Here is a 72089-nt window from a genome sequence, read left to right on the forward strand (position 1 = left end):
AAATTTCAATTCAAAGTTTAACTACAGCATTGTATTTGCAATGTAAGTTCAACTATAATAGTGTATGAACTACAATTTAAAAAAAAAAAAAAAAAAAAAAAACTATTTGCCATGTAAATACACTGACATTAACATGCAACCTAATGCACACGGTGGTGTATTAATAGACCTTTATGGGTTCTGGCCTCAATTGAAGTATCTAATATACAACAAACAACAGTGATGAACCCTCTGTAGACTTCCCAGAGATCAGTGCAAAAACATAACAAACCCTGCTGAATATCTGATAGGGCTACATATACATAAATTGTTGATGATCGAAAATAGAAGCAGCGGCCTGCAAAGCCATATATGGGCTGCTCTAACCTTTCACTTTCTAGCTCAGCAAGTAACCAACCAACATGGCGCATGGAGCACGCTGGCGCCCACAAATCTACTCACAATTCACTTATTCGTTCTTGCTCCCATGTTAACCTACAGCAAATTGCTGACCAATAAAGTCAGTGCTAATCCTGTTGCAAACCCAACAACATCCAGTAAATGCCACACCATGAAGCTATAAGGAGCTACATTGTGTTCTCTAGTCACACACCTGTCCCGGCCACTAGATGTCTAATTAAAGGGAACAGAGAGAAGCATTCATTTATCGCTTAATATATGTTGTTGTTAAAGAAGTTCTTGTAACACTCAGTGCAGTACAATTCAGTTAACCACAGTGTAATGTTGGTACGGTTTGCCTGCTGATGATAAAGCGGATCTCGTCATATCGTTTACAGCACTTTCCGTTGGATTACAGTTAAGCTGCGAGACAGGCAGTGTTTCTCATACGCTCAGCCAGTGCTGAGGTACAGCTATATAGTGAGGCTAACAAACGAGAAATAAGGCATTCATGTAAAACAAGACTGTAAAACAATTCTCACAGCAAGACGTCTCTTTGGATTGGCACGACTCCAAACAGGAGACATTATGTTAGAAATAAAATTCCCAATTGAAATGCTGCAGTGTGCAAAACTAATTGAAAAGTTCTTTATCTGTAAAAGGAACACAATAGTTCTACAAATACAAATTCTTCTGAAACTGCCTTCAGGCTATTTCCGTCTAATTTTTGATAACCATCTTAATTGTTTACTTTATCTTTAATCTCCTAACCGGACAGTTAAAAAGTGAAATTTGCACATGACCAGCATCAATGTGAAATACGTTACTGAGGAAACAAGTTCAGCAAGCTACAGTAAGCTACAGTATATTAAGTGAATAACATTTATTTTACCACTGTGAAAATATTTTAAAAATAAAGATATCATGACTTAACCCTCTAATTATTATGAATACAAAAGACTATAATATATATGCATATAACTTTAATAATCTATAAAAAAAAAAAAAAAAAACTTGAGATGTGCATGTAATATCTCAGTATTAAACTGTTCTTTTAAAAAAAAAAAAAAATCTTTGCAATAATACATGCAAAGGTAGCAGTATGTACAATATGGCTGTCATAAAGCTTTGTAATATGTAAGTTTTTCCCTTTGATGAAGCTACATAGATCTAGTTTTGGTAACAAAGAGAAATTTAAACATTTATTTTTATTTATTTTATTTTATTTATTTATTTTGTTAAATCATATGTAGTATTTAGGTAACCTTTAATTATAACATGATTTTTTTTTTAGTTGCAAGCAGCTATCTGTGTATTGTTACTTGTGTGTAATCCAAAGTCCAGCAATATCTGCCAATATATTATTTCCAAACTTACTGATCTAATTTCAAAAAGCTAATCTGTCATAAAAATGTTTTAATCTGCTTTCACCTTTTAATATTAAACTATGCCGTGTTTATTCTTTGAACATGAACAGCTCAATGTCTTTTGTAAGACTATGAGAGTTTTTTTATTAATTTAAAAACCCATTCCAAAGTAAAACTGACAGTGTTGTACACTGGGATTGCCCATGCTTCTCTTTATATTTGCCTCTATCACTGTGTCTAAAGTGTATAGAACTGTGTATAGAGTCATTAAATGCATTCAATGGGTCTGCACGGAACAGCCCAGTGATTCACTGGAAACATTTTTCTTGAGAAAGAGTGCAACACTAGTTTTACTGAAATCAGTTTCAGGCCAAAAACACAGCGGGAGACCTCCATGTGGACCATCTTTTGCTCAGGGCCAGTAAGGAGAATTTCCTTTCCTCTTTCACAGCATAAGACATTCCAGCACAGCTATAATTCATCCTCCACAGCTACTTCCCACCAACACAACTACTTAGGACAAAATATATCTATATTTATGAGCGCCACTTTCCAAATCCCTCTTGAACAAATGCATTTTTCGCTGTGAATAAGCGCTAATGGTACAGATAAATTTCCCCTTACCTCTGCAAGAGTTCATCGGATGCGTTAGCGGGGTATCCGCCACCTTGTCCTTTCCCCAGCATTTTTGTTTGTCTGTTCTTGACACTTTCGATGCTACTGGTCTGATCCCAGGCCTGCTGCATGGCAAAACAAACTCCCTAGCACCACCTGCAGCCCTCACACCCTTCACCTCCCCCAAACACCCCCCTCCCCCCTTAAAAATAACTAGCACGGTCCAAAGACAGCAAATCCTGATGAGGCAACTTTCTCTCCCTCACTCGCTCTCTCTTCTCTCTCCCCCCACTGCAGCAGTGAACAGGTGACACGGAGGCCGGCGGACTGGAGAAGAGAAGCCGGCTGCGGAGCACTTTATGCAGGCGCTCGCCCTCTCTGCTGCCCCTGATCGACAGCAGCAGTGGCAGCAAAGCCTACTTTAGCCTCTTCTCTCTCGCTGTCTTTCCCTAAAACATACACTGCCCACACTTGTGAGACTCTTCCCCTTCTTCTTTCCCGTGTCAAAACAGAGGTGGGGGATGACCAAGGTGGGGGATGACCAGAGCAGAGCCCCTTCGGTGGGAGCCAGAGTGCTGAGTGAAGATTTAGAGGAAACGACAGAAGAGGTGGGCTCAGGGGACGGCAGGAGGGGTTGAGTTGAAAGACGCTGCTAGACCAATTGGGAGTTTCTGCCTGGGACAGCTCCATGCGGCACAACAACAGGCACAAGAGACTCCCTCCGGCTACTACTGATTATCACCTCCACACTCACTCAGACACACGCACACACGCACACACGCACACACACACACACACACACACACACACACACACACACACACACACACACACACACACACACACACACAGTCTGGCCACAGCAGTGCTGGGAATGCAATCAGTCACTCAGTAGGTGTCGGGATCAATTTAGCTGCTGGTTCATTGGAAGGGTCCACTATCCAGTCCTCAGGACGCAGTGTCAGATTATTCACATTTTGTGGTGGTCTTGCTGTCTGAGGTTTCACATCTGTGAGCCAAAAGGTGGGGCCCAGCTGCTAATAAATCACCATCAGGGGAAGAACAGTACTGAGTGAGAATGTGTCAGCAAGCGCAGACAAGCACACTTCAACCAAAAGGGAAGAGCCAGAATCTTGCTTAAAGTGTTGGCTTGTTGGATAGTTTGTTGGTTGAATCAGGAAATGGTTATTTGGCAGGGGGAGTTAATATTCTGACTGGCAAGCTAAGCGGTTTCCACAGGATTAGTCTGAGAATCTCAGCATCTAAGCTTCGATTTCCTCTTCAGGTTGCCAGATGTAGTGGCACAATGGGTGCTTTCACAAGTAGACTATAAACAAGGTCTCTTTCTACAAACCTAAAATCTGGCTCCAAATAAAACATTCCAAAATGAATTCCATTTGTTGGACATCTAAATGTGCTCTTACAAAGGATTGGCAGCACTCAATATTTTGGAAAAAATGCTCAAATGCACAATACAGGATCATGGAGCATTACCCTGTTAAGGGTATGTGACTCAATAATCCTTTCTCAAATGTGAGTGCACTGAGTATTCCAGTTTCTGCCTTCTGCAGACAGAGGGACATTCTTCTGCTCAAATCTCAGCTGACTGCTGTCTCCGGCACATTGGGCACGTTGCCTCCTTCCCAGTGGTGCACAGGAACCTGATTTATCAGCAGATAAATCATGGGTCATACTCCAGACCTTCTCCCAGTCACTGTCCTGGATAGGAGCCATTCTCTCCATCTTCACATCCCCTTCTTCTATGATGAATGGCAAACTTCAACAGACATGTGACAAATTCCTTGTTGACAACCAGCAGGAAAGTCTCACTATTCATTGTGTGTGCGCACACATGCGTATATTGGTGTGACAACTCTACATAACAATCCCCTCCACCCCCCCATTTATTTTTGGTCCTGTGAGAAAACAGATCCTACTGTAGTATGAAGTGGTTTCTATAATGGTGCATGCCTAGATTACTCCACGTTAAGCACCGCGGTAAGAAATATGAATTGCAGTGTAACTGTTTTTGTCCAATCTGGAAAAAAAAAGTTTCTTCCACAAATGTTCTCCCAGGATGTTCCTTATTGAGATGCTTCCTTCTCTTCTACTGTGCGTGAATGCATAAGATTTCCACAGAACAATGCACAACTATACAAATAAAAATACAGATGAAAAATAAGAAGCTATGGTATCTAGGATTCTAAATTAATTGATTGATTGATTGATTAGTCTGCTACATAAACGATCAGTTAATTTTGATCATTAATTTATTATTCATCTACTAAAATGTATCTATTAATGAAAATATATACAATCTTGCTTATAAGCATAAAGATCAATTGCGTAAAATTTGATTTTCGATATTGAAGGTCATTTAAGATGTTTGGACGTTTGCATAGGACATTTAAAGCTCCAGCCGTAAACATTATCAAAACATTGAGTACTAAGAGGCAGGCAAGCAGTATGTAAAATTGTGTTTGCCAACTGTAACTAAGCCCAGTGGTGCTCAACTGGTGGGTCACGGTCTAAATGTGAACACAGATTGACTTAGAGTGGAGTGTAGCCTTGAAGACATTTTCTTTTTTAGCATTCATGCTGTCTGGAAAAGAAACAAAAACAGTGTGGAGGCCTGAATTTGCAAAGACTTTTGTTTCATTGGGTTTTAAGCCTTGATTGCACTCTCTTGGTTATTTTGTGTTTTAACAGTGCATGAATGCTTTGTGGCTTGCTGTTGCTGTTCATTTTGAAAAATGAAACTGAATGGCTCTGGGCTAGACCGGCTGACAACCACTGACTTAGCCTACAATAAATAAATACATATATATTATGTATATTATTCAAAAATAGATGAAAGAGTACACAAAATAACCTTCATCTATATATTAAATAAATCATAAATGAATGAATTACTGATCAATCAATTATCATTAATTAGTCAACTTCTTAATGCTGATGAAGTGATCATTAATTAATCATTAATGTCCCTGATGACAACTTCAAGATATGGGACCGAAACTTCACTATGAGTGTGTATGTGGGCAGTCTGCGGCCGGTGTGTGCCCACAGTGTTTATGAGGGGATAAGAGAACACTATGCAGCACTGAGGCATATAGATAAATATTAGGTTATTTAGAGGCAATTTGGGTTTCTAATTTTACAGGTGTGTAGAAAAGAATGTGTTAATCCTGATGAGTTAAAAGTGGCATGGCAACAAAGCATCTCCGTGTCGGTATCACTATCATGTTTTGAGCCACAATAATTCAGCGAAACACAGACAACCATAACAATCTGCTCCGACTTGGCATTTGCCAAATGCCGGAGTAAGACTGTGTTAAGTGAGGAGTAACTCCCTTTCCAGGCGATCAGTTTTCCAGAAAATGCTCCCGCTGCAGCTGGGAATGCCTCTCCGGAGCGGCGCATTCCCATGAAGAGGGGAATGTTTATTTTGCAGAGGATTTAAGCTGACATGTGTGAAGTCATTAAGAGGGCTTAGAGTGATAATTAAAACCATTCTAATATTCTACCTTTAGCCTCATTACAGCAAGGCCTCTGTGTTGTGAATGAAGCATGCTATGTGACACTGCCGAGGCTCGCAGATGCATGCACCAACACATGTGACACATACCCATACACTCACACACACACACACACACACACACACACACACACACACACACACACACACATACACACTGAAGGTCAAACGTGGCTATGGCCACTGCATGAAAAGCAGGTATCTATTTCAGCAGGCCTCTTTTGTTGGATACAGGCTTGCACAAACACACAAGCTCGCATCCACACACATGTACACAGCAGTGTTGAACAAACTTAAGTTTTTCAAAGCCAATGCTGGTGTTTTCGGATTAAAACATATTATTTTTGATGCTGTACATTTACAATTGACCATTTTCATGTCAAAAATAGAATTGTTAAACATTCAAAAATGAAAGCAATTCAATATGTCATCTGGAATTGTTTTCTTTGCAGGCTGGAAAGGCCTCTGAAACAATGTTTACACCATTAAGGGGTGCTCTCCAGTAAAATTCTTAGGCTTGTTGTTAGCTACTCAAAACGGGGAGGACGGTTTCTCCGCAGATTTTACAGACTGAGACTCAGGAAAATCACATCTTCGGTTCTTTCAAATGTGCTCATTTGTGGGCAACAATGACTGGCTGACATCCAATTTTTACTGAAAATATTGGAGATATACAGATATACACTCATACATGTACACACATAACCACAGCAAGGCATATACAGAGACAAACACGCAGTCGAAACTTTTAATCTAACATCCCAACAAAACCAGTCACTGCCATTTGCCGCTGCCAGTGTCTGATATTGTTGCCCCTGTTGCTAACCCAGACTTCAGAGAAGTCCTGCCGAGCCGTCAGCATTTGGCCAAGGATCCAGAGAACGCATGACCTCATAAAACAAGCTTAAAAAAGGAATGAGGCACCGGCAATCACTGACAACAACGGCCTGTAAATTCCATTGTTCACAATAGGCCAACAGTTGCATTTTTATATGTTGAACTAAAATTACACGGTGACACACAACCACACCACAGCTCATGCAGCCACTGTCACCCGCTCCCTTTATATAACGGGGTTTAAAGGGGAGGAATAGACACGGGGATGTTTTAAATAGCCGAGAAGAGAAGTGAGTTTGTTAACACTTGGGAATGGTTTATAGACTTGAACAACAGCAACACCAACCATTATGAGCTGCATCAGATCCTGTGTTAATAGTTTTAATGAAGCCAAACACATGGGATGCTTTCAAATGGGGACAGATAGCTAATACTTCAACATTTTAAAGGTTTGAACATCACCTACACTGACTAACAAATAACTATGTGATGCTAGATTGTAAATTTAAGTGGTGAAAATACTTAAAATTTAAAATTGTGTTAACACTGTGTTTAAAAAAAAAAAAAAAAAAACTACAAAACTGCAGCACACAGCACACAGGCTGTTGTAAATAATTCTACTGGTGGGTAACTATATGACGAAAATACAAATGAAACAGTAATTTGTTAACTTCACACTTACCTCCGAATTAGCATCAAAAAGCTTTGATGGACAAAGGGCTACAAATAGCTCACTGTGTGTGAGTTCCTGTGGTGTATTCAGGGTAATCATGCTGATGAAAAGGCATTTGTGTAATAACAGGTCCTGGAATTTCACTTTCAACTTGGTATTAATAGTGCAAACCAGTGGAATCCCTTACAATAAACCCCAGATTTTAAACTTTCAACAAGTAATGTTATAAGAAAATAATCTTTACAGTTTTCACATGAATAAATCTGCTCTGCTACATAATAGTTATTCAAGTTATGGTGACTTTATGAAACTGTTCTAAACACCTGGTGTGTGGTTGGTCCTTCCCAGTCCAAGTCCTCTGATGCACAGGAAGTGATGTTTTTGGTTTCTGGTTGTACTATCCAGTTTGTCTGGAATAAAAAGAAGGAGAGCTGGGTAGATAGCGTCAATAATGGTAGCCAATGTGGCTGAACAGACAAAGAAAAGAACGCCACCTACAGAAACTGAAACTTCATCAACAAAAAAGCCGTCACAAAGATGTTGTAGCGTTGGACAGGCTGTTTGACTGACAGGTGATTTCTGGGAAGTGCAGTACAGAAATACCACAGCGACAAGCGCTTATCATACCTTATTATATCATATTATCAAAATAAAAAAGTGAATTCTGCAGATACTTAAGAATCATTCTCTTCATACAGTTGTACATTTAGCTGTACAGCAAGCCTCCTCTGATTTTGCAGCTGATGAGATTGTACCACACATGACTGGGAACTTGTGAAAACCACAGTATGAACCATTACAGACTTCATGACCTTTGGGAGTCCAGCAGCATGGGTCATATAATGAAATTATGGGCCAGGTCTCCTGGTGGTGACCTTCGGCTCCATGCGGTCTGAGCCATCTGGCCCGGCCTCCTGCGGGCTCCCAGCAGCTTAGCAGCAGGCCTGAGGGGGTTAATGCCTGCTGGCCCTGACAGTTTGACTCTTAGTTACACAAACATTACTCAGAGATAGAGCCACTCCATAGCCAACGACAACCTGACTGGATGACTACAAAAACACAAAAAATAAATACATTTGAAAAATAGCTGTACGAAAACTGTGCATCATAAGTACATATGTATGAGGTTCAGACATAGATATCTACACCACTTTCACTTGAGAGCAGTTTATATGACTGTAAACCACAGCTTATCAAATAGCTTCCCTGGGTGGCTTACCTAAACAATCTAAATAAAAGATCTATCGGCTAATCTGGCTGATCTGAACTTGGAAGGTCTGCTAGGCTGAATAGCTAACCCACTGCACATGACAATGACTATCATTTCTGTTAGCAGCAAAAAAGTTCTAGACTAATATTAGCTGCCTTGTCTCTCACCTTGCCTTTCTCACTAGGCTTCAGTCTGAACACAGCAGTATTCCTGATGTGGATACCAGTTTCAACAAGTTTTTGAGCACAAAATTGAAGCAGCCTATTGGTGCCACAGTGGAAAAGAAAAACTTTTACTGTTGTAGCAAGATATTTTCAAGTTGTAGTGAAACCTCTTCTTGTTCTCATGACATCCCAACCATCTATAACAAGAAACTTCTAGCTGTAACAACAATCTGAAGTAGTGTTTCAAAATTTGGTTGGGACCGTGGATGGTATTGTGATGTACAGCAGCGTATTGCTGCCATCTGTGTGTTTTGGGCCATGGTGCCTCAGGCCATTCCAAAATGCCAACCATGACAAACTCAGCATGTTATAATAGGAAACAGTCTTTAGAAATGACGTGTGATAATGACTGATATTTCATGTTGTAAGATACGGTGGTATGTTATGAACACATGTTGTTATAATGTGATTTTATCTTGGTATAATGAAAAAAAAAAAAAAACATTATGACAAGAAAGGTTTCTCATTTAACGAGTTACGTAGTTAATTTTTTCCCCCACCATGGCAGCAATGTGCGGCCATACAAAAGGATACAATTGCTGAAAAAACCCACAGCTGAAAGCTGAAATCTTCACTGCACAACCATCTGCAGTTGGTCTAAAATATCATATCATGACTAGCTGGGTGGCCTTGTGGACAAGCATCTCCATCTTCATAATCCCCATGCTAACATCTCACGGTCAGCTTGTCATAATGAATCTTTCCAAGGCTTGGCTTGCTGAGCTTGTTAGAGGATATCTGCAAATTTCATGATCGATCAAATGGTCTCTAAATCACTATGTTAACTCAAACATTTTTTTCCTTTTTCCTTGCCGCTGCAATTTCTTGTTTTCCTTTTACTTTTTAATCTCCATTTCCCCCTGATTAGAAACTCAGTAAGAATTATATCTACTGGCAGAGATAACTATAACCACCAACAGGACACGTTTACATAAGAACCCTAACAGAGAGCAGCACCACATACCTCTGATAGCAGACAAATGACAGACTGACTGATTGATAGGACTGACTGGCAGGCAGATAAAACATACTGAGCACTCAGGACAGTCAGAGACAGAGCAGACAGGCAGACAGGCCGGCAGGGCACATCAACCACCATGAAGTCCAAGGACAAGGCCAGTGTGTTAGCACTTCTCCACCGCTGTTAATAAGCACCTGATACCATATTAACTTGCTGACTGTAAAAACCAGGGCAGCTTTATGCCTGTTTTTATGATATGAAGCTTGATTATGGGAGCTGGCATTATCTGTTCATTACCGTTTTCCTTTTTCTGATGCCAGACAGCGGGGGCCCAGTGGACAATTGGACAGATATGGTGTTTATTGTCTGAGAATGGAGAGAGGAGGGGATGCCAGAAGTGGAGGGACGGAAGGGAGGATTAGGCAGCAAAGGGAATAGAACATGGGTGGCTAAACAGATGGAGGTCAACAGAGAAGAGAAGAGAAGAGAAGAGAAGAGAAGAGAAGAGAAGAGAAGAGAAGAGACTGGGTAAATGCCATGATTTCAGAGCCTTTGGCTCATATCCCAGTTTTATACCAAGTTGTAAATAAATGAACAATGCAGGTCTACTATACCGAGTACTGATTATTGCAAAACATGTATTGCAATATATTGCAATTTATTACCTTTTTCTGCAAACTGCAAATTATGTCCCCAAGGGAAAATTTTTGTCCCCAACTGTTTAATCTTTAAAGATAAAGCCTGTGAATCTCACTTCAGTTATTTTTACTGTAGCAAAACGGGACTGTCAAGCGGACAAACTGGAAAAACTCAAAAAATGTTGTATCAACTCTTGGAGATACAATATCCATACTTGGCATCCATGTACCGATACAATATTGCCACACAAAATGTCGACGCTCTGTCGATTTTTTTTCTCCAGCCCTAATGTTTACCCTGGACAGCTAGCCTTTATATCAATTACAATTACAATTACAATTCATATTTGGCAGGCGCTTTCATCGAAAGTGACGTACATATGAGAGTTTTATACACCAGAAGCAAAGATCTACTCAGCAGAGAACAACACATCAAGTGCCGTGAAGCTCCGCTTCACTTGAATAAAGAACGGCGCTTGTTTCTGATCATCAATGGCATGGCATCAGAATCTGATGCCATGTCAAACCTTCCACACACTACATTTCTGATTAAATGATTGATGACCACTAGGCTACTGATGTGTAGTCAAAGTTACGTATTATAATCATCAAATTCCCAGAGTAGAGAAAACTACTAAACTTGCAAGAAAAAAATCAATGCAACTTTCCCGTTCCAACAGATTTCTGGACTTTTTTTTTTTTTGGCCACTGACATTGACCATTGCCACTGCTAATTACATTGCCATATACAGTATGTAATTAACTAGCTAGCATTACTTCAACACCGCTGAGGATTAGAGTGTGGATAGCCCGTCGGGTTCGTTCAGACAAAAAATTTAAAAAAATATGTATCGCTCACGTCAGTGCTATTTTCGTGAAACTCTAGTCTAAAATAAATGAGAATGACTGACCTACTGTCTGTTGTGAGCAACTTCCTGTAGAGTGCTTGGAGTTTACGTGACGACGCTGAAGGCAACACATCGGTTATTTCAGGCGGGACATTTAAGCTAGCAATGGAGGGCTAGCTAAACCTCGGGTTCAGGCTGTGCTCTCGGTCCTATCCGCACTGTAGTGAGGACAACATTTATCAAATGAGCGAGTAATGTCAGAAAACAGCCACAAAAACCGCTACAGTTGAGTAAATGTAGCTACATAAGCTAACAAGATAGCAACTAACTGATACCTGGGCTAGTGATTTAGCCACTATTTATGTGATAGTGGGTCAAATTTACCCTAATATGTGAATTATTATATTCTTCCAGTTCCGTCACATAAATTCCTTTGATTTTTCAGTGATACTGTATGAGTCTAATTTAATAATTATGCGCAGACCTGCTCTTGAGAGAGTCCTCCAGGTGGTGATGCTGGCGGGTTGCCAGATGTCAGGAACGAAAAAAGCATTATTAATTAATTGACTTGGTTCTGTTTTAAGAGCCCCAGACAACCACATTTTTTCCTTTTTGAAAGAGAGTTAAAATCACTTTACATGATAAATCCCATGATAAATCCCAGTACGTCAATTCAGCTGCGCTTTGTAGTGCAGTATGTATGTATGTATGCTTGATTAAATGAATGAGCCGGAATGACCTTGTCCCCCACTCCTCGCCGCGCCGTAGCGCCATCTGTCGGTACAGTGACACGCCAACCCCAAGTGAAGTCATTGAAGATGACACAGTTTGATAGACATTTATAATGACAGTATTGTTTATTTAGATTTGTATGAAACATTTTTATTCAGAAATCTTTTCAGACTCTCCTATTTATCAATGTCCTTGTATTTTTTGTGCATTTTGCTATTGTTGCCAATATGTGCTCCTTGGTATGAAAGAAATTCTTATGGTGGATCTGGACAGGAGGTGGAAAGTATATATTTCATGCTTCTATGTTTTATTAGGCAGCCGAGCACAAGCCAGTCCAAAGAAAGAAAAAAAAACCTGTGGGAAAAAAAAGCCAAGTTGCTCACAATAAAAAATAGTGGCATCCAAGACTAGACTACATTTGATCTCTCACCTTGCCATGCTGGATGACAGGATTCAGCTGGTTAGAAGGTCAGGAAGGAAATAAAATCTGTAGATGAGGAATGTGAGAGAGCAGATATATAGTGGTATGAAGAGGTGGCTTTGAATCTTGAGCACATGAGCTCACTTGGAGGTAAAAAAGCAAGCAGCCAGGCAGTGTTGGTAATATCTGGTAGGCAAAGTCACATGCTCTCTGTATGCCAGTTTGATGATGCATCCAAACAAAAATCACATCAATCAATAGTGCAATAATTGTACCGAGACTTGCCTTGATGACATTGGTGCAGACATACTAATGAAAACTAACAGTCACAGCACATACTAACATTCAAGGGACAAGTCAACAAGATATTTCCCAATCTTATGTTTCACTCTCCACTCGTATCTTCCCACCAACAGTGCAGCAGACATATTTCTAGGTAATATCTAACAATAAAAAAATGACATAAGCGTTTGGAAGCCTCAATTGATTAATATCTAATTGTGGTTGCCTGATATTCAGTGGCATGGAAACCCCTGAGAAGCTGTGCCATTCCTGGTAAAACTGGTGAGATGTTCAATCGAGGGTTATGAGTCACTATCTCAGGTGTCTGACAGGAGGTCGCGACCTTTCAGATCTGCTGCCAGTGCAAGGTGATGGGATGCTAGAATGACAGCCATGCAGGCTTCCCCCTGGCAGCATGAAATGTGATAGGATCATTGATATCACACACAAAATCTGCCACAGGCGTAAGGGCTGTGTAATGTGTGCCAGCCTCGGCCTCAGTGCCAGACAGCTGACCTTGCTTCAGTCCATTGTTGACACGGTTTTGGAGGGTTTCATACCTAATTGTTCTGAGTGTAACTGGGGAAATGAGGCTGTTGCCAGCAGTAAAAATAAGGGGAAAAAAGCAGGAGCAAGGAAAAAGAATGTAGGCTCCACACAAACATAAGCAACCAAAAATAGACATCAAATATTGAAAAACAACTCTGAGGTTCAATAAACATGTTGTTGACGGTATCAATACATTAAGACTACAGGTGGAAATCTGAGATAGAAGTGGATCTTACATTTTATTTACATACTCAAAACAAAGCATTGTGTGTATGTAGATATATGTCAGCCTGTAAAAATGTATATGTTCCCCAACATACGAAATGTATAAAACCTCACCCCATTACTACCCATTCTCCAGTGGGAGTATTAATGGCACAGCACCACCATGTGGTCGTATAAAAATGGGTTCTCACAACAGTCAAACAGTTAATAATTATTTTTATTTTTGTTTCCTAATGCTTAACAAGGAGCAAAAACATTTCAAAAGCAGTGTGAAACTAAAAAATGTTATAATATATGAAGAGTCTCATTCCAAAAAAAAAAAAAAAATCTACCATCTGGAAAGCAATAAAAAAAAAAATCATCATCTTACAAAATGATTGCTAGCATGACAGAGAGCACATCACTTACTATTTAAGTTATGAGTCATCTGAAGACACAAAAATTCATGTTTTGGATCATTGGATCATCTGCATTTTTAAAACAATGACTGATCAAGTCCAGGGAGCTTCATCTATTTCCCAATTGGCTACACACGGTTTTGGAATGAAACCTTTCACATATTCAAATGACCTAAAACAGAAAATAACACAGTACAGTAACAAAAAGAACAGCAAACTTTCAAAATTTTAAAACCATATGTCTGGTTATGAGAGACAAGTGAACTTTGTATTATAATAAGTATAAAAGAGTATACATCGGAATTTCAGGAAACAGGAAATTGAATCTCAAAGTGAACAATCACTCAGATGAAGTAAGTTGTTTTTCAAGGGTGGCAACCAAAAAATGACAAGTACACCTTGGGTTACCCCCACCCCCCCGAACCTAACTCAGCTTTAAGCTTAAAATGTCGCAATTGTTATTGAAACCATATCAAAAATTCAATGACAATTCGAATTGGATGCAGTAAAGACAGCATTAGCTCTCTAACAGCAAAAAGAAAAAGAAACTGGATCATGTGCTTACTGCAAAAGTTCTGAACATTCATTACCTTTAAGAGCTTTTCTTACACCTTTTGTTTCAAATGACAGCTTAATCAAACTCAGATAAAAACCTTTTTGATCCTTTATTATAAAAATGTACCCCACACAACAAAAACAGATTAGGCTTTCCCTGATCTGGACTTTTTTTCTTTTGAAACAGACGAGGAAAAGGTATCAAATGTACAAGAATCTACACTTCTAATAGTTTTCAGGTCCAACGCTATGGATACACACAATGAGAGGCATGACATGGCTAGAAAGCGCCACCACCCCCACACCCACCCCGCAACAACTTGGATTTTTACTGGCTCGACTTGGTGTTAACAATGTTGCGCTTTAAATACTTGGATGTAATTTCACAATGCTTAACAGGCATTAAGAAAGGCTGGTGGTCGGACTGTGTCTAAACAACTTATTCACTGAAATGACCAACTTGAGAGAAGTGTTTGCAGGCTTGGAGCTACACAGTGTACTGTGGAGGGGAGAACAGGGCCATGAAGCACAGACACATGTTAACCATGGGTGGTGTCATCCTCCACAAAGTCTTTGGCTTGCTCCGCTGAGATCACATCGATGTGGCTCACCTGAAAACACACAATCATCAATCAATGTCTGCATCCTCATGTTCTCTGACTTCAACATAAGTTATGAATTTATGAATTCTTTATGCTGAAGATTATTCTTACTTTCCTGAACTAATTTCAAGGGAAATCCTCACCTTATTTCTGAACTTGACGCCATAAAACTTGTCAGCTGATTCAAGCAGCTCAGGTCTGAAGGTGGTAGTGATGAACTGAGCGTGGCCTGCCAGCTCAACAATCATGTCTGAAGGGTAAATGCAACAAAAATGGTGATGACTGCCTCTTGATTGACATCTGGTTTAATTTACTGGACATTTCCAAAGTGCAAGTTAAAAATGACAGTAAAACAAGCTGATGTTTCAGGTGTTTGACTACATTATGCCTGAGGAACAAGGTCAAGTTAACCTTGAACACTGCAAATCTCTTCTATGACAGCATCCTGGGACTTTACCTGAGACAGCCTTCCTGTGTTGGGCATCCAGAGCCTGGTCAATCTCATCAAACAGGTAGAATGGGGCTGGGTCACATTTCTGGATGGCAAAGATGAGGGCCAGGGCCACCAAAGACTTCTGACCTCCAGACAGCTGCTGCATCTCTCTCATCTCCCCCTGTTTCCCAGTGAACGACACCTACATAGGACAGGGAGGTGGAATATTAGACACACACACAAACCAAGACTGAGATGTGCCTACCTGATCAAACTGTTTGATTTTTCTAATCCTTTGAAAGAATCACTCAGCGGCCACTATATTAGGTCCACATGTACAGTCTAAAGTTTCTTTTTCTGATGCCTTTAATGCTGAGGTTTTCTTTTTGTCATGAGCTCATAGTTAGTGGTGCTGTTATACTGGACTGCATTTTACAGAGAGCAACTTCTACTATTCTGTCCCCCTCATGTATATAAATAAGGACAATAAAAAAAAAAAAAAAAATAAAAAAAAAAAAACACTTCTCAATATAATCTAGATCAGTACAAGACCTCTGCAAACTACAACCTCAATAATAAACACACAATTAAATTTACCCATTCTCCACAATGTAAACCAAAACTGAACATTATAAACTTTCTTAAATGGCAGATTTTATGGCAGAGCTGTTGCACTGAACTGCATTAGACTGGACAGGCGGAGCTAAATGTGGCCACTGAGTGTATAATACCAGAACATTTCTGTGAGGTTCTGAAATATTCTCAAAGCCTTGGTAACAACACAGAATCCTGCAGAGGTATATTACTCATCCCACTACCAATTTCTCCTTGGTTCTGCATTGTATTGATAGATCAGGTATATATAAGGTGTGTATATATAAGTATATCATGAATACAGAGGAGGCAAATAGCAGGACTAGGACCCACTTGTTAAAATGAGACAGTTCATATTGAAGGGCTATCCTTCAACAAAATTTTCTCAGAATTGATAAAGCTAACATGTTTTGATTCAGTTGGTTAGATCTGGATTCACAGTGGAATCAGGATTTAGTTTCTCACATTACAGTCTGGATGGGCAATCCTCAGTGTGAATGTGTAAAACTGTACAGATGTAAGGAAGGGTTGATTTTTTGACTGATTTAATTCTTCAGGGCAAATGAAGCCGGACAACAAACACACAGACTGACCCTGATGCCGACTCCAGTGAACTGGTCCACAGAGGGAACACTGCTCTGTGAGCCAGAGCCCCTCTCACTGTCAGCGCCGCCCTCACTCTCGTCTTGGGACTGGCTGCCCTCGGCATCGCCCTTCTTCATCACCAACGTTGCCTTGCCTCCTGGCACAAGCTTCTGGAAAACCTCACTGAAGTTCTTGGACACCTGGGGTGGGTGGGGGGGTTGAGGCACAAAGTGGATATGAGTATTAGCAGTGATTCATTATCACAGCCAAGACAGTACTAGAAACTGTAACTAAAATAAGTTGTATTTTACCAAAACAACATTTCAAAAACACAAGTGTATGAAAAAAAAAAAAAAAATACTAATACTACTAATACTACTACTACTACTACTACTACTAATAATAATAATAATAACAATAATAATAACATAGCAGCTCCTAAAACACACAAATAATTAAAATATACAACTATTACTTTAAGTCACTGAGTCAATGCAAAATTAAGAGTAGAATTCCTGAGAGAACTACTAAATGAGTGAGGACACTCAACCAACTATGAAACTCCTTGGCTAACACTGCAACTATGACTTCTTCTGGACATTGGACACATGTTCAAGTTCATCCAAACACTGCATATAAATGTGCATCTTTGGTATTTTCATGACCTCCATTTCTGGCAAAACAAGAAATACTACTGGGAGTGCTAGAAACTGAAATGTTACATTATAGCATTTTTGTGCGATAGTGATTCAAAGTTTCAGGTATAAAAAAAATTCTTCTAATTTAACTCAATGTTTGTAACTGGAGTCCAAGAGTCCAAGAGCTTCTATGGTTTAAAATCTACCACAGCTGCACCGCACAGAACATTAATGCTTGTATTCACTGGGGACTTTGAATTGCTTTTCAGGATTAGAAAAGGTGCAGCATACCTGTTTGAAGGTGAGTTGGATGGCCTCATACTTGCGCAGCTCCAGTACGTTCATCAGCTCCATGATGGATTTGTAGCCGCGGTCCAGCTCATCCTGCCGCTTGATTAGCTTCTCTTTCTGCTCAGAAAAGTTGACAAACTGGTCCAGGGCCTTCTTGTTGACATGACTGTACTTCTTCAACTCTGTGTTGCACTGTTCCAACTTACGGAACAACTGCAGGAGAAAGAAAGGGAACGGTTTAAGGAATAAACTGATAGAGGTGGGAACATCTCTATAAATATTTTCTCAGAACTTTTATTTCTGAAATCTTGGCTTTTATTCATTTTGTCCTTGTTTTGTCTCTCATTTATTTATTTATCATCACCACCATAATCATATAAGAGCTCAGTTATCTGGCCAAAACCTCTTATATCATGATACTGACACTGGAGTTTTTTTTTTTTTTTTTTTTAAAAAAGCAGGAAAGAAACATGCCATATCACAATATCAGAAATCCCAGATATGTAGCCTCAAATCACAGTATTGATATAATATTGATATCACCTAGCCTTAGCATCTAATGTGTAATACTTTAGCATATATGCAAGCACAGGCAGGGATGGATGAGAAAATATCCATGTGTATTTTTTGTCATCTACTGTGTTGTTACCTACGTTTTATGTGCCAGTTCTGCATTTTAGAAACAGTATTTGAACATATTCAGACACTTCTTACTACAAAACCGAAGGCCTGAAAGGAGCATGTCCACAAGCTATGTGCAGGGGCCATTGAAAATGACAACCGTTAAGACTGAGAACCATGAATCATGACTGTGGGGGTGGGGATTTTACGCCTCAGTATCTGCTGCATGCTGCTTGGAATTAGAAATTTAGGAACCCTGACATTGGACGGCCAGCTCATTTTCTTCTTGCCAAAATAAAAACAAAAGGTTAAAAAAACAACGATCAAAAACTAGAAACCTGTTTACACTTGGTTTTAACATGCGTTTCACATGAACAATTACCACTGTCTTCATCATGTGTCTCAAAAGTGTCTTAGCTGACTGCTTGTGTTTGGATTTTGTTACTGCCTGCATCACTTTTTCACTACATCCTTATCAAGGGTACATCAGGAAACACTGGCATTTACACTACAAATGATATGTGGTTAAAAGCATCACAGACCACCTCCACAATGCATTTCTGCAGTCGTTTACACTTGTACTTAGTGCTGTCTACTTGTGATCCAATCACACAGAACATGTTAAAACCAAGTGTAAACATGGTCTATGAATGTCATTTGTGTTGTGTTTTTTATTCCCTGTAAAGAACAGTGTTTACTTTTAAGAAAAAAAATAAGGACGGTAAACCATGCACTAGACATAAATGTAACATAACATTACTTCAGAAAATGCCACTGCTTGGGATTAAGTGGCTTGCCTAACTACTTATCTATCTCCAAGGTAGAAACAGGCCTACAAACAAAGCAATCGTCTGGGGGATAACTTGGACAACAAGACCATCTTGCTCTACCCACTGATTTGTTGACACTGTGAATACGACTGATTAACTTTACCAATTCCATAATGCAACTGATGTTTACTATAACTCAACGGCTACCAGCTCTTATCTTCTACAGGAGAGCTGTCTGAAGAATGTCTCTCAAAGTTGGGCTGGACACAAACAACTCTCACAGTCTGTTGCATCATTTGACCAGTGTAGGCAGGTGCGATTCCTTTTTGATTCACAAGTGTAACTTGTTCCTGCTATATCTGAGGGATAATGACAATAATAGCACCCTCCAAACATTTGTATCAGCCGTTGGCAAACATGTAGCTCAACATTGCCTCAGCCTAGTATATTACAGTTTTCCCAAAGCCTGTAGGAAAACAAGCCCCAGCAACAGAAATAAACGTTTCAAAATCCTCTTCTCGAAGCTCCGCTCCATCTCCAGCCACCTCTGGTTGGTTTCCCAGTGGTAACTATTCATTGCGCCAAAAGCAGATAGGGAGGTGTTTACTTGCTATAATCTCCTCTTAGCCTGTAAACACTTCCTGTGTAAAGCTTCAAATCTGCTCATCCAGAAGGTCTCATTTTTTGTGTCAAAGGCATTGTTTTTTTTGTTTTTTTTGTTTGTTTTTTGTTTCAGATTATTCATGACCTGACCTTATTAATCACGAATTGGTATGGCTCGAAAGTGACACAACTCTTTTGGAGCACTTTAAGTACAAATATGATTTCTATCACCTAGATCACTAATGACTGAGGGACGATGAGCAAGTAGCGTTATTATTTTGCCATCTCATCCACTTCTGCAATCAATGGCACCGTCTAGGCCATGAGCAGTGTCCTGTAGAAAAAGATTAACTATGTGGAGTGTTTATGAGAAGGCGTGAGGCTATTTTCAGCTTTGTCAAGGAGGGGGATGACACACACACACACGGACACGAAAGCTTCAGCAAGTCCACTAAACACACAGTCTGTGCTCTCAGAGAAGGCAGCTGGCTGAGAGATCAGAGATAGAGCACTAACTAGTGTCTGAGTCACTGGTGAGTGGGTGGAATATGAGTCCCTCAAGCCTTATTCCTCGGGAGAGCTTGTGTGTGTGTGTGTGTGTGTGTGTGTGTGTGTATGCACGCAGAGATAAGATGCAATTGGGGTAGGAAGAGAGGATGCACAGAATAACTGACCTTCAGTAAGGCTCTGGAAACAAACAGATAGGATAAGCTAGGTCTTAAGTAAGGCAGCCATGAGGGAGTGACATGAATAATTTTACGATCAAATATGAAGAACATTTAAGTAAAAACAGGTAAGGTCGGTGACATTTCCATGTCTCATGAAACAAATAGGGTGGTTGATCCATCAATCTGAATCAATATATTGATTCCATGACCAAAGATCCAATATAATCAATGATAAGTGAAAACATCGATTCACATCATCATCCTAGAGATGCGCCTGTATTTTGAAATTTTCACAGCACGTCCATATCACCATTTCTGTCCAAGCATACTGCCCTCCTAAACATTCAAACAGTGCTAGCACCAGACAGATAATGTCGGTGGCAGAAAGCGGCAATAAATAAATAAATAAAATAAAATAAATAAAGCCAAGAAGGATCTACTCCGTTCTCTGGAATAAATCAGCAGTGTGGAAATGCAACAAGCCTGGCCAAGCACCTAAAACACAAACATGGCATTGACCCCCAAGCTAGCATTAGCGTGTAAGAAGCCTCCTGCTCACCTGCTTCGACCTGCTTTTTTTGTTTTGTTTTGCAAAAACTGAATGACAACTCAATAAGAGCACCAAGTATCATAGATGCCATTTTAAATTTTGTTTTATTATTCAAATGCGAAGACATGAGGTCTTACTATGTTGTCGAGAACGACAGTTTTGTAAGCTACTGCATACTCTGAAGAAAAACTTATATCCCAAGATGTAGTGGATAGCTATGATTATGGCTGTGCAATTAATCAAATTTTATCTTCAAGTATGATTTTGGCTTCCGACAACTATGAAAACAAAACAATTGAGATAAAACAATTATTGTGCCGCATTCAGTTTTGCAATGATTCGCTTGTTTTGTTTTGAGTTGTAAATCCAACGCACGCCGTTCCTTTGAAGTGGCGCATTCTCGCCCCTCCCTCAAAGCCCTTTTCACTCTTAGCCAGGCTGTGACATGTTTACATTTGAAGTTTGAGGAAATCCACGGTTAAAAAGACTATTTAAAAAGAGTTTGATGAATGCATGGTGTTTACACAGTCAATGAGTATTTGTGTTAAATAACTGTGATCTCAATATTGACCGAATAATTGTGATCATGATTTTTGCAATACACTAACAGCCCTAGCTACGATGCATACAGACTGTTCTGCATTTTAACTTAAGTACCTAAGTATAGGTTAAGTGGTGACCTTGGTTACTAAGATCTAACTGAAAAAAGTAGTTAATATTAGTTAAATTTAATTAAAGTTAAATAAAGTTCTCTCAGTTTTGATTTATAGGATGTGAAACTTTTGAAGCACAACATCTTCAAACCACTTGAGCACATAGATGGAACCTAAATCCAAGATAATGAAGCAGAAATGTGCATAGCGCATGTTCATATTGGAAAGGTTATTAAGGGGTTTTTAAGTTAACTGATTAAAAAAAACAAAAAAACATTTGCACTTAAACATGAAAAATGTAGCACTTTACAGTGAACAGGTCTATTTTTACTTTCATTAAAATAGTAGTTTGTCATTTAAATGTCTGAAAGAGCTCAGTAATAGAATCTTACCATAATATTTAAGTTGCTTTTTGTTAGTTGATATAAATGGCACTGACTGTGTACATATGATATCATATTGACCGTAGCCTCTGAAATGAATCAAACTGAAATCATATCAGGCAGACTTTGTCAGTATATTGGCAAATACTGTATTGTTGTGTGAAGAATTAATATAATATCATACCGTGATGAAACTTGTGAATTACACCCCTGGAAACAACGTGTCAGGGTTAATTATTTACCTTTATACCTGCCTGACTTAACAGATGGGAGACAATTTAATTAGTGGAAGGTAACTGGCATAGAAGTTTGTTACATTTAATTTATAATACTTTGCTTTGGTTGTCTTTGCTTTCTGGCACTCAGGCAACTGTCCTTTAAGGAAAACTCTGTGGTGGGCTAAAATGCATGATACCTATGACCACTTATAAGTACCATATATGTAAATCGAAATAATTACCTCTGTTTTACCAGCCAATTACATATTTATTAACATTTAGAACATCCCAATGCTGCCATGGCAGTTGGTAAGTCAACAAACTAACCAGCCATAGCTAAAATATATTAGCATCTGGCAGTGGTAATAATTTCCCACGGTGTGTTTGTGTGTACCTGTTTGAGCGTGAGAGTCTGGTACTTCTCAAAAGCCTCCTGAGGCAGGGAGCCCAGCTCTCTGATCTTCTTCATGCACTCCTCTTTCTTCTTGAGCAGCATTCCTTGTCTGTTGGTCATCTTCTCTAGCTCCTTGGTATCGTGGTTGATGGCGTCGTTCTGCTCCTTCTCGATGGTCTTCCAGCGATCCATGCTCTTCAGGTGGTCTTTGATTTCCGCCTCTGTCTTGTCGATCAGACTGTCCAGATCTGAGGAGGATAAGAGGGAGGGCAGCCCATTGCAAATGAGAGATTTGTACTCATATATAGTGCCATTTCATGCACAGCCTGAAAGCTTGGTTGATGAAATGGTAAGACTGTCAGAGCTATAGCCGCAGCTATTTTAAAGAGAATGAAGTGAACAAAATGTAAGTAAGGAGTGCTAGTGCTCAGTTGAAAAATATAAAAGAGACTGAGATGGTTGAGCTGACAAATTGCAAACACTACAAAAATAGCCAGTCCTCCTGAAAAATAAATAAGCTCTATTTTTATTCAACAGCCACAATCAAGACATTTAGGGTTTACAGCCTACATCAGCAAATGACAGAAGTGCTGGCAATTTTTCCCAGTTTATGCAGTGATAGAAAAAATGAAAATCAGATGACTCACTGGATATGTGGTGCATGGGAACACAAAGCATTTGCAGCCAAAGAGTGAATATAAAATCACTGCTTAAGATTAAATACGTTATGAATGTGTGTGTGCCACAAGTTAGTAAGAATGATTTAATGCACATTCAAATTGTTTCTATTCAAAAACAGGTGCTTTTTGACAATTGCATTCTATCAGCCTTGTCTGAGTCATAGCACCACTTGAACATTTATAAAACAGTGGGCCAGAGTGAATCTGGAGGAACATATTATCCAAGATGTGAGTCAAACTCAGCACATCAATTAATTCTCACCATCTGCTGGTAATCCAACTTAATAAGAGCCGCTCTGCCTCTTCAGTTTCTCAATTTAGAATTTCTTAACTTTAAAAGAACAAAACCCTCCTATTGCTTCTTAATTCTTTCCCATTACAGCTCAACTGAAACCAAATTTTGGGTCCAGCAACATAATTAATAACTTACAACTGGTGACGCCAGACAAGTACTTAACATATTAAGCTTTGGTTTGGTGGTTGTATCAGAAGATACCTTCTGAAAACATACCTGACAAATCTGGCTCTCAAGTAGCAGCTATGGCAAAGAGCTACATTAAAGCTTTCAGCAGTGTATTGTGTGGGGCTGCAACTAATCATTTTCTTATAAATAAATAATCGAAAGATTATTTTTTTCACTCAGTGACCAATTTATCAATTATTTCAATTTTACTTTTTTAATTACTCGATTGATTTAACAATTTACAAAAAAATAAATATCAAAAACCTTCTTGTTAATATTTCAATGTTTTATTCAATCATCTTCTCTTAAAAAACAAATGTATGACATTAATAATGATAGTAAAGGACTCTTTTAATCAGATGCCGGATCAGAAAAATACCGGACCACAAACTCAAAAGAACTGCTGTGACACACAGATTTATTTAATCACTGTATGTCATTATTTGTGGAATATCAGACACTACAATACAAGGCACCTTGGGTGGGGATAAAATGTAAACAGGATGGAGGTGTCTTGCTGCAGTCTTGACAAAGCACTCCTGGATGCTTTTGCTTCAAGTGTAGAGCAGTTGTACTGCTGTGATAAGGCAATCTGCAGAGCTTGCAGACCACTCTACTGTTGGGTCGCCCACACTTTAGATGATCGTGGGCGAGGTGTCTTAGCTGCAGCTTGTTCTCTGGGGGAATACATGCTTTTTGACAGGGCACGGCCATCATTGTGGCATGTCGATGCATATTATGCAAACCTACATATTTCTGTAATCGATGATGTTGACTGCGTTGCAACTGTCCTTATCTCCCTATTGTGTATCAAAAATCCTTCTCTAAATCCTTCTCTAAAGTCAAAAAGAATGCTACAATACATAGGTATATTTTGCACATAAATTTTTCCTTTTTCTTTGTCTCGCAAGAAACACTGCATATGTATGATGACATATAATCAGAACATACTGTGCCAAAAATGATTACAGCACTTTGTAAGCAGAATATCTGGCAATATAGATTGATCTAGGAAACATGAACATCTGCTGATAAATACTGGTGCACATACTACACCCTTTTTTATCTACCGCATGACCATCTCCAGAACACCAGATCCCATTTCAGGAAAGTGAGGAACTCTTAACCCTAACTCTACTGGAGGACCCAGCCCCCTCTTTTTTACCCTGTAGGCTGAGTTCCTGGCCCTCAAAATGTTCCCTACAACTGAGCGAGTATTCTCCAAGCTTACAGGGGCCTTTGGGGTGGAGTTTTAGCGCTGAACATCCCTGACTGCTTAAATGTATGACGCTAACAGTACCAAAGTCTCACCTGTGGTTTTTTAAAAACAGGAGCGGCTGCAAACACAGTTTACTAACCAAATGATTAAAAAAAAATTCAAATGATTAAAGAATCAAAAGATCAATTAAATGATTAAAAGATCAGCTGGTTAGAAAACTGACAAAAAGCATACTGTTTCAATCTCCACTTGAGATTGTATGCCATGTCACAGCTGATCTATATTATTATAATACTTATTTTCTCTTTTAAGGGCTTTGTTTTCTAGCATTCTAAATCAGCAGCAACGTGGTAAATAATCCTGAACATAATTACTGCTCTAACATCTTCCCTTTTGGCACCTCCTCCTTATTTACATTACATCGTGAACTCTTGGGGAGAAAAATGGCATTAGTCAGGGTTTATTTTCTAATCTTTATGAGTGCAATCACACATTATCGCTTGTATTTTTTTTTTTTTTGGTCCAAACCATAGTGGAAGAGTTACCTTTGCATCTTGGCTGTACAACTGGCTGTGCTTTCCCAAAGATAATGAAAATTGATATTGTATTAGAGATGCATATTTAGTATGGATAAATGTAGCTAATAGCTGAGTCGAGCTCCCACTAAATAGTATAAACACTTTTATAACTTTTGTCATAAGGTTTGTATTTGAAAACTGAATGAGTTCTAGTTAGATTTAATGGATATTTGAGTATAATAATATGGAGCAAATAAAACTGTCTAATGATGCAGTGTTTTTCTTCCTCAGAGGAAAGTTGGGTGGGTTTGTTAAATGTTCCCTTTTATTACATGAATTCTTAGAAACAAGTGCTCATTTATAGTCATCACTAGATGTCACTATCACACTGGGCAGCAACGCAGCAGGTCTGTAAACGCAAGTAAGGTGTCACTTTAAAAGCATTGCAGTGCGGGTTGCTACTAGCACGCAAATATTAGCCACTGCTATGCTGTAAATTCTGTTGTGGAGCAGTTGGTGTTCATGGAAGGAGTCGTCAAAGCTTTAAGACTATGACAAACACTAATGAAGCTCTCATTCTGGCCCTGACCAATCAGCAAATACATCTCGTTGATCATCCTTTCATGAAATGCGCAGGAGATCTTTGAGCCATATTAAATCCCTAGCCAAACCTTTACTTCACTCACACTCCAGTTCTTAGCACTGATTGGGTCAGCGAGTTGCCATTTTTTATCGTCTTAAGGTGAGTTTTTACTGGCCCTGAGCCATCACTTATGCCGGACTCTGCTATATAAACCCCTTCTTGTTGACATATTGTATCAGCTTTTGATGCTTTCTTTCTCCCAGCAAGCAAGGGCTGGCTTTCGTTCATGCTACCTGTGTAAGAAAACCGGCCTCCTCCAGCCACTGCTGCTGCAGTAGCCGCTGGGAGACCATTTTCCTGCCACGTCCTGTTTGCTGGCCTAGGACAACTGCAGCGCTCTAGCAGAGTTACTGGTCTTCATGGCGTGGTGTGTCTTGAGCCATAGTAGTATGCCTACCTTCTGATCGTGCAAGGGTGTCTTTGACACGTTTGTTTATGCCGTCCAGTTCAGAGGTTGTGGCTGTGAGTACTGTGCCTCCTTCGGTCTCTCGCAGTTCATTGAGCTCCTATACCAAAGTAAAATGAGTTGCATCAGCAACAAAAAGGGATAAGTAAATTCAAAAACCCAGATTTTCACATCTATCATTCAGACAGATGACACTGAACTCTAAAATGTTTCTTTAGCGGGGTTCGACAGTGACTCTACAACACACTGGCTACACAAACATAAGGAATAATTACACTACAGAATACAAGGTAGCAGGTCTAAATATATTTTTTCTACAGTACTTTATATAAATACAGTAATGAACACTGACAGGCTCTAATGTGATCAATACAAAAACTGTAGTGAGCTCAGATACAGGGGGCGGTGTACCTGCTCCACTTGGTCAAGGCGCTTCCGCAAGTTTTCATTGAGGTAGGTCTCCACTCTTGTCATGATGCCCTCCAGTTTGATCCTCTCATTCAGCAGCTGTCTGTTGTCCTGTGAAGGGGCAGATGATAATCACAAACAAATATTAGTATTACCTTACAATGTATCTCCTAAACACCACACTAATAAATCTGTGTGCACTCACTCATGTGCAAGCAAACACTATATAAACAACAGCTGATAAATACAAAACACAAGTATTCTGTCACAGGCAACACAATTGGTTACCACCACGCTGCAGCACCAGACATAAAAGACTATGATGGGTGGGTGGGGCTGTTGCATAACACTACTAAGAATGGTGGAGAGTTCATTGAGGTGGCAACTGAGAGCAGCTGGCAGAAGAGAAAGAAAAAGCAGCGCTGGATCACAGAAACATCCCACACACAGCTGCTGCTCGCTGCTCTCACCTCAGTCAGGTCGTTCTAAATAGACTAGTGTGTCAAGGCAGGGCGGGATGGGGGCGTGTAGGGCACAAAAAATACAAAAGGATTGAGTATGTAGTAGGTGTACTTAACAACGGCAGATAGATTAGCATGCGGAGGGGAAGTGTTTGCTGTATGTGAGAAACACACACACACACACACACGAGAAGCACCAGCAAACATTAATCCCTTAAATTACGCAGTCCGCTGCTTGACCAGTCAACAGACTGATTTGAAATAAGTATGTTTCATGTTTTTTGACTAGCAACTTAGGACATTTCTATTAAAATGATCTAAAAATTCTGATTATGGTTTGGCCTAAAATTACCAGATGCAATTTTTTTCCATAAGATATTCAAGCCTGTTTTAACATCTCTTCCTTAGTAAGTAGGTGTATTGCACCAATATTTTTCAGTGACACTAAATGCAGTCGTCTACATCTAAATGTAGACCTATATAAATCTAAAAAGAATAGGTATCCAAGAAAAAATAACATTTCTACTCAACTATACTAAGCAATTTCTAATAGGAAGAATATTTCCAAGAATCAAGCAATTATTAGTAATCTGTACAACTTAAAGTTTATGTTTCTGAAGTTGGGCAAACTGATGCATGATATTTGATGAATCACAGTCTTACATTACCTAATCTAAATTGAATAACTCAGCAAGTGAGCCTTATTTAATCAGATTTCAATGGCATCCAGGAGTGTTCAGCTTGTTGTCATCTTGCATCACCGTGCTTCGCTAATGTTTTCAATTGTCTGGACAAGCAGGAAATCATCTCAAACATACTTAGTAGCAAATACATAACCTCAGGTTAGAAGTATAATTTCCAAGTTTTACCAAAATACACTTTGGGGTGTCTGGGATACTCTGTATGGGAAAAGTGGCCAATTCATAACTCATCAAATGCTGGTAGGAATGCTTCGGTGACAGCACAGATATGCAATAATGTACAAGTAGGGCAGGGGGTAATAACAGATTTCTTCAGTTGTGAGGTGGGATATGATTGAAGACAACATCTATACTGCAATGTTCTAACACTGTCAGTAATTTCAGTGTGACACAGGATGGCGCACTGTGCCACAGATCTCATGAATACAAATGGACATACAGAGCTCACAGTCCTCCGTGCCCCTGTCTCCTCTCCCCCCTTACCTGCTGGAGCTGTCGGATCTCATCATTGAGGTCGTCGACGCGCCTCTGGTCCTCCAGGCTAAGCTGAGAAAGCAGGTCGGTGCCCAGCTCAGCCTTCAGTGACTCCCTGGTGGACTCCATGGCATGAAGGCTGGCCTCCAGACTCTGGAGACTGCGTTGCTAGAAAGGAACAGGGGGAAGAGAGAAGGCATAGAGACATCTGTCAATCACTTTGTTTTACTCCCAAGAACAGTGCTGGAATCAGTCTGAACCCTAAGATCAGATCATATGGGAAATGAAAAGCCCTGCACAGATGAAGGCAGTTCCAAATTGTGGTTATCATGTTATTATGATCCAACAGAATGAAATGCTGGCACAGTGTAGCATTTTAGTTTGGTTTCCAGTCTTGAAAAGCACTATTAATGGCTTTTTTACACAAAAAACTCAGTGTCATTTTGTGTTATTTTCAGTCCAGTCTTGCTTGATTAGTTCAGTTAATGTTTCAGAATTTCAACCATGATAATAGGCTGGTTTGGAAGCAAATTTTGGTATTTCAATAACATCAATAACTCTGACACTGAGTTATTACCTTGGGCATAAAGGTCTTCTCTGACTGCTGCCTCTTCTCTTTGAGCATCTTCATCTCCGACAGAATACTGTCTCGGGACGCCTTAAACTTTCTCTGCTGTGTTTCGATCTGCTGCATCTGGTTCATTAGCTGGTCAATCTCATTGTTGATACGTGGAGGAAGCCGTTAAGGAAGCATAATGTCAATTTATATCTGCAGAGCAACGGTACCACTAAGGGTGAGGGGGTGGGGACTTAGGGTTAGGGTTAGGGAAATGAGCTGTGGAATGGAAATGAATGGTTTCTGTTCACTGAAACACTAGAAGGCTTTTGAAAGATACAGGAAATGTGGAAATTGCAAGAGTAACCTTGGTTGCTACAGTGTTGATATGGAATATACTAATGCAGTTTGTATACTGCAGTTTATCTTCAGATGGCATTGCTCTTGCATCCTCTCATATCCTCTCTCTCTCATAGTCTCCAAAAATACCTGGAAAATGTCAGCATTTTTATGATGTTTTTCCAGCTGACTTTTTTATAATGTTGTCGGACTATATTTCATTTTTAAAAATTGGTCTCCTCCTCTCCCCATGCGCTACCACAACTCATCTTTCCTTTTCTGATTCTGACGACAGCCAGCATGACTTCCTGTAATTGGTCGGAGAGTCTGAACATTTAAAAAAAAATCTGGACCAGATGGTGTGGTCTGAACCGTGACCCAGGTGAGGTTTCACACCTGTAATTTTGGCTCAGATTAAACTGAAAAGCCCATAAGTCCAGGCCAAACAAAGTAGGTGAGAAATCCCACTAAGTTGGCCTTAAAAACTACACTTGTTAACAGCAAAGTGCTGTGGTAGTATTATGTTGTAACTAAGAATCACTCAATAAAATATTTCATGCAACAATTTAACCACTTCAAAAACCACTGAGTTACTTCCTGGTCTGTGAACGTCAACAGGTTGCAACGAGGATCCTGTGCATGCTTGTGACTTCTACCATACTGCCTGGTATACATGAGCACGCTATATTTTCCCTTACATAGGACCCAAGCCCAAGCTCAAGCTCCCAAGCTCCCAAGATCCTAATGAAGTCACAGGAAAGTTTATTGGCTTTTTAGTGAGGAAGTGCAAACTAAAGGGCTTCTATAATGTGACCGGGCTTCCCAGGGAAGTCTGTGTCATCATCAATATCAAGACAGAGGATTAAGAAGAGCCACACATACACAACATTAAGCTAATCTAACAAACAGGCTTATTGATCCTCAAGCACAAACAAAGGGTCTGGAACACTCCTTTGGACCTTGAAGGTTTAGCTGGGTTCAAAACACACAGTAGCTGATCAATGTGCTGGTGGTTTCATCGACCTAGAAAGGGCTACTGAAAGTCGGAGGACTGCCCTGCATTGGCCAGTGCAAATGGAGAAAATAGACATTTAAGGACTATCTGGTAATTTTCCTGAAAGTCAAAAGCAGACATCAGACAAAAATACTCCCCTGAATTAAATGGAATGTGAAAAAAGATACATGTATTTTTCTCTGATGGCCACTTCCATCTCTTCTGAATAAAACATAAAATAGATGCATTAAAAAAACCAAGTTGAAAGGACTGGAGCAGATTATGAACAATCCTGACACAGGCGCATTTACTGCATGACCTCAATACGTTTATTGATGCAATATGGTGCTTGTGGCAAAATGTAGATGGTAACTTAAAATAGAGGGACGGCTGAGGTGCATCAACCTAATCACATGCTTATCTAAAGGGCAGAGGTGGAGACTGAACAACAGGCTTTTAAATAATTGATCCATTCTATGACTCATCGCTGCGGGGGTGAAAGACGGGTGCTATGTCATCAGCTCAGCTGTCCATCCTCCTGCCCACTCACACAAATGTATGTAATCGCCAGGTGTACCCAGTAACCCACATATGCATGCTGGTTGAGACTGAGAAACTGCAGAGAAAGATACAGGTGTGCAAATATGCTGATAAGCATGCCTGACCGGAAATGCGTGTGCAGACACACAAAAATCCCCTCTGATCCCTCTGTCTCCTACTGGGCTCTCCACCTCTAACACCAGTTAGTCATGGCTCTGGCCTGTATGACCTAACAAACTAATCCTTTTTGGCCTGCTAAGACCCCCTCTTTGCATCTGCATCACCTCCTGCTGGATTTACTTAGCTACATAACCCAGATACATTTAATCCACCTTTAAAAATGCAGACTCAGCTATATGACCACCCTGCAATTCAAGGACATTAACATTCAGAGGTGTGAGTTTCTTACCACTTCAATTCTTCAGACAGAATCACTCAGAAGAAGCTCCTGCTAATGTGCAACAGTAAAATAAAATAAAATTTAAAAAAAAAAAAAAAAAAAAGCATTGTCCTTACCAATTTTTAGTTAGTTGGTCTATATGAATCACCACTTTTTTATAATAAATATTAAATCCCAAAAGGGAGAGGAATACTTTTGTGGTAAAGTGGTGATTTTGCAAAGCTTCTAAGAATCGTGCCTAACACTTTACTGCTCCAACTGGCAGAGTCAGAGAAGAGACTTCCCTTCTACCAGAAAAGTCTAGACTGCTGAAATGTCCTTGAAAAAGACACTTAATTCCCACCAGCTCCCAGGGCCTGCACTGTAGCTGAACTCATGCTCTGACTTCCCTTTTTAAGAGAGGGTACACTAAAAGAATATTTTCCCTACAGGGATCGATGAAGTAATGCACAATGACATAATTCGGATGAACACACCCACCAAATCGCATTATATACTATGTATTTTTTAGAACGGCGCTTTCCGTACATAGGCTTGCTTGTGGTGCACTGCCACAATATCGCCACAGCCACCACAAAAGAAACTGGTAAGTTTATAGAAATTGATATAAATAAATCTCTAACACTGCTTCTAATGTGTGCAATACAGCATAGCAGTGTCATTTTATGATGCAGAGCCTAACACTTCTTAAAACAGATGTATGAAGCTGCTCAACGCTCATAAAGCTGACATGAGCACTCTGCAGGACGAATGCTGCACTGGTCTAACCAGTTGGATTCCACTGTGCACACTGCTAGCACTGTAGGTAAAGACAAGTAACTAATCCTGCTGAAATGAAGCCTCACACCTTACCTTAACAGTAAACGTTCGACCTGTTAAACACCAGAAACCAGTATGTTAAAAAGGATATGTTCAATGTTTCTACGCAAGTTCTCATTGAGCTTGGCCTCCAGCTCTCCCAGCTCCTCCTCAGCCTTCTTCATGTCCTTCTGGAGCTCCAGGCGAGACTTCCTGGTATCATAGTAGCCTCCTGTCAGCGCACCACGGTGGCTCACCTGGTCACCTAAGGGGGGACACAGTACAGTGTGTAAGGAAGGTGTCCCTGTTCTTGCACAGAAAAAAACACACTAATGTAGGGATAGGGCATTAACCTAAAAGTCAACGAGTTGAAACATCGACGTCAGTTAATGACGTCGACGCCCACCAGGGTCCGTCGAAGTGAAAAAAAAAGTCTGTTTTTTTTGTTTTGTTTTGTTTTTGTTGTCGGCGCTCCACTGCAGCTCCCCCTGCAAAATAAAATAAGCAAATATCCTTATATCCATCTGTTTTCTGCCACTGAAGACCACAAAGGAGCAGCGGTTTCACTCCAAGCTGACCCTTTCTCCAAGGGTACGCCCAGCCACCCTGTTTAGGAAGCTCATTTCAGCTGCTTGTGTCCATGATCTCACTCTGTCTATCACTACCCAGAGCTTGTGACCACAAGTGAGAGTTTGAACAAAGCTCAGCCAGTAAATTGAGAGTCTTGCTTTCTGATTCCTTTCTGTGCCCTGATCCAGGTGCCGATCTCCTGCTCCTTTTTGCCCTCACTCATGAACCCAACTGAAGAGCTCCTTGAGCGCGACTCGGAGGGGAAAACATCATCTCAGCCACTTCACACTCAGCTGCAAACTGTTTCAAGGCATGCTGATGGCTCACCATCATATGCAAATAGCTACTATTATTTTTAAAAGCACTCTAAATTAATTAATGTATTTCTCTTTTAACAAATTATTGTCTAATTTTTGGAGTGGCCCTGCATGTAGTTTTTAATTAATGTTTATTCTCTGATAGAGGTGTACTGTGCAGTGCGGGTCAGCTTACCCTCCAGAGTTATACAGTCCATAGTGAATGCCCTGGCCAGTTGAGTGGAAACCTCCATGCTGCGGCAGATCAGAGTCTTCCCGAACACATGCTTGAAGGCCTTATCAAAGTTGGGGCTGTAGCGTAGCTTGCTGATCATGGGGATGGCATCCTTTAAGGGTGGATTGGGATTCAAGGTTAGCAAAAGCTAGGGTCAAATAGTGGCAAATGTTACACCCACACTAGCAGGTACAGGAAATGATGCCATGAGTGCTGCGAGCTTGCAGGGTTTCATTCCAGACAAAAACAGGACCAGATAATCTCACTGGTTAGTATGAAAAGAGCGGGACTGATAAACTGACTGTTAAATCACCTGTTATAGTTCTTGGCTGGAATGACCACCCACACCCTCTCAGCTCTACATGGGGCATGGGTGCCTATCCCTGAAATACAACCTAAAAGGTATTATAATTACTATGTATTTGGGTAGCAAAATTAGTGTTTTTTAAATGCTTCAAAATGCTCTATTGTAATTTGAATTCTGCTGCACAGTTGTGATAAATGGTTTATTTCAAGAGATTCTTCTGGATTTATATCTTGGTATTAAGGAACATAACACAAGAATTAACCAAGAACCTGTTATCACTTAGGTCTCACTTAAGTAACTTGATGACAGGGCTGCTGCAAATTTAATGAGCAAACCTACTAAGACCAAAGGAAGATGGCAGATGGCATTTTTAATGCATCCAAAATTCTTACATTGGTTTCTGGGTAGGCAGTGTCCCTGACATCCAGTTTGCTGAGGGGCAGGAAGGTAACCTCTCCAGGCAGGTTCATTTTGTTGAACTCCATCAGGATCTTGGTGCTCACTTCATCAGTCTCCACAATGTGGTAGAACAGCCTGGGAATGAGAGACATTTGGGTCTGTCACACACTAGACAAATCAGGCTGCATGACTGTCAACATTAACTAGAGATGAACATTCAAATGCAGACAATGCAAACAGACCAGACACTCAGGGCCCTATCTTGTGCTACCCGTTGCCACTACCCACTACCCGTGAATTGCGCATTTAGCAGCTTCCACTATCCCTAAATGGTATCTTGCGGCCACACTACCCGCTATACATTATACCGACTCCGTTATTTGCGCCTGGAGGTGTGTCCGTGGGCGTGTTTTATGCGCTATCCCTAAAATTGCTATCTTTAGGGAACACACTTTAGGGAAAGTGGATAGCGGGTTCTCAAAACCACCCGCTATCCCATTTGGGCTTTAACAAGAGCGTGCCCAGGCGGCTTCAATGCACGCCCCGACAGAGCCTCACCAAGCACGCAGTCGGACTGATACCGGGACGCCGCCGGAATGGACTGAGTATATTACTCATATAGACTGTTTAGAGGAAAGACTGTTTAATTGGACAACTTACGCCAGCACGTTTTATTGTTTTATCATAAGCCAGCAGCTGTGCTATATTTTTATTCTTAATATTTTATTTGCCCAATCTACATTGTCAATAAATTAGTTGACACATAGTTCCACCTCTGCCTCTTGTGTGTGTGTGTGTGTGGTGTGGCCCGGGGATTTTACTCAATCAGTACAACCTTGTGACACGTCCACTTGGACACATGTGGACAAGCACATGCGGCTCCACCTCCCCTAGGATTTAGGATAGCGCAGCCTGCTCTTAAAGGCAATGGCACCTGGCACACTGATTGGTGTAATTGGCGTAACGCCCAAAGCACGCCTATGCATAATACAGCAGGTAGCGCAGGTGTTTTACGGATAACAAGATAGCAGTTTAGCAAGATAGCACTTTGCGGGGGAACGCCTTTTACACAATGCTACATCCCCAAATAACGGGTTTAGGGACTCTGGCGCAAGATAGGGCCCTTAGAGTATAAAATATCAGAAATGTCTATTCAATTACTAAACAGGAGAAAGCAATGACCCTTTACATCTACCATTATGTCCAAATTAATTATGAAGCCCAGACAAAGAATTAAAAAAAAAAAAAAAAAAAAAAAGAGAGAGAGAGAGAGAGAGAGAGAGAGAGAGAGAGAGGTTAAAGAAGGCTTATTAAACCTTGAGACAACTGAAACATTTATTGTGAAATGGGGGCTGTAACTCAATACCAGAAGGCCTTTAATAATGTATAATAAAACAATAATGATAATTACTGCAACATGTTTTTTCTCGATCTAAAAACAAAAAATGATCAATACAATATCGATCTACAAAGATCATGTGGCAAGCACAGAGAAAGGTCTGGCTGCATGCCCAGTCATGAGTGGAGAGCAACACACCGCACACGGCAACTACAAACACTTATTTCGGTGGCTAAAAGTAATTAGCATAATGCTAATTATTAGCATTCTGGATTTCACACAGAAGCAAAAAGTAGTTAAAATGTGACATAATAATTATTTGATATATATCAAAATAATTAATGATATCAACTGAAATAATGCCTTATATTGTGGCAACATGGCCAAAAAGCCCATACACTCAGTGTATATCGGACCAATTTTTGACTTTAGGGTGGATAATGGGAGATTTGGGAGGGTGCAGTACCGTCCCAAATCTACCAAATAGATAGGAAAAAAACACATTGAATGTGAATTTTGCAAATCAGATCCAAACCATATTTGGAGGTGGTTTGAAAAACAATTCCAATCGGATTTGTACAGATGTGTCTTCAGTGCGGACGCTCTGGACACTCAAATAGGATTTCAAAGTGTCTATTATGTCACTTGCACTGCAACACACAACGACAATGTCAAATCCAAGGAAGTACAGCAATGTGGCTGAGCAGAATCCATGCTGCTACTAGCAGAGCATCACGGAGGACAACACAGAGTACAAAAGTCCTTGGACAGACGCTGAAACAAACTGCTTCCTGCAGCTTCTGTACATTTCTCTTGCTTCCAAGATGGAAAGCTGCATCACCAGCACACAGTTACTGACACCTACATTGTTACAATAGCAACATGTACAGATAGGTTGGTGATGTCTGGACACACAAAGACGATCTGATCACTCACAAATGACAGCACAGACAGGCCTTGTCACACAGCAGGCAAATCAGATTTGTTTCCCAAATCAGATCTTTAAGACAGACTTTCTCACTTAAAACAGCACTTACAGAGACGTTAGCCCTTACAGACAATTTGCAGCCTTACCTGGTACCAGCAGTCACCTCCACACAGGTGTAAAAGGCCGGCTCACACTCAAAGTTGTTCATGACGATACCGTGGTAACCGTTGATGACATGCTGGTTGATGCCCTTGCGACGGAAATGCTCCAGGACTTTGTTGATACTGTCAATGCCGTTTAGGATGGCCTGAAGAATCAAAGACAAAAGGCTAATGATGAGACCCTTATTTCCTCCAGAAAAAAAGCTTGATATGGGAAATTGCATATACAATTGTTTAATTCAAAAAGCAGGTTTAGCAAATGCCATCTAAAATACAACAAGCATGGCTGCTTCTGAAGTACCCAACTCACACACATGTATGCGGCAAATTTCATTATATAACATATATACATTATTTGAAAATAACCCTATTAACTATCGTGTAACTATCTATTGCCACACTGCTCCCATTCTCCTCTATCCAAGCCCAGCGCCATTTATTCTTAACACCCTTATCGACATCTTTGCTGTCCTCCCCAGGCCTCATGAACCTGCGGTCCATCCTGAGGGCACTTTCGACGGCACATGGAGTGACTGATTGTCAACACCCAAGTCCAGCCCCCGCCCTACTTCTGATTGGCTAGTAGGCCTAATGTTAGTGTGGTTGAGAACAAAAGCTGCACTTCTATTGGATCCAGAGAAATGTCTGTTAGATAAATCTGGGCAAACCCTTTTTTTGTTTGCAGTCACGCCGGTACACCGGAGATCCAGCATAGTGCCTGAATGCTATCAGCCCTGTAAAAATAATTTTAAAAAACCTGTGTCCACTCATTTACTGTAGCTCTTATGGACAATTAAAAGGAAATCGATAATAAATAAATAAATAAGCACATTATATTTTGCCAATATTTTGCAGCACTATAAAAGATGCCAAAGAGGACAGAGTCAAAAGCTGGAGACTGGATGAGTCAGCTGGGACCAATGAAGGAAAAATAAATACAGGACAGTCACATTAATGTCCAGGAAGTCGCATGCAGCATCCTTTCATCTCTTTTCAGAGATGATATTTGTTATTGGACAAGGCAGAGAGGAGTGAGTCATATGTAAATTTGTCTGGCTATGATAGGTGCCAGCAGCGACGGGCAGATGGAATGATTCCATTTGATATTCGTATCCTGACAATTGGCTGAGTCACAAAGTGAGTCTTGCAGAATATTCAGGTGGGCTCATTCAGTGAGGTACCTTTTCACTGGGGGCTTGATGTATCTTTGTATCTGAACCACCATTTGCCCATTTCCAACTCTCAATGAATAAGTGAGTGAGTGCTTCTGTGAAAGTTTAACAGCAGATTTGTGGCATTATAAGTCTGCTACTGGCTTCTATTATCCTGTGAAAATGGTAGGTGTGCATACACACCATACAATAACAAAAAATGTGCCACCTTAAATTTGCAATTTGCTTCCATGCCTTGACTTTTGTAAAAGGGGAATTTCCATGTATATTTGTGCTCTAACACGTCTGTGCACTTGTGTCAAGCTGGAAGCATCAGTTACCCTGTACTTCAGTTATACAACTTAAAAAAAAATAAATAAAAAAAAACACACTATTGTGCACCACGACACGGACCTTGCCGGTGGCAGCGCGAAGGAGCTGTTGTTTTTTCTCCAGGTCCTCTCGTTTAGCTGCCAGCGCCTGTTGCTCTGCGTTCTCCTCACGCCACAGGTAGCTGGAGAGACACAGCCATCACACACTGTTAGACTTATGTCACCAGAAGCACCAAACCCCGACTGGCTCCACGATGCTGGGAGGAGCCAAAGACGGTGACCACAACACACACACACACAAAAACAACAGGGAAATGGCAATAAAAAATAACGATTTCCATGTAAAATGACTGGGATTTGTGAATGAATAAATATGAAAATACAACAATATCCTTCCACGAGAAATGAGGCGATGGTCTAGGTATGCAACCTGGCTTGTGTTATCAAATGTCAGCCTAAATTTCAATGGTCACATATTAATCAGAAAATAGAAACTAAGTCTATAGTAGTCACATATACATACACAAATATAAAGAAAAATAGCTCATTAAGTAAAACTCTTTAACAGAATTTTACAGTTCCATGAACACATTTTTTCTGCCACAATGGGATTCAAACCAAACCCGCTAGTGCCACGGTGAAACCAAGGAGCTTTACAAGACAAGGCCAGTTAGTAAATGTTCCTTAAGTATTACATTATTTTTATTCAATAATGATCCGCACTGAAGACAGTCTGTACAATTCACTAATTCACTATTAATGTAGTACTATTACAGAGCTAATAATTTATGAAAATATTGCTAATTATACAGAACCACTGTACTTACTGGTATTTAACCAAGAGATCAAACATTACAAATAACTACTTGTCAACACAGATTTCCACTTTTTTTTTTTTTTTTTTATTATTTCAAGTAATTACCACTCTGCAATTTGTGGTCCAAAATGTGAAGTGCAACCCTATATTTGCATGCAGCTCCACTCTTTTCTTTATCTTTTCATTACTACTACACCAGAGTAGATGAATTATCTAAGACCTTTAAGAGCAAAAAGCTTATGGCAGCAGAGGCCAGAGGCATCCTCCCGTCAGTAGAATAAATAACCCTCATCGTTTAAGCAGACAGAGAAGGCACAGTGACATTCACTGGAGTCTAGAGACAATGCTTTGCTATGTAACTAAAGGTTGCCAGGCGGAAACAGCATATTGGCTTAAAGGGAGGGTGAGCAATTCAACCTTTCAGCTAATGCACAATGTAGGGGTGAGTCATCTAAACTAAGTCATGCTATAGGGCTGCATACTGCTAGACACAAAAACCCTTAAAATATTATTAAACTATATTACAGCAAAGATGTGAGAGAGAGATCAAGTATCTTACTTTCGTTCGCTCTGCAGCTCATCTTTCTTGTTCTTCACTTCATAGTATTTCTTGTCCAGCTCCTCAACGCGGGTCTTCACCTCATTCAGATCTTGATCGAGTTTCTACAGAGGGAAGTCACAAGTGGGTTAGATACAATCCCATCAAATTTTAGGTTATAATGGCAATCATTTTCTACTGAACAACAATGAATTACAATAGCTAATACATTACCTCATGGCAGGGCCTAAAAATAACGGCTCTCCTACAGAAAATAACATCAGTTATGTGTGCTATCTCAGAAATACACCGAAGGCAATGTGATCCGATTAAAATAAGGCGTAGATTTATATGCACATCCTTCTTGATGCAAGGCTTACATTTAATCATCAGAATAAAAATAGAAATTATAAGAGCTTACAACACGTTTACACTATGCACACTTTTAACAGTTCAATCCAACAACCTGACAAAGATTCCTCATGAGACTGAAATCTTTTATTCCGATGGGATCAAGTAATTACAAATACAAATCTTACAAATCAAATGCATTATTACAACAGCTGTAGCAGGAGTGGATGGGTTTCCATTAACCTAGTCTAAGTGGCACTGCACACCTGGAAAACTGCCCCAGACGTCGAAAAAATGTAATTGCTGAAACCAATCCACAACATGGATCTTAAAACAAGATTACCATGACACCCTGAGGAGTATTAGTATAGCAATAAAACAGGTGTGCCGTCTTACGTTGTACTGCTCCAGGTTCTTCTCCTTGTTCGTCTCCGTGTCCTCCAGGTCTTTGTGGATGGCTGCAATCTGCCTCTTCTTGTCATTGATGGCCTGGTCCAGGGACTTGAGTTCCTTCTTGATCCACTTGTCCCTCTCCTCCTTAGAAGTGAACTGGCTGCCACGGCCCTGCTTGGCATACAGGTCTGTTCTCTCCTGTGTGGCCTGGGCCAGTCTGGATAACAAGAATTTATAAACCAAACTGTAACTCCACACTGCAAGCAACAAACTCAGCAAGTCACTGAATTTTGTATTAAATCCCTGCAGAGTTTTGTGACTGGCAAAACTTGGCTGTTGTGTGGATAGTTAACACAATTGTGAGCTAGGCAAACATGGTCACTGGCTGAACATTTCATGATGACTGGCCATCAACAGCCAATTTTCATACTTAATTGTTTGCCTAACAGTGTATTTTTGTTTCATAAGAGCTGTGTTTCTGCTTGGTGTGTGTTAAAATCAATGAGAAATTGATTATAACAATTCCAAAAAGCATATAAAAGCAAGGGGACACAGGTTCTGACCCTGCAACAGTTTTATGAATGACAGTCTTTGTCATTACTAAAACCTGTGCTTGCTTCCTTATTGTTTTCATTGTCTGGGTAAAGTGTTGAGTGTTACACCACTAATGTCTAATGCTACTGGCAGGGTTCTTTCTAGCCAAGGAGGAAAATACTCACCTAACAAGGAGAAAATACACAGACTGAATCAACAATAGCTATGCCATTTGCTTTGCTCTTTAGAAGTGCAAGCTTATGATATTACGTGTCTTGAGCACAAGGTTTCCTGAAAATAACTGATTCCATTACTTGGTTTGTTTTTCGTATAAGAATTACGGCTAACCCAGACAACGAAGCCACTCTGAGCACACAAAAGAGTGAGTCATCAAAAACCAATAGAAATGTGTTTTTGTTCTTAGACAAGGTGAAACGTGAGCAACTAAAAGTAGCTGTTCATCACAAGGATACCGATGGAGGAACTTAACAAAACTCCATGTAATGTCCCCTATGCCTGAGTAACGTTTTTAGCCGAGGAATTTGTTCATTAACTGAATGTTCTAGAATGTTCTATTCACAGAACTAAAGAATGCCTCAATTAGGACAGCCATGTTAACATATGCCAAGAAACTTATCTATAAAACCCATAAAACCGGAACAAGTGGGCTTTGGGTGTTAAATTGACCATGATGACAAACCTAGGCCAGCTGCACAAGGCACCACCTAAGTCTTTTTTGAGCCAGGAAAAACCCCGTGTACAGGATCAATACAGGAAGGGGGGATTTGTCTGGACGCCCAAAAGCAAGATTAAGAAAGGCTTGTCTGCAAACACTCAAAAATATGAAGAGGGAAAAATGAAATAAATATGGAAAGCCCACTATAACTGCTTATCATCATATTCAAACCAGCACGGTATGGATGACTTTAATATCCAAAATCACAGCAACGGCAATTTTTTAAATAAAAGGATAAATGTGACAGTATACCATTATAAATGCAGTATTAGAGGTATTGAGATGCCCCGGCCTGCAAATCATATTCTCCAACATAAGTTTGGTGATGATGAAAAAAATTATCTGTCTCATTAAAATCACAAATCTTATCGCAAAATAATCACAACAGTAATTTTTTTTTTACCATCTTGTGCAGCCCCAGTATCGTCACAATTTTGAGTCCATGATAACAACCAAAATAAATATATCTGCAATATGATGAATCACTAACCAAACAAATCTAGCAATGAGTGCCTGTGTGTCAAAGGCCACTATCTTGCAATTAGGGATTAACAAGCATTTGTAGCAAATGTAAACTGCGGTGTACAATGTAGGACATTCCACAAATACAATCTCATGCGTGTCCACCTCCTGATCTCACCCTCTCAATATAATATTATATTAATAAAATTTATTCCAAATATTATGGCTTACTGACTCATTCAGTTCTTGCTGCTAATAGCCGTGAGTGAGTCATCCCTACCTGGCGATGCCCCGCTCCTCTTTTTCCTTCACCATGTTGAATTTGGGCTCCGTCTCCTGCAGCTCCTTCTGCTTCTCCTCGATTTTCTCCAGCAGCTTCTGACGCTCCTTAAGCAGACGTTTCTGGAAGAGTGAGAACAGGTTGTTTAAGACAAATTCTCAAAGATAACAAAAGGAAGGGAAACAGAAATTTAATTATGGAAAACCTGTTAAATTGTTGCAAGAGAAGGAGGAAAATGAAAAAGATTGAGAAAGTGGGCCTGATACTGAAGGTGAAGTAGACTGAAGGACTGGGAGAGGAGGGGAGGACTGGATAGACTGTATGGTTTGATGACAGAGAATGAAGGGAGACCAGCATGGTTTCCCTCCAGTTTCCCTCACAGCTGCAGCGAAACCAAAAAAACCTCCTTATTCAATCTGTCTCCTTCTAATAACAAGTGACTATGATAGAAAATAGTAGGGATGCACCGAAATTTCAGTAACCGAAATTTTTCGGCCGAAAATAGCCAAAAAAAAAAAAAAAAAAAGAACTTTCGGTTTTTGGTGGAACAAGTGAAAAGCAAGGCCGAAAATAGCGGCGTGTTTTGATGATGCAATCAGTGAGTGGTAGTGACAACAATCAAGATGTCTGGGCAGTGTGGCAATATTTCAGAGTGTCGGAGAATGACAGAAGAAAGGCTGAAGTATGTAGAGGGGGTTCGTCTACTAAGAGTTTCAGCACTTCAGGCTTGATTCATCATTTAAAATCGAAACACCCCAAACAACACGTCGAGTTCGAGAAAGAGACGGCTTCAGCAGCAAAAAGGAAAGCTCCTTGTCCCAGCACATTCACTCCAGCTACCTCCAAGGCCGAGGTATTCAAAAGGAACAAAAAGTTTACCAAAGACAGTGCCAAAGCTAACGGCATTACAAAGAAAATCATGGAATTCATAGCTTTGGATGATCAGCCGGTTTCAGTGGTTGAGGACATCGGGTTTCAGAGGCTCGTGGAGCACATCGAGCCCCGTAACACAATACCAAGCAAACGTTATTTCTCCAACATGTGTTTGCCTGAACTGTATTCTGTCATTGCAAATCGCATTCACGAGCTCTTGACTATGGATATTGCGGCCCTCAGCTTCACAACAGATACCTGGAGCTCAGATGTCAGCCCCACCAGTATGCTTTATATACATACACACACACATATATATATATATACACATACATACATACATACATACACACACACATACACATATACATATATACATACATATATATATATATATATATATATATATATATATATAAAAACAGCAATGGGGGATGTTAGCTTTCACTTGTATCACCCCACCAGCAGAACAGCCGCCTGACTAATTATTTTAGATTGATCAGCAGTGGTGGTTTGTCATAACACAATTACAGTAAGTTCTAATTTTTCCTTGAGTCTTGAGTTTGCCTCAAACCAGATCAGATCACGACAATCAGCAGCATCAGAAGAGGCCAGTGACGCAACACTGCCTCCCTTGCTTGTCATTTCGCTCCAGTGAAACCTGGCTAATACTATACCACCCTCAGCCAGGTGGGCCTAATCCAACCACCAGCCAGCACGCCTGCCTGGGACCCATCATGCTTTACTCACAGGCTGAGCCAATAAGCCATAATGTATGATTATCTTCCTCACTGCAATACACTCACTCACACACACACAAGACGCCACCATACGGAGGGTGATCCATGCCAGCTCAGTACCCATAAAATCATGTGCACATTGATGTATAGCAGGACTGGTGGCACAAGCCCAATATGTAGACTAGTGCTTCTTCTGTAAAGCTCTGTAGTGCTTTAGTTTTGGCTCCACATTCACTGTTGTTCCAGGATATAAGTCTAGTGAAGGATCCAGTACCAAAATGTTGATTTTGAACATCAGGACAGCACTTCTTGTTTTGAAAGGAAATTAACTTAATATACACCACTACTTTGAGAGCATAAAAAAAAGTAAACGGGGAAGAGTGAACTGTCAGTGGCCGCATGAGATCAAACAGTATTCCTGCTAAGTGTTTCAAGTGAGCCTCTTTACAGTAAACACAGAGCAGTGACAGTGAGGGGAGAGGAAAAGTGGGGGCGTTGCCAGTGCAGCGTCATGTGTGCTAGGTGACGCAGATGGGAGGCTTCCGTACCCTCTGCTCGCTGTTGCCTGCCAGCTCGTCCTGCAGGTCTTTGGCCTTCAGCTCCAGCTTGGTCCTCTGCTTGATCTGCTCCTGGCGCTCGGCCGACAGCTGCTCCCTCTCTTCCTTCATAGCAGAGATCTTAGACTTCAGCTCGCGCACAACGCGCTCTGTCTCCTGCACAACAGAGAAGTAAAAATCAAAGGAAAGGCAGTGAGATTTATGTGCAATGAAGTACAATTACATCAGCTTTTTCCTTAAATGATAATGTCACTCTTCATTCAAAAAGGTGTGGAAATCTTTGGTTTAACCACAATGCAATTTCATTCGCCAGTTGTCGAGTTTTGTAATCCAAAATTCAAGTCAAACAATAAACTGTGTAGAACTGTAAGACCGTAAGATTTGTCCTCTGAAATGTGAAAAAAAAAAAGTATTTCAGTGTTATTTATTTTTAAAATCAATTCCAATTCTCAAAAAAGTCCAAAGAGCAGGTGACTTGTGAATGACTAAATTAAAAGCATCTCATATCTATTCATTGCAAAGTTAAAATGATTCATGCTTCATTCTATTTCATCCAGTTTTGATGCAGATGAATTGGCAGAATTTGATGCATCAATACAATGAGTGAATCACAACACCCCTCGTCTTTAACACATACAAGGTCTGTGTTTTCTACTCAAAAGGGTTCCAGCAAGTTATCCTTTTAATTTTAGGCACTTTAATTACATGACTTGACATATGATTTGAGATTGCCTGCACACTATAAGGAATGGTAGCAAAGACCATGATGCCAAGACCTAAAGCGTGCACTCTTTTTCCCATTTCTACTTCGTATTCAGTTGAATTCCTTCATGTCAAAGCATTCACATGTATGTATCATTCTGTGTGGTTGCATTCTTTACCTCCACTTTGTCTCTGGCGTCTTGCTGAGCGTCACGTAGCTGTCTGGATTTGTCTCCACAGGTCTCTCTCTTAGACGACAACTGAAAAGCCCCATACAGAATACTCAGAGAACCTAACCATTAAGTTGTACAAAACACAGCAGGAAAATAACATTTTGGTCCACAGGCCAGAGTTACTGGTACATAATTCCAAAATAAGCCAGTTACTCATTAGTTTACCAGGCATCTTAATACCTCTAAATGATTGTGAGCTTCTTGCCATGATAGAGGCTGATATAGTAAAGCAGCCACAGAAGGAAATTACAGGTATGTGACTGGTGGCTAGTGTTTATGTTGTGACCTGGTACAAAACACATCAAAATTAAAGTTTAAATTATGAGTCACTAGCTCCTATGCACACTAATCTACTGGTGACAAATGAAGCTCGGTCTCCACTTCTGATGAAATAAGTTTGCCCTCTCCTTTTACCTCATCCAGTTTGGCACGCGTCTCGTTTAGCTCCTGATTGTAAATGGTGTACTCCAGTGCCCTCCTCATCTTGTCCCACTTCTGGTACTGAGCCAGCTCTTCCTTTTCATCCTCCAGGGTGTGCAGGCGCTCCTCAATGTACTTCAGTAGCTCGTTGATCTTCTCTCGCTTCCCCTCTGCAAGGTAGTGTTAATTTTGTCAGCTTTTTTTTTTTTTAATAGTCTTAGTCCTGTGTCAAAGGTCCTTAACAAATTTTTAATTCATATTTAGACAACCTTTTTTTTTTTTTTTTTTTTTGGAAAGTCAAGTGTTAGTTGACTAAAAGCCTGGGCATGTTAGTCGTATTTTCGTCAAAGAAACCTTGAGTATTTTAGTGGTTAAGTTTCAGTCAATGGAAACTGTTACTATTTCAGTTGTTTTAAGCCATCACATTACCTTGAGGGTTTCATCTATCTCAGTCTAGCCAAAACCAATACAGTCATTTTAGTCAAATATATTTCACAAAAGATTTTATCTGATGAAAATCACAGGTTGAATAACTGGATGATAATGAACAGAATGCAGCTTTGAAGAAAGTGTCCGGTCAGATGGTACATCAAGACATGGAACATATTCATGATTTTCAAATTTTGAACCAACACGATTGAACAAGTGGGGCCCATTACGCTCTTTAAAACTATTATAAAACAGTAAGAGCTGTACAGACAACAATATTGCATGCTGATATGGTCAGGGTTAGTGTTTAAGGACATTGGTGCATTCTCATCATCATCTCATCTTAGTCATGAAAAACGTTGTTGACTAACATATGTAGTCACAGTTTTGTTAATGAAATTACCACTATTGCAAAGGCTCATACATCAGGCTGTTTTGGAAAATGCAGCCTTCTGCTGAGTACACTGTCCCACAGACACACTCTTTCTTTTTTTTTTTTTTCAATCTTTTAGAAAGTGTTCCCAGAAGAGTGGAAGCTGTTATAACTGCAAAGGAGGGATCCAGTCCACATTGATGCCAATGGATTTAGAATGGGATACCATGAAAGCTCCTGTAGCTGTAATGTGTACGTGTCCTAGCCTTTCATCTGGCTTAAAATGCCACAATTAAAACCTACTTACAGATCACTACTATCAAAAGAAAATTGATCTTCCTATTTACCCCACTGTGTGCCCTGACTGCATTGTTGTTGTTGGCACTGTTTAGTCTCTAGGTCATGAAATTGACTGAATGCACATAGATGAAGGCTGAAGATCTTATTCGATTCATTTTTAATTTATTCCAAGGCAAACAGGGTCAACAGAATCTGTGCAGCCAAACAAAGCTGAAAATCCTCCCTGCAAACTCACAGGCGTGGAGGAACACACAAACTAACTAATTAAATAATGCTGAGAAGCTTTTACCTGTCTCCTTCATGAGAGAGATACTCTCCTCTTTGCGCTCATCATAAACCCTGGTCCCAGCCACCTCTCTGAGCAGCTTCAGACGCTGGGAGTCAGGTGCTGTGGCCATTTGGTTGATCTGCATACAGCATAGTGAAAACATGTGTTATGTAAAACACTGTCCTGCTCAGTGAACCTGAGATTTTCCCGCTGACCAAATAATTTATATTACACATTTTAGGTATTTAGCAGACGCTGTTGAGCAGAGCAGATTACAAGCACCAGTGCAACTGTGAAATAAGCCTTAGTGCTAATATCACCAAGACAACAATAAACCATTAGTATGCACTGCAAGGGTCAGAGTCATCACATCCTTACAACAAATGCAATAAAATATTCTTGGAAACCCATAATGATCATGACCGATGGAGAAAAAAAAAAGTGCTAGGAAAAGTAGTTGCACGAGCAGAAAGGTAACAGTTTTTGATGACTAAAATGCTCTTTGCTACAATGCTTGACACAGCACTGAAAAACAAACTATTCTACTATGTGTCAGCAGTGGTCAAGTGAATCTGGTAGCTTTGGCATGCTCTCCATTCTCACCTTTCCCTGCTTGACGATGTAGTATGGGTTACTGCGGGAGAAGCCAGCGCTTTCCAGGAGGTTCATGACGTCATTCTTACTGTAACAGACACCATCAAAACGTGTGATTACATGTGCTCACAGAGTTGTTATTTCCTGTGATTACAGCAACACAAACAGTCAGTCAACATCGATACTTACGTCACCATCTTCTTGTCTAAGAAGTATTGGTCTTTCTTGGCACCGATAACACGACGGAGGGAGACTTCCTCTTTGTCAATCTGAAGGGAGAGACAATCATCACTTGTCAAGAGGACAAGCACAGGCAGCAAAAAGTTGACTGGTTGTGCCACAGTGTTACATGGCTGCGTGATTACAGTTTCACAACTCAGGTGAACACAACCTTGGCATTCCTTCAGTAAAACAAACACCTTGTTTTAAAAGCAATAAGCAATGAGTGTACTGGATGCAGAACACTAATTCTAACAACAGTAATCTAAGGAGAAAAGATCAAGTAGAAAAACATTACTGTACAACTTCCACTTGTCTCTTGGGTTTTTAGTTGTTTCAATAATAAAAACAACCAGATGTTTATCACAAATAAGCCATTGATAAATACATGCTTCTGATGCCAATTGCAAAACATCTATATGTATTTGAGTAATAAAGCCAACATTGTCTTTGCCAAAAGGCTACTTGTAATACATGACTTAAGTTTTGATGACTACATGAGCCACGTTTCACTGCTAACATAAACAATCTTGGATTGAGGGCTTGATTTGCTAAAGTGAAATTGTACTTTGCTGTTGTGAAGCGACAGGGTTTTAAATGAGAAGCCTCTTAGCATATTTAAACTGCATGACTTGTTGGAAAAAAAACTAATCACTCTGTGAGTCAGTGATGACAGATAAAGAATCAATATGTAATGTTTGTCATTCCTACCGGCAGCCGGTTGTCAGAGTTGTCAAATATGATCTCAACAAAAGCTGAGATGACACGAGGACCAGTTCCCTCCTACAGTGAGGGACAGAGAATAAATAAATAATCAGTTATGATAATACAATGATGTAATGTTCAATGTTCCAATTTTTACCCTTATAATTGATCACAACAAATTATTCTAAAATGTATTTTTCCAACAGTGCTTCAGACTTCCATAAAAATTATTACAGCTTATGTTGATAGATAACATTTGGACATTACTAATTTCATGCTCTTTACCCAGGAAGCACAAGGGAGGGACTACAGATACAAATGAACAACACCTTCCAAGACCATACTGTTTTATGTCGAATTATACAGCAAATTATACATATGAGATGTATCAAAATGTCATTTTCAGAACAATGGCTGGGATCTGCTCAGTGCTTGATATTAGTCTGAACTTACATGGAGCAAGGCCAGACGCTGTTCAGGTCGCAGGTGACTGAACTCATCACTGAGCACAAACTGAATGGCTGAAGAGAAGCAAAGAAGCCATTGATTAGATGAAAGATAAACAACCACACAAAAGAAAAATGGATGTTTGATTGCTATAATGTACGCATCTTGGATTACATACCATAGAAAAAGTTACTTTTTCCTGATCCATTTCTTCCAACTGTAACAGACAAAAAAAATAAAATATAAGGACATAAGGACATCGTGAGATACATACAAACAAGAGGATACTTTTTTTTGCCCATAGGTTGCACATGTGAGACCTTTGCACCTCTATACTGGTGCAGGTGGTGGTGGGAGACAAAATTTCACATTAATTCCTATACGCCACATCCTTACACTGATAAAATTTTTGACTAGTTGTGTTCTCTGATGAACCCCAACATCATTTCAGTTTCATCACTAATGCAAGGTGGGGGGATACAGCTAACAGCTGCTGAATTCAGAAACTAAGCCCTTTTAACTATTTTTCTAACTGAACTGACTTCAAGAACACAGAAAAAAAATTTAAAATTATTTCCTACTTGTCTTAGTTGCTCTTAGATTTGACAAACTCATGAGCCGCAGTGAAATTTTCTGTTGACAAAATGTCGCAGCTACTTCAGCCTCTCAGAGACTTTTAGCTGTCTCCAGTAGTTGCCACACACAAACAATGAATGTAGAAATTATATACTATTGTGGATTAGAGCTGCAAACATTGACAACAACAATGTTACAACCTTTTCTGCATAATTAAGTCCAAGCACATAATAAAGCTTTTGATCAAGGTTTACAGTTCACATTGAGCAGAAATGTTTCACCATTATTACAATATGGCCAAAGGATGGAGTGTAAAATCTTTTTTTTGGCAACTGGGCACTACAGTAGCAACCCCAACTCCTCCACAAACAAACATACACACCAACCCATAAATGTACAGTCTAAACATATATCCTTGAAAGACACGTGCTTAGAACCGGATGATAGGATGTGCTATTCCAATGCACTCACCGATGACATTGTGCTTGGGGCTGAACGGGTCCACCACCGTTTGGTCCCTATAACTTCGAAACCCCTGGATGATGACCTGTGAGGCAAGGCAGGGAGTTAAAAAATCAATTCACTTAAGTATCACCTTTCTTTTTGATGCAATGTTTAAAATTGTAAAATGATTTCAAGTTTTAAAAAAAAATAATAAAAAAAAATAGTATATATCTGTTGGTACCAAGCATGTCAAGCTAGGTGGCCGCAAGGGGACTAAATAAATATAGCCATTTTCATGGGGGTCCTTTGACCTCTGACCTCCAGACCTCTGAATGAAAGTGGGCTCTCTGGGCAGCCACGGCTCTCCCCTTTGCAGACATGCCCACCTCATGCTAATCCCATGCAGTTTGGGCCACAAACCATGCAGTCCAAATGTGTTCTTGTGGCCTGTTGTAAAATGGTGTGTTTGTGCAGACTGAGTCATGTGTGATGATGGTGGCTCCCACAGTAGCCATTTCATTACCTTGCCTATTGTGACCTCTAAGATAATCACAACCTCATGAAACTTTACATGCAAAAAACTACAGGATGATTTTAAAAAATGCAACAAATCATGCTATCAAATTGCAATTCTTTAAGAATTACAATACATGACGACTTGGCACCCAAATATCGTGATAGTATCAAATCAGGAGATAAGCGTATCATCCCAGCCCTAATGCCCTGCATAATAACCCAACCTCAGAGGTACCACACTGACTCCTAACAGCCTCTTGGAATAGAATAGAGTAGAACAGAACAAAATGCCTTTATTGTCACTATGCGTCTCCAAAGCAGTACACACAATAAACACACACACACACACACACACACACACACACACACACACACACACACACACACACAAGCAACCAAAACATTCTGCCAACTTGTGGCTCTTTGTGTCAAATGAACTCATGCTCAGCCTTGTGTATCAACGTGATGATGGTGAAAATCCAACCTGGAGCACATAACAGGTGATATGAGCGTTTTCATTTCAGGTTAACATTTACTCACTAACTGAAGTACCGGATGACTGCGTGACAAGAGGCGATCTTAACACCCTGCCACGACACCACCATCACTTGGTAAAGACAAATATTCAACATGTATTGCGTCTTATGCGTAACAACGTTACACTGACAGGGCCTTGGGTGGCTGCCGCAGAGTATGGGCTACCTTAACTACACCGCTGCTTCTTCAGCTACAAAACTGCAAGTTAACAGATTAAATGCATCCTAGTTAACGACTGTTAACGATTTGGCGTTACAACCTACAGTAGATGAGTTAATGCAAGTGCATGATGAGCAACATAAACGGTGAAGCCATAAATCAGGGAGGATAACGTTAGCTGTTAGCTTAGCCGCCTAGAAGGGGGACGGACAGTTCAACAGCAAAGTATTCCAGGCAGCGGTGGCTGAAGACAGCATGCTAGCTGCTTACAACTTCCTTTCACGCAATTCCTGTTTGCCTTTATATGCAATTCGCGCTGCTCTCTGTCCAGGTATCATCATTATATCTAATTTCCATTGTGGAAAATGCCATAATTCAAACAACGAGGCCAAGGATAACGCTTGTCGGCAACAAGCGCTAGCTAGCTGGTCGCCCTGGTGCTGTTAGCAACAGCTTACCTGTTTGATGTACATGGTTGTTTAGGCAGGCACTTTCCTCAGCCGAAGTTGGAGATAAACCCCCTCTTCCTCTCAATTTGAGAAGATGGGAATTTAGTAATCCAAAATTGCGAAATTTACCAAAATGACAGCATCCAAAATCGGTGAATTGCTCCGGCAAAGCAGAATAACATGGAAAATGGCGTCGGGGGCGGGATAAAATGGAACAAACCATTAGGTGAAAACCGGCTCTAGTGATCAGTACTATGGTAATGACATTGGGCAGGAAAAATAATAAGATCATATTCGATAATAGAATAATTTCACACACTTTTAATGATAAATTGCCAGTCAATACTTTTTCGTAATTAAACATTAACAACCTTCCTTATTTGTTGACACCCCGGTCAGTAACAATGGTACAGTCCAAGTGAGAGCGTTGGGCGCCAAACAAGCTGACAGGCACGAGAGAACCGAGTTCATGTTGACTGAACCAGGTAACATTTGCCACACAGGGCTTGGATCAGACTGGATACTGATTTACCGTATTTCTGACACACAACGCCATTTCATTTCCGATGGGAGGGTGGTTTACCTTCCTCCGCTCATGGTTTATTGATTTCTTGTTTCATGCTGTGACCACATCTCTATCCAGTAAAATTACACACATCTAAACCTGAGTGTGTGCTCCGCAAGGATAAACTTTACTCGGTAACTCATACCTAAATTAGACGATTTCGGTCAAATTCTGTTCATTTGTTGGTGCAACAAGCCAAGTCCCTACATTATAACAAGCTGTGACATGTTGCCAGCAGCACTTGTTAATCAAAGCCAACTCCAGGTCACTGCAGGTGTCACTGTTGCATCTTTTTCACCGAGGGTCACAGAGGATTTGCTCTCAAGATGGGATGCATTTTAAAAAGGTAAAACCAAGCTCTGTATTGATATTTGCAGGTATAGCCTGCCAATAACTTATCCCACATACCATCTCATTTGATTCACCTCATTTGACTTCTCAGTTGAATTGACAGTTGCTCCCGCTGCACACAACACTTCAAAGACAACACATGACAACAGGTCAGGTTTTGTGGTGGAAACATTTATTGACATCCACATTTAGTGAAAAATAAATCAGACAGACTGTCATTATCAAATAAATTAGGTTTAAATGCCTGACTGGATTTATGAATAGGCAAATAAATCACAATATCAACCTAAGGCATGTATGTATATTGCAGTTCATCACTGTGCAGTGTTGTGTCAACGCTGCAGTTCAGAAGACAGGAAAACAGCGTCGATGGCCGAGGCCGAACACATTTTTAACAAATTCAAACTCCCATTAACTCAATACTACCTCTCTACCACTGAACTCCAGTCTTTCTGCTCTGCTGGTTTCAACACCAGGCACACAGAGAGCTTTTTTGATTTGATTTTCTGTTTCTTTTCTTTTTTTTTTCAAGTAAGACTACAAGCAGTCACAGTCCTTTTCATTAAGGCAGTGCAGTAATTGGGCTCAGTTTGAACTGGTGGTGGACCGGGGACTGCAGGAAAGAGGTAGGGAGGGCGAACACAGATGGCTCAAAGTTATTGGTGTCGAAGGTGGTGGCAAACTCGTTGGCAAAAAAGGAGGCGGAGTCCGGGACGCTGGGCGTGGCCGGTTCAGGGGTGGCGGCGTGAGCCGGGGCAGAGGACAGGACCTCGGACTCATATTGCAGCAGCTGGCCCATGAAGCTGAAGTTGGGCGAGACGACAGCCCGGCGCTGCTTGATGATGTCGAAGGCCTCGTCCAGCTGCAGCCGCTGGGTCCTCATGATGTAAGCCATGCAGATGGTAGGGGAGCGTGAGATACCTGCCTCGCAGTGCACTAGGACCTTGCCCCCTGATTGCTTCACGTGATCTGGAAAGAGAAAAGAAAGAGGACAGACTAATGTCAGTGATCTGTGTTGAATTAGAAAATAAGGGCATTGTAAAGATAGCCATTCTTTTATTAAACAATAATTGACACTGGATGTATTGGTCAATCCAGTGTTAAACATGTAATTTGCCAGTGTGACAAAATTAAGGTGATTGCGTGTCAAAGATAATTTTGTGTGGGATGTTTCTGAAATCAAGGAAAGGTCGTGAGGAGGTTAATGAGTCTTAAGGGAGTGAATGTATTGAATAAGTGATTGGTGACCGAAATGAAAACTGAGCTCATAGCACTCACAAAGACATACGTATGACCTGTCTAGATTGCGCCTATGTGTCATTTACAGGGACACAGTAACAGAAAGGTGCACACATCCTATCCAGCTTGCACACACACACACACACTTTGCTCCCACCCCGGAGGCTTGTCTGAGTCACAGAGCACAGCTGCACATGAGAGTCTGCTTCTCCTACACTGCTGTGGGGGCGCTGGGCACTGCTGCAGAGTTCACTGTGGCACAGAGCTGTGTGTTCTAATTTGGATCTGCAGTGCTCCTACACACAAATCTGGTTTCTGTCATCTGTATAAGCTTCGCTCAAACGGCAGATACCCAGATCTCCTTTAATTCTCCGAGCTACTGCGAACACCTACACGTCTCCTTTTCTGTTTCTTTCTCGCTCTCTCTATATGTGTGTGAGCTCAGTTCTCTGACAGACACCAAGATTGTATTTGATTCTGTAAAGCTGCTGCACACCTACGCATATGTCTCTCTCTCTCTCTCTCCTGTCTGCGTCTCTCTCTCTCTCTCTCTCTAACATATAGACACATGAAGGGCCACTTCAAGTGCCTGGCTTGCTGGTCCTCAGAGCCACCGCACAGGGAAACAACGATGGCTTCTGACAGTTCTGATCCTCTGAAAATGCTATGAATGAGTCATGAGCCTCCCATTTGGAGTGGAGGAAGCAATGAGAGAGACAGAGGGAGAGAAATATGGAGAATGACAGAAGCTGTGGGTGTCTTTAATGACCACACTTGAGTGATGCGCCCTCATGGGCTCAAAGATGTCACAGCACACTTGAGCAGCTGCTTTCATCCAGGAGGCCGACATTCATACATCATGTGCCAACACGGGGAGCGTTCTGATTTGTGGCCGAATTGATGGCCATTCAGGGGACCAAAGGGGGGGGACGGTGTGCCTCGGATTTGTGTGCTTCCGCATTTCTAATCACTCGGCGTGGATAACAGCTTTTCCTGATTGAAGGCTAAACCTGCTCCCGGAACAATATGGTGCCTTATGTAATGGGCTGGCGTAACACAAAGACACCTGAAATGTAGGCTGGATCCCCAAACAATGCACAATACCAACAATAGCAGCCACCCAATACAGGTCAGCCAAAGCCCTCGTGGGTGAGCTTTGTCCTCTGCTATGCCTGGCTATAAATAGCCACTAGCACTCCGCGTACATTTTTGCTGGTGCTATTACCCAACACCTTTCTCCCTGTCTCTCTCGATCACTCCTTTTAACACAATCACTGCCCCACATCCCTCAGCTCCATCCATGAATCCCACCTGCAACCAAACTACCAACAACTGGGCTTTCTTATTGTGTGCCTGTCAGTTTCACCCTCCATCCAACCATCGTAAACAACTGTGTGTGTGTGTGTGTGTATTGGCCTGCACCCACCCCCCTTCCTAACCTCCTGCACTCAGTCATTACTAAACACACAGCTCACCCACTTGTCACACTGACTTGGCCACACCCAGTAGTAAGCCAGTGAGATTAGGCCCCGGAGGCAATGACGGCATGGGAGCGTCTTTTTTTAAACTTAAGATGTGGGGAGAAGGAGGGAGGTCGGAAGGAGCAGAGGAGCCAAGCCTGAATGAAAGCAGACTCACTGGGTGAGTGGAGAGCGATAGAAGGCAGGCGATGAAGTTAAACTGATTACGCTCGCTTTTTAGCCCTCTCTATTTCTGAACGGCAGTGGGTGAGAGAGTCAGCAACAACAAAAAATAAATAAGAGGGTTTATTTAAGGACGAGGAGGCGTCTCAGAAATAGACATGGTGATCTATAGCTTTCCCTCGCTCTATCTCGGCTCGGGTATTCCAGGAAAACAGTCCCTCTTGGCAAGGGGGGTATTTTTATTTCTCAGCCGTGCTAGTTGAGGTGAATGAACTGCAGCTTACTCAGTGCCAGCAGATGATTCATAGTCTTTGTAAGACAATTAAGAAAATCAGTCTTGCTTTAATGGGACAGTTTAGAATAGAATTTCAAGCCCAAGAATAGAAGAAGCAGACTTGTTACCAAAAAAAAAAAAAAACAGTAAACAAAGAACGGATGTGCACCACAAACGGAGGCCCATTTGCACCACATCGCCTGTCCCACTCAACTCACCGATGAAAGCTATGGCCTCCTGGAAGTGGGAGCTGATGTCGGCCATGTGGCTGTCCTCCACAGGGATCCACTTGTAGTTGTAGTGGCCCTTGGCTGGCTGCAGGTCCCTGCGTGACACGTTGAGCAAGGCCGTGATGTGAAGGTCGCTGAGATAGTCCTGTCTGGAGGCATGGTAGGCACTACCGAGGTAGAGGAAAGGCAGGATCTCCACTGGCTTACCCTGAAAGCAGAGAACGAGAGGGAGAGACAGACAAGAGACGTCAGTTCAGGAGATCTAGGACACAGAATACACAACCCAGTGCCAAATCACCGCCATCTGACGAGACATAACACCGGGCCCCAAACCTTGATGGATCTATCATCACGCAGGAAACGCAGCCAAATAAGCCACAGACTAGCATATTACATTCATCTGCAGACAAAACAGGAGCAGCCTGTGCTATATCATGCACAGACACAATAGTGCGTTCTTTGTGACGCAAGGGAGCCACATGGTTTCTATTTGGGCAGTAGGCGAGGAGGAGATAGAGGGGAAGGTCAGAGATGAAAGAACGTGTTTCTCTATGGGGCATCTGATGACAGCTGGGTGGCTTTGACTGGCCTCTCCCTTTTTGAGCCAAATACGTGATGGCTGAGGGAGCGCTGAAGGTCAGAGAATATCATATGTGTTTTGAGAAAATGCTACGCCAAATATAGGTCACTCTGATGTCAGTGGGAAGATGTGTTGGATAGGTATGGTGACATGGATAAAGCTACAAAAAACACAAACCATCTCCTGCTGAGACAGATAGAAAAAATACAGCAACAACAAAAAACAACAACAATTGTAGAGTTCCAGATAACAAAAATACAAAAAAAAAAAAAAAAAAGAGTGTCATGTCTGTCACTTGTCTGATAAATGAAGGGTGAGTGGATGCTGAGAGGGGAGCTGCCTGGGTGTTTCCATACCTGATCGTAATCTGGTTTGTGGTGAGAAAGCTTCTCGCTGTGGCTGGTGACTCTTTTCTCGGTTTCAGTTCCGCTCTGGTCGATGGTTTTCACCTCAGTGCAAAGTTCGGGGTATTGAGAGTGGAAGTTCTCGTATCCGCCTGAGAGCAGAGGGCAAGCATGAACACATAATAAATAACATTAGAATAATGACATTTCCCCCAATACACACACACACACACACGATCGCAGACATAGCGCGTGAAATGGTTTGTAAAACAGACTTTGCGCGAGTTTATAACCTTTATAACGTGATTAAAAGCGCATAATTAATTACAGGAGGCCCGTGGCTGAAGGAGCGGTAATCCTTTTAGGCCAACATCCTGAGAGGACGCGGGGGGTGACAGACGGAAATGGATGGGTTCGACACACCATCAGAGCTGTGAGGGGTTAATTTCACTCAAAAGGAATGGGGGGGGATTCAGTTTCTTTTTTATTATATGAGTGGAAGTCATTGCAACACCAATTTGACTGCTTCTCTCGCACTGACTCATCCACTGGCTCCGCTGACGCACAGGACATGTATCTTCCCAAGACCTGATAGGAAAATGTAGGCTGCTCACAACACGGACAATCACAGAGAGATGACTTGGCCTTACTTGGACAGTCATTCGTTGGAAAACTGGGCTAATGGGCTAAAAAAGCTGATTTTATACAGGCCACGCAGCTTATAAAATACAATAAACGGAGCGAAAAGCGGTGAGCTTTATTCTTAAATAAGTGCCTCACAACTTAAATGGTTTTCCGTCGTTTGTAAATTACAGACTGCGGCAAATTAAGTTTTATAACACTAAAGAAGCTGTTTGAACTATTCAAACTGTCTCCGGGACAGTTTAAATAGTGGTTACATGAAAACACGGATCAGACCCATTTTTAAAAAATCGTTCCAAAACGAAATAGCCTAATTACCGTTTAAACAAATGGTACTTAAACTTATGACGGAAAATAGATGTGAATCCGCCCTAGATCTTTGCTTAACAATTAACCTTTTTTTTCAAAGACAGAATTATCTATTTTTTTGAACTACTGACTGAGCAAAAATAGTCGTCACCAATTTGCCTTTTCTCTTTTGGAGCGAAACGGTTCAAGTGGTTTAATTTCCAAATGTTCTCACCTTTCAGGAAACAGATGTTGGCCCCGCTCGCTAGATGCGAGAGGGTGTTTATCACTATTTGTGCTACACTGTCCTTTTTCAGTTTTTGCCAGTGGGGCGTCCGGTCATCCAGAGCTATGACAGCCGATATGCTCCCCTCCCGAAGACGAAACAGGGCTCTCTCGTCCGGGATGACAAACTGGAGAGGCACCGGTCCTCCTCTGGACCTCCGGACGACCACTGAGTTCAGGTTGACATTGACAGAGCCTTTGATACTAGAGTTCGTGAATGAGAAATAAGGTCGGCAATCCACAATGAGACAGCTCCCGCACTCCTTCCTGATGATTTTCTTGAGACGCCGGCAGTCTATGCTGGAGACTTTCATTTTGACCCCTGGAGTTGTGGTTTATTGCCTAAAGAATTAGTGAGGATCACTCCGAAGCGGCCGATTCGGGCGAGCGAAGAGCCCCGTGTGAGTCTGTGCCTACATTTCCTCCAAGGGGATCCCGGCCGATCAGTTTTAACTGAATGGAACCTCCGGCCGCTGACGTCAAGAACCATATATGGACACCGGCGATGTGTGATCGCAGCAAGACCCGCCCACACCGACGCTGACTGGTCCGTGACGCCGCCCCCGTCGGAGTAAATACTACTGCTCTGCGCTTGAATCAACATGCAGTTGCCGTCTCGTTGTCATATTCGTCTCCGCTCTCGCCGGCCGTTTGAGGACATAAAAAGGCATCACTTCTGAGGAATTCAAATGTCAGTGTTGTCTTATAATAAAAGACCCTGGGTCCTCCTTACAAAATGAACCTTAATGCAATCATTTAGGAATGATTGAGAAAAACATGGAATATCATAAAAATATTACAGTGATATCATAGGAGATGACACATACCACACACTCGAACACTCACACATACAATCCCCATGAGGGTATTATTGTACCAAGTGATGCCTTTGCAGTGATGTTATAATACTCCCATTCAATTCAATAGTATAGGCTACCATAAACATAAACAACCCAAGTCCCACAGGAATATTTCAAGAACTGCAGTGATACCATATAGGACATGAGAAATATACACACAAAAATAATGTAATGTTATAGTGATTTTTCATTAAGGTCACTCTGGGACCAGTAGCTTGCCATGCAGCCTACCAATCACTAATGTATGCAATTTCAGGCCGGGGGGAAAGCTCAATAGCTGGACAAGGAGCTGACTAATGCAGCCATTCATTTCCGCTTTGGTCCCATCTATAACCCAAGCCCTGCCTTATATCCTCTGGCATGTAAGCCTAATCCCCCAAATGAATTAACAGGATTAAACGTCACAGTGCGTGCACTCACATGACATGCAATCAATCCGAACAGCTCAAGAGTGTTTTGTTTTTGTTTGTTTACGTGTGTGTGTGTGTGTGTGTGTGTGTGTGTGTGTGTGTGTGCGCTTAAGTACTTATTATTACTAATTGATGGCAATTTTGAACTTATGTTGAACTTCCGTCCCGGTTAGGTGGGAAGAGCAATAGCAGCCCAGCTGTCCTACTGTTTTGTAACAAGATGTGAATATGATTGAAATTCAGAATGGCTGTAGTGGGAATTAGGTCAATATCCTCTTAAATTGTATATTGACAATGCTCTTGCGGTCCGGAAGAGCTAAATGGGCAGAGAAGGTTTCCAGCACTGCCAGGGGGATTGATTCCCTGCTGGCTCAGCCCACACTAAAAACGCATGCAACACACAGTCCTGAATGGCGCTGTGGCTGAACGCATCCAAACAAATGGCGTATGTGTTATATCGTGTTGTGTCTAGTGCATGCATGTGTGGGAATGAGGAGCCGAACGGGAGGGACAGACACACAGAGAAGAGAAGAGCAGTGGAGAAGTGAGAAGCAAAATCTGACAAGAGAGGGACAGATGACGAGACGACAGACAGCTCCGATGACAGACACAGACGGACAGACATGGAAACAAAGAATAGGCAGCCCTCTGGTCAGTGCCTGTCCCATTCAGCGTTCAGCTGAGGTTGGAGAGGGGACCATGCACGAGCCGCCTGTGTGGATGCAGCAGGCCGATGAGCGGTTGTATGGCGAGCAGATAGACCGCTGAATGGCTGGGTGTGATGGGATGGGTTGGAGGGAGCTATAGATGGATGGAGGGGTGAATGGATGGCAGCTGAGGATTAGAGGGACAGCAGGCAGTATGCCATATGGTCCAGTCTAATCTGGGCTTGTGACATCATAGCTGATGAGCGGGGAGGCCCACCATCCGTTTCCGAGCCCTCATTTCATTAGGGGTTTGTTAGTGTCAGCCGTAAATAACAACAGTGGACCCAGAGAAGCCAGATAAACAAGATATTCAATTGGCTTCTTTCTCTCTTTATCTCTCACAAGCTCCCTTTACTCTCTCTGTTTCCCTATCTCTGCCTGTCCTGTCCTTCCCCACTTGCTCGCTCTATCTCTTTGTCTCCATTCTTATATCTCAGCCCCGCCCCAACTTCCTCTTATGTATTTGACAACACATACATCCCAAACAGGACTGTTTCAGTGTATTTATGGCTCCATGGTGTGGCTAATATGTTTAGGCTGAAAGCAAGCACAGCCCTGCTTCCACCCACTCCTGTGGTCAGCTAGTGAGCTATCAGGACCCAGATATATCCACTGTGACTGCGTCTAATATTTTCACAAAGCATGTCAGCTGTATGGCCTCGTGCATTAGAGGTGCAAGGGGTCGGCTTGTGTTTCTGTGACATGCTTTGTCGTCTCATGATGAAAATATGATGCGGGCTAACAGGAACAGCAACAGGCAGCATCATCCCTCATGATGCTGTAAAGCAACAAGAGTGAAACTCTCGCAAATATCGGAAACCTAGATTCAAAGTCTTGGAATCAAATTCAAAGTGTGGTTAGGGTTAAGGTTAAGGTTAAGGTTAGATTTAGGGTTAGCTAAACAGTTACAGTTAAGGGCAGTTAAGTGCAGTTAAGTCTGACTTTGTTGCCTCAGTTGACATTCTGCTAGAATTTGGAAAATAGTGTGTAATTTCTGGTCTGCTATCCACGCCTTTGTTTTGGAGACATAAAATCCAGGTGTGTTCATCATCTTCACATCTCGCTGAAAAGATACTGCAGCAGTAAGGGCATCCCTGTTGTGGATCATTTTATTCAGTTCTGAACCAAAGCAAGTTTTTTAAGCGCCCACCCGAACCTTAATGGCTCTCGTCTTCTGTCCTGGGACATTGGACTGGCCCTGCTCTCATGCAAAGGCTCATCACCTGGCTCTTTCTATCATTGTGGTATTTTCAGTCAAATTTTGCAGCACAGATTCTGTCCTCTGAGCTGTTATTTACCCTCCTCACCCAATCCTTGGTTCTTGTCTGAATTCTCTGAATTTGTATCCTCCATTATATCGAGCCACAACAGGATTGTCATTGCTGGTGATTGTAACACAAATTAATGATGTCCCACATGCTGACTTCTTGACATTTGAATTCAAAACCTTAAAACCCGCCATCCATGCACTGTCTTGTGAATGCTTTGATCTTGTGATGTGAAAAGGATTATGTGTTGCGAATGTTTCTGTGATCAACTTCATATTCTTTTATGACTTCTGTGTATTTTTTGATGCCCTTTTACCGTCACCCATAAACACAAAAGAACTTACTGTTCGCAAAAGGTCACTTGACACCAAAATGCAGCGTAAATTCTTGGAGCTGGTTACTGTATCCAATTTATCTGATGTAAACAGCACAGTAAATGAAATGGTCGATTTTTTTTTAATAGCAACTTGACTAATATTTTAACTACCGTTGCACCACTCAGGGGAAAAAAAGAGATTGTTTCATAAAGTGCCATAAAGCTGCCGATAATAAGGTCCCATTATCCAAGAAGAACATTTACAAAAACTCATTCATACCCACAGCCATAAACATATTAAATAAACAATGAACAATGGACAAAATAACTCTGATGCACCAGGTCACTTTACACAGATCCAGATCTTTTACCTTGTCTATTTTTTTTTTTTTTTATAGTTTTAATTTTTATACTTGCTTTTAAGAATCTATACACACTGTGTGTGCTTTCAGGAAATGTGTGCTGCGTGAAAAATTTCTGTTACGACAGACAATAAAGCTTTCTGAATCTGAATTTCTGAAGTATATACACAAAAATCTCTTTTGTAAGTTCATTGGAATATTTACAAGGAACAAGTGATATCTTTTAACTTTGCCATACACTCTGCAAAATGTGCACTTGTTTTAATTTGTCTGTTTTTAATTATTTTCTTGTATCTTCATTTTATTGTAAAGCTACACCCCCTGTATGAGAGGTGCTCTATAAATAATGTGTTATTATTATTATTATTATTATTATGAAACAAGCCTATCTTTTGAATTATCTTCAAGCAAGACAACCTCCTCTCTGCCTCAAGGGTGCTGCAGCCAACCTGAAGGTGACAAGACAATTTTGACAGTGAAGGATTAATGGAGAAATCCATCCTTTTTTCTCTTGCACAGTTAGACATCATCCATTTTATGATGTGTTTTCATACATACCATCAGTTATAGTGTTTTAATTTACTTTTTCGGTATACCAACTTGCCCTATCTTCTATTTTAGAATTTTCCACATTTCCTAGAATGACCTGTCCCCCTTGCTCAAAAAGCAGCATGCCGTGTGGCTGCATTGCATTATGGTCTACACTGTTAAAACCCATACTGACTGAAATATGCAAACCCAAGATACCATTGTTTTATGGCTGCAGCATTACATCAAATATATGGATATCTTATGCATCATTTTAGACATTTCTGTGGAGACTTTGGGATCTCCACTAGAAGTTAGAATGCGTCATGCATTTGTAATGATGAGTGCACCACTGGGACCTGCAGGGTTGCAGAGGTCAAATGTTTTAGGGTGGATTTTTCCTCGGAAAAGGCATTTAAAAGAAAAACAAGAGGCTAATGGGATGTGTGGCTTAGTGGCTGACTGGCTGTTTGCCTTATTTTAGATCACAGTGCAGCCGTGTTTATCGTGCATGTAACTGCTGTCACTCCCAATCAGGCCTATATACTTCTCTTTTTTATATCGGCCAGACAATAATTGCTGGCAAGACTGCATTAGTACGGTATGTTAGCGCGTCAAGTGACTTCCTGCCCCGAAAGGCCCTTGCTTCCACGTGATTTATAAAAAGAACTAGCACACAATAGGCCACCTTCACTGGGATGTGCCCCCCGCTCCCCAACCCCCCGCCCATCCCACCACCGCAGCACAGGTGCTTCCTGGTTTGCTGACTGAACCGCCAGATGCCTGCAACGCAATGTTTCCCAATAAGGCTCACATTACTCATCTCTATCACCTCAGCTGACCACTGAGGACAGCAGCTTGGAATTCCACTCGCTTACTGAAAATGAGTCAAAGCGCACTTTGCACTTTGCCGCAGCGTTTCGAGTTTTCACCTCTTTTGTTTGAGTTCGCTGAAAGTCAGAACCTGTTATTGGCAGTGATGTCACTAATGAACGAGTTAAGTATACCATGGAAAATGTTTTGAAACCACACGGTGCTTTTTGTGGTCTGGAATCCCTTTATTGAGAGCTAGTCTAATTATACCCGTTTTGAAATTACTGATATAAAAAGAAAGGCTGAGAAAAAGTCTAATGCATGTATTGTTGTTGGCAGACAGGTCACAGTCTCATGCCTGCTGAAAAAACAAATGATATCAAGTGAAATCTAAGGTAATTGAATTCTGTGCAAAATTTAGCAATTCTGAAATTGAAAATTTGAAATTTAGCATTTTAAGGGCAGACATTAGCATGAAGTAGTACTTCTCAAACTATTTCCAATAGTGTAAGTCCTGTAGGATATTTAACCCATTCACTGGCTACTTATTTTTATTTTATTTTATTTTTATTTGTACTTATTTGTTATTTATTTATTTATTTATTTATATTCTTATTGGTATTCTTAATTTTATTTTTATTAGTTTTTTTGTTTTGTTTTGTTTTGTTTTGTTTTATTTTGGCAAGGATAAACACAGGAAAATGAGAATAAATAACCTAGGTCTATAATAATAAATAAAAACCATTACATGAGAGAAAAATGCCTCTGGTATGCAGAAAATAAAATGCAGAGAATGCAGAGAATAAGAACAGGCACATTAGTTGAATCCCATTGAAACATATTCTTCTTGACAACATTTTAGTGTTTCTGGCTTTCTCTTTTCACAGATTCGTATCTCCCCTTTTCAACCGCTTGCCCTTTGTTATCTTTATTTATCTGGTTTACAAAAACAAAACTCCCATGGCAGCCCGGAGCCACAAGCTATCTTTTTGCCCCTGAACTGCCCATCTCACTGAGCATAACAATTCATGCTTCTTCAAAGGAGTGTGTCCTGAACATTTGTGACATTATAAAAGTAGGGTATCCAAAATGAGAACCTTTGGCCCCGAGGTTAGGTCAGCAGGTTGATGGTTCAAATGCCCTGGCTGGCAGTGAATCTCCTTTACAGTGTGCATTCAGTCTCAAAAGAGCTGTTAGCACACAACAAGCCTTGCCGACCACGTGGTGTTTCTCAATAAAAGTATTATGAAGCGCTTCAAGGAATGCCAGTGGTGCGTCCTCACATGGCAGCGCTTGTTTATGCAGTTTATGATCGGTGACAGCCAACAAACGGGAGTCAGCGTTCTGAGTGACCACCACGCTCAAATCATATCACATCCTAACAAATTGCGGCTGACAAATTGAATGTGAAGTAGGAATGTCTGGCTTCCCTGGGTTCAAGTCAGGATATGATGCCCTGGATGACACATGCTGAGCGAGCACACACTCGCGCACGCACGCACACACACACACGCTTGAGAAGTTTGACTCACCCCTAATTCCACCCACTGCTCACCCTCATGTCATAACCCTTTCAGGCAGGCCAAACTCTTGGGCAAGACTTTCACAGAGAGAGGGAGAGAGGGAGAGAGGGAGAGAGAGAGAGAGAGAGGCAGAGAGTATATGGATGTAGAGCGGATGAAGCTGATGAAACAGGAGGAAAAAAAATACTCTTTGGAGTTCACAGACAGACCTCACCTTTTCAGTGGCCCTAGTTATTGAAATTTCAGCTGAATAAAAATAGCGGCGGCCTCAGGTGGTGACAAATGTGGCCTGCTCTGTTTGTTCTGTGGGGCGAGATTGCTGTGGGATTTCGCTGTGGAGCTTCTGGTGTTGTCATGACGTGTACAACATAGAGAAAAAAATAAATAATTAGAATAATAAAAAAAAAAAAACACTCCATTCAACTTTCTTCCTCAGCCATTTTGTCTCTCCATGTTCAGATGTTACATCAGACAGACAAAATATCGGCTTATCAGGACACCATTAGTCTGAGGGAAGCGCCAACGCAGAATCACACACTGTACTGTACTGTGAATCACAGTCAGCGTGGCCTGGCTTTCAAGAGGGAGCTTCATCTAACAGTCCAAGTTTAGCAACCCTCTTTAACAATTACATAAGAATCATCAATCACACGGCTCTATGTCATGTATTGTGAATGTACACTGCAGGAAATCTTGTGCAATTTAGTCTCATATTCAGTTTTGAAATCTTGTTTTTTCCTCAAGCAAGGTAAAAAAAAAAAAAAAAAAAAAAAAAAAAATCTGCCGGTGGGATGAGATAATCCCAATTGTTTCCAGTGCAGTTTCACTTGTTTCAGGAATTTTTCAAGTATAACCAAAATAACATTTTGAGAGTCTAAATGAACATGAACAAAGATGGTTGGTTATCCTAAAAAACAAAAAACAAAAAACAAAAAACAAAAAAAACAGCCGGAACCCATTTTTTGAAGAAATCAAATGACGCTTTTCTTATTATTGTCCTATTTGAAGGGGACAGTATATCTGGCAGGTTGCATCAAAAAAAAAAAAAAAAAATGGCACTGGGACTTGTTGATATCTTTCATCTCAGTTTAACCTCATTCCTTCATAATAGACAACTTAAAAAATGATTAGACCACAGACTATACTTAGATCTCATTTTCTCTTGGATATAAGAACATAAATATACAGGTGGTTTCCCAAAAAGACCTTTATAGAGATGTACCAGTGACTGAAGATGCACATAGGCAAGGATGGCCCACTCACCCTTAATTATAAGGTGCAGTAGTGAGTATGACTTTAACAGTTTGTAACAAATATCAGATACACAGAATCAAGAGAATTAAAACAGTAAGCTGGATCAATCATATAGACTCCATAACCAAGTCAATTAAAAAAAAATAGTATTAACTAGATTCTTTTTGGCTAAAAATCAAAGCACTGCTTGCTCCTGAAGTCAAACCTTAGCTTCATCTTAAGCCTCTTTACAAACTGCTGGGGATGTGGTGCACCCCACTCGAGCAGCTGAGGGGTCAGTGCCTTGCTCAGCGGCATCTTAAAGGACCGTACCCGTTGTTTCTGCATGTTTATCTAGAGAATGTACCTACTTCACATTTCTGCTAATCTTTTCCCAAAGCAAGAAGTTGTATTTTAGAACTCTGATATACTTTTTCTTCCCTTTTATCCAGCCTTTGATTTCCATTTATTCCACTATGGCAGGAAAATGAACTTTCAGAGACTTCATCATTTTCCTATTTTCATATTGTCTTCCTGCACCAACTCACCTCATGCAAGATTTCAGAGTGAGACCTCTCCTTGAGGCAGACTCTTAAAACAATGTGAGCCTGTCAGTGGCACAAGTACTTTTGGAGGACACTTGGCATCACATTGCAGCCAGTTTTGTGGCTTCTAGCTGAGGCTTCTCACTCACAAGACTAAAGATTTTTGCCCCTATCAGTCATTTAGACCTTAAAAGGTATTAAAATAGAGTCCAGGTTGAAAAATACTGTAATTATCCTTTAACTGTAACTTGCAAAGGTATGGGATGTAGTGGACCTGCAATGGACTAATGGACACAATTCACCTTAACCTTTATGATGTTGGGATGTTGGGTTGCAGTCACATCCAAAGGAGAGGTGATTATGGGTTTTAACGGTGGTACAGGGCAGCACTATATTGTGATGTGGTTGCTGTGCTGTCATTATAATAAAATAGCAAATGGCCCCGTGGTGCAAGGCCATGTGGAGAGAAGCTGCGAATTATTTCCAAAACGTCTACAGGGACATGGTTTCTCTTCATTTCGCTAAATTCAAACAAATAACCTCTGAGCTCCAGCCATCCACCACCTACTCTAATGTTGAGGCAACTCCTTAAACACAGTTTCCACTGAAACTCACCTTGTGCAACGTTGCGTTGTGACGTTTATCGAAGTCTGTGGAAACCACATGCAGGAACAGCAACATCACTGAGAGCTCCTGTGTCCTCCTCCACAACACCTGGCCCCTGCCTACACCCCCCTGCTTCTCTTGAAATACTGTAGCATGTAACAGGAGTGTGATGAAATTCCAGTGAAGAGGGCATTTGGGTTCCAAAACATTGTGGGCCAGAAAGTTTTGAAAGCTACATGTTTCAGCATCTGATAAAGACACTGTCTAGTCACTGGCTGTTATCAGATAAACACAAAAAGCAAAGCAACAAATGTGAACTGTGAGCTCAATTTAATATGTCTAACACAAAGCGATAAAAAGCTGTATGTGCGACATATGTGTCGGAAAGATCTTTGTATCACGCATCTCCTCCTTCTCTTTAGTTTCTCAAAGCAAAGTGATATTTATTGTGCACGCATTTATGTACCAATGTGTTTCTGTGCCCTCACACCCCACTTACAGCACGGCGCTACAGACACACTTCTTGTCGTAGCTTAATCAGTCCACGCAGCCACTTCCTCTTTCAGTGGGCTCAGACAGAACATCTGAGCACAAACACAACTGCAGCAGAGTCTCAAGGCCCCAATGATTAATCAACTTGAGAGTATGGACACAAGCTGATAGCTGGAGACAGTCACCCCTCTGCCTGCCTGCTCTGCACTATTCTAGCGTGCCCTCAGCAATATATGAAACAATAATTCTGCAAAGCCATGCCCGCCTCTCCGGCTTTGCTTTCTAACTTGCTTAGCACCCGTGAATATATACAGTATGTCGCCGTGCTGTTTATGGATCTTCATTTCCGCTGAGTGCAGTGGGTCACAGACGGAATATGAGGAACGAAGCTGGAGGATGAATTAAACACAGCGGCAGGACTGAACACTCGCTGGGATTTTTGCCTCTCCGAGGGTCTTAATGTTACTTTTAGGAGGCAGTAAATATCGTTTTAAGCCTCTGGCAGTGAGTCAGCCCTCGGATCATCAACTTCCGAGCCCTGCGGAATAATCCCAACATGCACTGAGTTTGTTTGCCTGTGTACATCAGACTTATCTACATAAAAAAAAGAGAAAAAAAATGTTTCCTGGTTGCACAAATGCAAAGGGGTCTGGGAGCTTTGAAGAACATGGCCACTGCAGACAGCTCATGCCAGTCTCAGTCGCTGTGGACAGTGTTTGCCTTTCTTCATACTTCAGTGTATTAAGTACACAGTTATGGGATAGAGTTATAGAGAGCAAAGGAAATAAATAGAGGAGTTATCTACAGCGGGTCTTTGACAAAGGATTATGATACACACTGCTGTGATGCTGAAGGCGTTCAATGAGCCATTTGATTGCTGGCTTCAAAGCAACTTGGAGAGCTTTCAGAGGGATTGCCGTTACATTCTTACATCGAGTGAGTCTGTATGGCTCGGTCACCTAACAAAAACTCTGGAGTCATTAGCCATAAATATGACATAGAGGCAAAACAGCCTTCAGCCTCTCCTGAGCATTTCCTGACGACTGGCAGGCCGGACTTTGTTGTGCAAGGAAGTGCGTTCCCTCGCAAGCTCGAAAACATTCCTCCAAACAATTGGATGTTTGTGTTTGCAGCTGTGTGCGAGTCTGAAATATGAAAGTGTGCAAGCGGCGAGGTCTGCGACTCATAACTGAGGCCCTCGGACAAAGAAGCGTCTTGAAAAGAGACATTTTTGGTTACACAGCCAGATGAAATCATCACATGGTCACCAACGACAGTCAGCGCACATGAATTTGTGTTGGTCATGTTGGTGCAAAAACTTACTGACCGCTTACAACACAGTTGTCCCGCACTATAAAGCGGTTCACCTTTCGCGGTTTCGCAGTTTCGCGGATTTTTTTTAGTGCAATTTTGCATGCTTTTTTTTTTTTTACTGGACTTATTTTTCTACGAAGGTTTGAACTTTGAGAGTGTTTAAACAAGAGAGAAAAGTGAGAAAATGTTAATGCCTGTCTGAGAAAAGTGTATAAAGTGTGTAGTGAGGGATTTTACAGCCTTAAAACATCTAGAATAATTATAAAAAATAAAGCTGACTACTTTGCGGATTTCGCCTATTGCGGGTTATTTTTAGAACGTTACTCCCGCGATAAAGGAGGGACCACTGTACACAAGGAGTAATTATAAATACTCCTCAAAAAACTTAAAAGAGACATGCAGTCCACCGTCTGGGCAGCTCAATTAAGGAATTTGCAAGAAATTGTTCAAAAAGCAGATAGATAAAACTTTTATAATCTATTTAAGGATATTAGATTTTGCATTGGCATTGTTTTCATGGTGTCAGCAGGTAATTTTAACCTACTTTGTGCCGCCACCAATGCATTATTAAGAAAATAGTGGTCATTTCATGTATTTCCATGAGATCAATTGCAAAAGCAGAGTCAGGTAGGGGAGAGTGGGGTAAGTAGTGCCAATTTTTACTTAAAGTGCCTTTAAAGCAAAGGGATTACAGTAATGCCTCCAACTAAAATATGCACATATAGTTTAGGATGTTGTGCATCCCTGGAAACAATCACTTTGGATCTTATATAAACTGTTTGAGAAATATAGCTTTTGAAAAAAAAGTGGTTTTGTGGCACAACTTGCCCCTGGTGTGGGGTAAATTGTGCCATTAGAGAGAATACACTGGGGTAAATTGTGCCATTGATAAATGAAGTAAAACAGATCATTTTAATCTCACAAATGATAATGCTATATAAAAGCAAAACAAATTCAATACAAAATTATTTATTTAACATTTATTTATTATTTTAACAAGATCACAGGCCACTTTTCTATAACAAGGCCGAGCGCCACATGAACACATACCCAGAACAAAATAAAAATTCCAAAATGAGCACCTGCAAATCATCTTCATCTGAATCTGAATAGTTTTAATGATCAAAGGTAAGAAGACAATGTACAATAACAATAAAATACAATAAAGTAATATATAGTATATAATGACAAGTTATTCCACTGGCACAAATTACCCCAAGCCCACCATTTTGAAAAAAATGCATCCCCCAGCTGTTTTGAGCTAACATCATGCTAACTGTACAGACTCATGGTGTAGCTTACTAAAGTACTAAAACCTGTGTGAACTGTTTTCAAAGTTTTCTATAATTGTTCAAACACAGCAATCAAAAAACCTTGATCATAGAAATTTTACTTTGGAGGGCAAAAGTTTTCTGAACTGAAATGTGCTTTCCTCTCAAGCCATGTGTCTCCCTTCTTTACAAGATGAGTGAAATGGATGCCTTTTCAAAAATATGTGGTCACATGACCAACTTCTTCTATAGTTTTCTAGATAACAGGGGTGGCACTACTTGCCCCTTGGCACACATTACCCCACTCTCCCCTATAGATAATAAAACATCAAACAGAATTTAGAAGGACGACACAGCAAGCCAAAGGAATATAGTGACGCTAGTACAGCAAATTTCTACTAACAAAACTTCCTGTCCTGGGAGGGCTTCTGCTTTGTTGACTATTGAGACACACGCAAGTCAGCTGACGTGCAGAACGCATGCAGGCTGTGCACGTCGGCTCTCCACAGTCTTCGATTTACATATCAAACATGCGTTGCATCATCGCCCTCTCTCTCTTCAGCGCATATGCAGATGGAGGACCATAAGCACAGAAATATGTCCAGACATGCAAATGCGCATCGCCTGTTTTCTCACATTCTGAGATCAGGTTTGCAGGTGGGAGGCTGTTTCTCTGGGAAGCGGGGACTTTCTCTGGCTGCAAAGGAGCTGCGGGGGTTTTACCTGATAGTCCACACTTCCTTGTAACCCAGGCACACACCATCAAAACACAATGGAGTGAGTGAATGGCCTCTGGTTCATCATGGAAACAAATAGCATTGTGACCTTCATGGGAAGCCGTGTCCGAAATCCTCCCCCGTGCAGATGCACCCAGATAAAGGATTTTTATTAAACACCGGAACTTGGGAGTCGCTCTTGCACCACCACCCCTCCCTCTCCCTCTCCGTCTCTCTTTCTCCGTCTTTTTTTTTTCCTTCTCGCTCTTCTCTCATCCCCTATTGTCCCTCCTGCCCCCCATCACCTGTGTGGGAGGCATAAAGCCAAATCCACTCAGCTGGAATTAAACTCACCGGGACCTTACAGATTGCACCGCTCCTCTTTAATCACACACATGCACACACACACACATGCACACACACACACGTTTACACACGGACACAGAGGCTCTCCCAGTCAGTGATGGAAAGACAGACGGGGTTGGACGGGAAGATATGAAATAGAGAGAGGTGCTGAGACAGGGCGGCAACTGAGGGGGGGCACCTACGTCATAGGAAGTGGGTCTAGAGGCACAGACACACACTCATGCATGCAAAATGCAAACTGGACACACATGAACACACACACACACACACACTGTCAACATGAGGAGCAGGTGTTGCTGTGTCTGAGAAATATGGACAAGGGGATTTGCCGTGGGGATTGTCGTGATGCCGGAAATGCGGAGATGATTGCTGAATAACACCTAGAGCGCCGCTGCCCTGTTGGTGACACGCTCGGCTCTGCAGCTTGACTGTCCACAGGAAATCCTCCCATACGCTGTTATGTATCATCAGTGCATCATTACTGCAAAAAAAAACCCTCCATCTTAACAAGTCATTTAGCCTCATCTTCGATATTAAAATCGTGCTTTTCTTCCACCAAGTGAAAAAATCTGCCAGTGGGATTAGATCATTCTGCTTGGTCCAAATCAACATGTGTACAGAATTTTCTTGAATCCACTTTCCACTTTTTGTTGGTCCTAATGGGCTGATCTGCCTGATTTCAGCATATTTATACTAAAACAAGTGACACTGCATGGGAAACAAGTGGGATTATCTCAACCCGCTTGCAGATTTTTTTTCACTTGCTTTACAAAAAAAAACAAGATTTTTTAATACTGAATATGAGCCTCTTCTGTGATGAATTACTCGATATTTGTTGTTAAATGCCAGTGCAAAATGCATATGAGCATGCAAAGAATCCCGTTTCTTTATCGG

The 72089-nt window shown here is 41.0% G+C and overlaps 2 protein-coding genes across 2 annotated transcripts; both read right to left on the reverse strand.

Annotated features, from left to right (window-relative positions):
• Window positions 1-13697: 13697 nt before the first annotated feature.
• Window positions 13698-51614, reverse strand: smc3 (structural maintenance of chromosomes 3). Its single transcript, XM_030052592.1, has 29 exons — window positions 51434-51614; window positions 49791-49866; window positions 48922-48960; window positions 48750-48817; window positions 48303-48374; window positions 47562-47641; window positions 47382-47460; window positions 46800-46917; window positions 45403-45578; window positions 44935-45015; window positions 44045-44209; window positions 41884-42005; window positions 39875-40088; window positions 39149-39252; window positions 37855-37954; window positions 36275-36435; window positions 33855-33996; window positions 33117-33267; window positions 32167-32319; window positions 29005-29156; window positions 28437-28595; window positions 26795-26902; window positions 26375-26483; window positions 22455-22702; window positions 17595-17807; window positions 16674-16865; window positions 15511-15688; window positions 15197-15303; window positions 13698-15062 (listed from the first exon to the last, which is right to left on the reverse strand). Exons 1-29 carry the CDS (start codon window positions 51446-51448, stop codon window positions 14991-14993), a joined length of 3654 nt encoding a protein of 1217 aa, XP_029908452.1. The 5' UTR covers window positions 51449-51614; the 3' UTR covers window positions 13698-14990.
• An 876-nt stretch (window positions 51615-52490) lies between these two features.
• Window positions 52491-58284, reverse strand: dusp5 (dual specificity phosphatase 5). The gene is made up of 4 exons (XM_030063322.1): window positions 57816-58284; window positions 56663-56802; window positions 55715-55934; window positions 52491-53309 (listed from the first exon to the last, which is right to left on the reverse strand). The coding sequence occupies exons 1-4, from the start codon at window positions 58177-58179 to the stop codon at window positions 52903-52905; spliced, it is 1131 nt and encodes a 376-aa protein (XP_029919182.1). The 5' UTR covers window positions 58180-58284; the 3' UTR covers window positions 52491-52902.
• Between the last annotated feature and the right edge of the window lie 13805 nt (window positions 58285-72089).

The sequence above is a fragment of the Myripristis murdjan genome, chromosome 1 (assembly GCF_902150065.1).
Source record: "Myripristis murdjan chromosome 1, fMyrMur1.1, whole genome shotgun sequence".
Classification (NCBI taxonomy): domain Eukaryota; kingdom Metazoa; phylum Chordata; class Actinopteri; order Holocentriformes; family Holocentridae; genus Myripristis; species Myripristis murdjan.

Excerpts from the sequence above, each read along its gene's own strand:
- dusp5 (XM_030063322.1), bottom strand. The coding sequence starts at position 58,179 with ATGAAAGTCTCCAGCATAGACTGCCGGCGTCTCAAGAAAATCATCAGG. Across the intron at positions 55,935-56,662 it reads ACAAACCAGATTACGATCAG|GGTAAGCCAGTGGAGATCCT; the intron begins GTATGGAAACAC and ends CTCTGCTTTCAG. Across the intron at positions 53,310-55,714 it reads GGAGGCCATAGCTTTCATCG|ATCACGTGAAGCAATCAGGG; the intron begins GTGAGTTGAGTG and ends TTCTCTTTCCAG.
- smc3 (XM_030052592.1), bottom strand. Across the intron at positions 37,955-39,148 it reads GAGCTGCAGAGCGAACGAAA|CTACCTGTGGCGTGAGGAGA; the intron begins GTAAGATACTTG and ends GTGTCTCTCCAG. Across the intron at positions 28,596-29,004 it reads AGAAGACCTTTATGCCCAAG|CAACGCAGTCTCCAGAGTCT; the intron begins GTAATAACTCAG and ends GTTCCTTTCTAG.